The sequence below is a fragment of the Citrus sinensis genome, chromosome 7 (assembly GCF_022201045.2).
Source record: "Citrus sinensis cultivar Valencia sweet orange chromosome 7, DVS_A1.0, whole genome shotgun sequence".
Classification (NCBI taxonomy): domain Eukaryota; kingdom Viridiplantae; phylum Streptophyta; class Magnoliopsida; order Sapindales; family Rutaceae; genus Citrus; species Citrus sinensis.
In genome coordinates this window covers 29053965-29126053 of record NC_068562.1, presented here as the reverse complement: position 1 = coordinate 29126053, position 72089 = coordinate 29053965, and the positions used below count along the sequence as shown (strand labels likewise).

Genomic DNA, 72089 nt, shown 5'->3' with positions numbered 1-72089 from the left:
TTAATATAACATAACTAATTATAATTGAAGTGTTACCATGTAACATAATTTAATTATTCTATCAAGTCTCAGGGAAGTTTGTAGAAAACATCAGAATTCGGAAATCTAATGCAATAAATAAATTTATAATAAAGTGGTCAATTAATTACGGCTTTCATGAGCAAGGCGAAAATAAGACATTGATCCCATATGGTCCACTTGTATGTTACTCATTTTTGTATTATTTTTTACAATTATTAGTTTTAAAAAATATAACTTACACAAAAAAAAAGCATCTTCAATTTTGTTATCATGTATATATAATACTGTAATATTGAAGAGATTAGATGATATATATAAAAAAGTCAATAGAATTATGATCACAAGAATTGCATTTAATTTGCTTTATTTAATTTTCATAAAATTCCACTTATCCCTTCAAAGTCCAAACTTCCATTTGAATTATTCCATTTAGCCTCGTGATGCATACTAAGAATCGATTGGTTTGTTTCCTCCGACTCATATATATATAAGAGTATATTTAAAAGGTTTTTCAAATAAAATTTTACTTCTCATTGTGAAGAACCACATCTTGAAAATCACTCTTTAATTAAAATTTTTTAAATTAGATGGACGATTGATTTCCCCATCATTAATAAATATTTAATTATTTTTTATTTTGTCATTATTGAAGAAAGAGAACTACAATTATTTTTTTATTTTTAGGAAAATTTTTTAGGAGGAAGTTTAGTTTTTCACTTATCTATTTGCCACATAGGTAAGTAAATAAGTATTTGGAGAGTAATTTTTTATTTTTATATATTTATAGAGTAAAATCTTTTGATAATACTCTAAAAATCATATTATTCTGGGTGCTATTTATCTAATTATCTACATCGAGAGTGACAGAAATTCTCTAAGAATCAATTATGTTTGTACAGCTAATTTGAGTATCATTGCTTGATTAAACAAAATCATGCCGGTTTCAATAGAAGCTTTGGCAATGGCAGGCACAGATTGTAGTGAATGGGGTTTGACTTGGTGCTGCAACCTCCACCACATTTTTTAGCATCTCAACAAGAGGATCACGAAGAAAAACGACAAGTTAATAGAAGAAACAACCTAGCTTTTCCATCCATAAGCACTGGCTCACACCATATAAGTTAATAATGTTCCTACACTTCATGAGCAAAGTGCAGGAACCCTCATTGGAACCTGATTGATTGTCTATATATATACATACATACATACATATAAAGAGTCATATTAAAATTATCAGTAAACTAAAAGATAAAGAAAACACAAATTTCAATGTAGAACATTTAATCCTTTAGTCTATTGAAATTTGTGTTTTTTTTTAATTTATTCATAACTTTAATATGGTTAAAAATCTCTAATTGAAAACTCATTTAGAGAAAGAAATGTCTCAATCAGGAATCTCTAACCATATTAAAGTTAAGAATAAACTATACACACACAACAAAGTACGGATACCATTAATTAATAAAAACATATATTTTAATACGCTAACAGACAAAAAACACAATCTCTAATATATCAAATTTCTTTAAGGATATCCTCATTAGAGAATGATTCTCTCTCTCTCTCTCTCTCTCTCTCTCTCTCTCTCTCTCTCTATATATATATATATATATATATATATATATATATAGCTCTAATTTAGAATCCTAGATTTGTTAAAGTTCAAGAAAGCTATTAGGCCATATTTTTTAATAGTGTAATGATCAAGAAAGCTATCAAAATCATATGATTTGATAGTCCAATGACTTAATTGCTTTATTGGATATGTAATATTGATTTAGTCCACAATCCGAGACTTCATTATAGTTTGGAAAAACTATTATAATGTCATTACACTGTTGATTTAATATCCCTCATCAATAATGAGTGAATTTTTGGACTAACTTATAAGCTGGTGAGTGAATTCTTGGACTATCTTATATGCCTTGGGCTCTCCTAACTAAGTAGATGCATTGTGATTGCCAAACCTAATACAAAATCGTAGTGTGCCTAAAGTAGACAATAGATATTGGATCGTTGGGCTCCAACTATTACAATTAAATCATACGACTTAATAGCTTTCCTGGGCTTTACACACACACACACACATAGAGTACTAATGACTTTATTAAAGTATGGAAAAGCTATTAAGCCAGTTTAATAGTATAATGACAAAACGCTATTAAGCCATATGGCTTAATAGCTTTCTCCAATGTATATAGTAAGTACCTTTTAGAATAGGGTTAAAAAAATATTGATTAATCCTTATACTAGTAGAATTTTGTTATTCCTTGTATGTATGTATGTATGTATGTGTGTGTGTGTGTGTGTGTGTAGAGCAAAATCCATGGGAAAAAAAATCAAAAGATAAAATAAACTATCAAAAACAAATTGCAAACTTAAAAAAAAAAAAGCATTATTCTCCACAAATTATGAAGATTACCTAATTAAAATGAACGGCTTTCTATAGCAGTATCTTAGACAGCTAGGTAGACAACTCATATCAAGAAACCATTCGGCTTTTTTTAAGTAATTAAGGGTGTGTTTGCGAGTAAGGTGTTGTAGCTTTTAAGGTGCAGCTACTATGGAGTAAAAGGTACAGTTGTGGAGTAGAAGTTGGGAAAAAAATTTGCTAAGCTGCCAAAGCCTAGCTACAAGTGTTACCAAACACTTTAGTAGTTGGGCTTTGGCAGCTCAGCTACCTCACCACACTCTCAAATGGGCTATAAGTATTGGACATGATCAAAATAAAATCTTAAAAGCAAAAGCAACAAAACAATTATTATCAATCAAGATTGAAGAAAACAATTAACTACCACACTCTTGACGATATGATTTTAACCTCTAAGTTGCCTGCCAGTAAATGATAACTTAATTTTTAGTAAAGGAAATTTTTAGGTTTTAAATATTCCCAAAAAATTGTAAATACCATGAAGAAAAGAACACTTGAACAATTAATAGGAACGTAAAGGTGGAGTACCTGTTCCATACAGGTGATTTGAAACTCATTTCTAGAAACTTTACTAATGTGCACAAAGAATAACCTTAATATTCAACAAACACTCTCCGCAATACTCAAGCAGGAGCTGGAAAATATTTAAAATGGCACCAAATCTGAAAAGGAGAAACAATGCCCATAATAAGAAATAAGAATGCGAGCAGTGCAATCACTAAACTTTTACTTAGAATCACTCAAACCAACAAAAATATAAAATAGAAGAAAAATTATTTACTTTCCAATGAGATTGGTGATAGGGATTCAATCTTAAGACTAAATCACATCATATTTCCTCAATAATGCAGGCGAATACTATCAAGTACTCCAGATTTCTAAGTAAACACTAAATACTTTAGACAATTCGGGGTATGAGAACAAGCAACAAAATCCAGCCACGTTAGCATCATTCGCTAATATCATATGCTTACAACTCGTATACATTGTTTTAATGCTTGTCACTTTATTTATGCTTATTTATTTTTGTCTTATAAGTTGTTTGGGGAAAATGAGAGGGCAATAGGAGAATGCCACGTGTTGATGAAGGTTAGAAATAAGAGAGTTGTCAAAATGAGGTTGACTTACACCGAGTACTCTTGAGGTCAACAATAAACTACCGTGCCTACGGAAGCCACGTGATGTAAGCATGATTACTTAAACTCAAAACGACAATTGATCCAGCCATTTTGGTTATAACATATTCTTGCTTATCATGTGACTTGGCACATAATAGCTTAAGGGTCTGTTTGGAATTGAGGTACTGTAGTTTTTAAGTTACGGTTACTGTGAAAAAAAAAAGTTGTAATTATGAAAAAAATTAATAATTTATAGTGAATATAAATTTTAAATAATAATTTTGATAAAATTATTAAAGATCTAAAAGATTTTTTATTATACAAGTGAAAAATCATATTAATATAACTTTCAAGTTATAGCAATTAGTGTTTACCAAACACTTTAGTGTTGTGACTTTTAAGCTATAGCTACCAAACCTTACTTCCAAACACACCCTTAGTGAGGTCTTATTGAGCTATTGTTATATAAAACTATGTTATCAAGCTTATTTAGTGACAATTCTGGAGGATTCTAGTGAGAGACTTGAGAGAGAAAAGGCTTGTTTTTAAGCTCTATAATCTTTACTTAAGTTCTTGTAATCTCTTTGAATCAATCAATAAAGCTAGCTTTGACGTTTTACCCGTGGATGTAGATCTTGAAAAAGGTTGAACCACATAATCTTGTGTTCTTGTTGTGTTTTTTATTTGTATTCTATTTTCATTTTAATTCTAATTGAGTTCTTGATTGTTCAAATTAGTTTAGTTTGATCTTGGTATAATTAGATTAATTTTCGAATCAACTTGTGCTGATCTTGGATTAAGATCCTAGGCAGAGGTTTTTTTTCTCTTAAGGGTTAATACAAATCAAGCTCTACATCTTTCTAACTAGGCAGCAAACACACAAAAATAAAAGAGGTCAAGATTCGTCTTCAACCTTGTGCTCACTCCATTGTTGAGGGTTGGTAAACTCTTGACACTCAAAATTAGCCTAAAACTAACTTGAGTGTCAGAGTGTGGTTGCTAGTTGTTGCTGGCTCCACCTCTAACCTATTTTCTCTATTTTTGTAGGAAAAATAAGCTTCCAAAATTTCCTCTCTCTAGACCTATACTCTCTCCAACAAACCCATACAATTGTTCTTCATTAAGCTTCATACAAGGTCCAAACAACAATGCACCTCGATTACGCTAGGCACTAAATTTTGTTGCTTATAAATTTATTGTGTTTAGCTAGATTTGCAAATTACCACAGAATCTAGTTAATACAAAAGTATTTATCTAATTTTTATTATTTTGTTAATGTAGGCATAAATAGGGTACATTCTAGTAAAAAAGCTAAAATGAGGAATTACATCGAAGCATTCGGGAATAATATACTTGAAGGAATTGGAGAGGGAAAGGAATATATGAAAAATTAAAAGGGAATAAGTTAAAATTAGTGGCTAGCTTGTGAAGACAAAGAAGTGGAGAACTGAATTATTAAGTTAAAGATAAAAGTAGCAAGCATGCGTGTGAATTGCTTAAGCTAAAAGTCGATGTGTGCATGGCTTGCGATTTGAATCCAATTAGGACAAGAAGAAGCAGGGGCTAAGCATTTTAAAAGGCTACAAAGATTGAAGAAGTTAGCTGCACACATAATTGAAGAGAATTAGACCACCCACACAAGAGAATTCGAGAGTAAGAAAAACTGATTGAAGGCACAACCGAGTGTCTTTTTTTTTTTTTTCTTTTAGCCTGAATGTTACCAACTATATTTATAGATTCTCTTTATATTCTCATGACTTAATTTCCTAAATTTATCATTTTGTTAGTTCATTATTCCATGATTTGTGCTTAATATTTTTAAATATCTAGCCAATATTTGAATAATTTGAGGGTACATATTGCATAATAAGACCAAAGGTGAATTATGTATTTTTACTCCGTGTAATGGATTCTATGAATTACATGGGAGACAGAGATATACTAACTCGATTCGTGCAATTTTATTTAAGAATTTCCATAGAGACATTTTTAAATTTACATATAGATTTAGTGGGTTAATATGTGAGGGCATTTAATAACATAAACAGAGGATAAAAATTGGATTGGTTATGGTAAAGTCGAATGTCCTACTATCATAATCTTTTGGAGAATTTTATTATTGTTTGCATCTTCATTTAATTTTTAGTTGTTATATATATTTTTTAATTTTTTATTTCAATTTTTTAAATTGATTATTCAAATAAATTTGAGTCATAATAATTTCAATAACTAATAAGATAAGCAATTTTTGTGAGATGATACTTAACTCATTATTTTAACACTTGTGCTCATTGGTACACTTGTTAATTTATGCAATATCAAAGCCACTCTTTAATGAGGGAATCTTCACTTTAACAAAATGAGAATGCCACTGGAATACAAACAAACACAAATTTCAATGCATTGAAGATTTTTTTTTTTTAGTATGTTGATGTATTAAAATTTATGTTTTTTTAACTATTAATTATTTTCTCACTTTGCTAAAATAAGAATGTCCTGATTAAAAATTATTACACAACATCCATATATCAAAATCACTGTATCAATTAAACATGAATCAATGCACCCATGGATCACAGGTATGTGTTACTAATCTTAGGAAATCACCATACCTATACCTTTACCTTTACAGAACGAGTAAACATAAACTGAAATAAGTTGGAATAAAGAAAAGTAGTAGTCACGACTACCTTACCTACATTAAGCAATTGCACCAAACATAAACTGGAATCAAGAAAAGGAAAAATGGTAGCAGTCATGACTTAGCAGCATAACAAAGTAATATTTACCTACATTAAACACAAACAAAGCCTGTAACAATTTTTAATTAATTAGATACATTGAGCCTCATTTGAAGATGTAACTCTCTTCAACTTTGACATCAACAAATTAGAAATCTAAAAATCTAAATGGGAAAAACAGACCTTGACCTATTTCATTCATGTAGATAGGTGAATGCAAAATTAGAGCCTACTTTCCTGATCATATTTACATACAATATTTATAAATAAATTAAGGAATGAAAGTTACCGTTTTCTTTTTTTTTCTTTTTTTGGTTATAGACAATTAATATAAATCAATAGCAATTCAGTCGACTAATATTTTTGGTACTTCCAAGTTCACTCAATTAAAATTGATTGCTCCTGTTAAAAATTTATAGCTTCACAGTAGAGTAGGCACAACCAGGGCATTCATAATAAAAAAAATTAGAAATTTTCAGTAAATTAAAAATTTAGTTCATTAATAACACACTTTTGAATTACTCATCAAATGTGTGAAATTTTAGTCAATCAAATTCCACAAGACAAAAATTTGTTGGCTTTATATTTACATGGTGATTTTCTAAAATAAAATACATACATATGATACATGTATTAATTGGTGTAGTACCTATGATGTATTCTATTATCTCTTAGAATCAGACATCATTCGTAAGTAACAATATTGTCAAGCTTGTAGCTGGTTAAAATAGCAAAAAGAAACTAAAGGATCTAGACAACTTTTCCACATAAAACATTACGTTTACATCGAAGAAGGTAACTAATCAAGTATATAAGATCATGCAGTAATATATATTTTCAAAACGAACTTCATAAAGCCAAGTCAATAAATCTTGAGTTTAATCAGTCTCTTTCCATCATAAATTGAGTAAAAAAGATAGGACATACTAGGCTAGCATTCATTAATAAGTCAATCAATCCATTCTATTTAAAGGAAGCAAGAGGATGAATTGGTTGAAAATTGTGTACAAAGTCAAAAGTTCTACTAACTTAAAAATAAAATTTTAACTAAAGCACAGCTGCATTATAAGTTATTCAGCAAAAATCTACAACATAATTTGATTGCCTATACAACTAATAAAGTAGCTACAATGTTTGCTCTTCACTTTTCAATTGATGTACCTGCAGTACCATTCACTGCTTATATGCACCAGTCAACTCATTAAATAAGTAACTATACATAGAATAATTGTTAAACCATATAGGCTTCCAGTCTAATGCAACATATTATATATCCTATCCAAGTCTAATAAGCGAAATCATGTTGTTTATCCCTAAGGCTTCCATCGAAACAAAACCCAAACAAAATTCTTAAGAATGTATTATTGAAATATGCACAATTGTATTTGGCATATTACTGATGAAAAATAGAAGTGTCTTATTTAAAAAAAAAGTGTTCTAACAATAATAGCATAAATAAAAGTTTGTTCAACTGAGATGTGAAGGTATATATAGTGACATTGTACACTTTAACCATAAGTCACAACCTAAGCAGGTACCATGCAGTTAGAGTTATGCAACAACATAACCAAGGAAAACCTACAATCATCATCTAAAAAAAAGTATAAATTTGAACTATTAAATGAAAGAAGCAGATAAGTGGTGACCAAAAAATAAAAAAATAAAAAGGGTGCATATTACATTTTTATTTTATGTAAGTCAACAAGAGAGAAGGAGAGAGTACCTAGAGGACATGTCATAAACATAGTTATTTTGCACATATCACCTATAGACAAAGCAAAATCACTAGGTATGCAAAAACTATAGTTAGAAATGAATATTGGAAAAACTTATAATATTAACAATGACGGATATAACTCACCCTCAATGCCTATGTTTAGAGCATTGAATGATAATTTACTAGGTGCATTATTATGATTAATCCTATTAAGTTCATTTGATGATTATTTCACTGCAGCATCTTGGTCATGTTATGCATAAGTCCCCTTTGATTGACATTGCATAACCAATAAGTGCTCAATATGTCTATCCTTCTACCAAACTTGTATAAAAATGTGAATAAAGAAGACAGTTTGCAATGGCATCTTTCCTCAAACAAAATTATAATTAAAAAGGAAATAGAACATCATTCATCGGGGTCAATTCAACTAATAGGAATAAACCAAACAAAACTCACCCTTTGAACTAGTGTTCAGAGCATCCCATGATGATTGCTTGGGTGCACTATTAGGCTTATACCCTAAAACTGTATTAATAAATTGAGCTTGCTTTAGATTTTTTTTTTTTTGTGCTTAGATCATACGCATAAGTGTAGGTGATCAAAAGCTCAAAATTTAGGAATAGAATATTGCTGCAATAGACTTGCAGAGATAATGAAAGAACTTGCCTATAAAAGAATTGAAACAAATGTCGAATAATGAAAATTATGTAGCTGTTGTTGTAGCAATGAAAAATTAGATTTCGCACACAACAACTAAAAGATTGCAATATGAAGTTTCCAAAATTGGAGGACACGCACCACCCACTTTTGATTGCCCTAATCTCAAGTTATAAAAGGAGCACACATGAAAAGAAAAAGAGAGAGTCATCACCTAAAGAGAATACCAAAAAGGAACAACAAGAAAATAGAAATTAAGAGATAGATATAAGACTATAACAAAAAATTCATGGAGGAAACATAAAAGATATCATTAAGACCAATCGGACTTTAATTCTTCTCATTTTCTTGTTTCTACTTAATTAGTGGAATGTATTTATTGGTTAACACAATTTTATTTGTTGTTCTATAGCGAATCATGAACTGAATTATATTGTGGTTAAGTGACAAACGACCTTAATGTATGTTTAATTGATATATGTGTGTTACTCTGTATTTGCTATATCATTTTGTCTTAATTGTATTTATTTCAATTCTTTATTTAGGCTGACCACCCATTTAGTGGATACTACCTAAAAAAGAGCCTAAAAACAGTTTAACTTAGTGGATCAAATCAAGACAATACTTAGTTTTAGATTGAGTTTTTCAAGTTGAGTAAATCTCAATTTGAATAGGGTCATGCTTGATCTAAAATTAGTGAAGAACTAGACATGTTGATTCACCTTGTAGCATAAATAGAACCTAAAGCATTTAATATTATATCTAATGTTAGCGTAATAATTGGTTATTGTTAGGTTGCATTAGGTATAAGATATCCAACAAGCGACAGCTGAGGATGCATGAGAGATTTTGTCAAGGCTGCAGTAGATGTTGTAGCAACGCTACTGTAATTGAAAAAATAGTCAATTTCATTAAGTGAGTTTATTCACTCAACTACTCATTTCCCATTGATTATATCTTTGTGTTTGACGTGAGAATTTTCTTTACTGCATTTTTAGTTTAATTAGTTCATTAGTTTTATAAATTGCCTTATTTTAATTTAGAACAAAACTGCACTATTAAGATTACTGTAGCAAATCTGATAACATCAATCCCTGTGGAGACGATCTAAATATTTATCAATATATTATTCGTTGTGTATACTTGCACATTGACACACATAACAATATAAATCATTCAACAAGCATCTACCATATCATAATGAAAATTAAAAAGAAAAAGAAAATCATTCATCCCAAATTTTGGGGCTTAATTTAATTAATGAAAACAAATGATCTAATCTACTTTCAAAATTAATCCATAGAACAAGAGTTAGGAGTTCACGAATCCTACAAGATCAATTTGAAGAGCATTCAATGGCACAAACAGGAGCTAATATCTGAAAATTATGCCTAGCACTATATAGACCATCCATTAACATTCTAATAGAAATATAAAGGACAATTCTAGAGTATAAAATTTTAAATGAACTTGTTTCATTCTTAACCACAAAATGGACAGGTGTCCCTAACTACCCATCAAAATGGACTATCTTTTTTTTTTACGAGTCAAAATGGACTATCTAGAACACCATAATTAGTCTAATTTAGTGGCTGCATCAATTTTCTCCCCTTAGAAAGAACTCGTCCTTAAGTGGCTCAAGGTATAGGTTCGCGATCATGATACTTATATAAATCTTGAACATTGAATGTCTTGAAATCTCATAAGTTTCTAGTAGATCAATAATATAGGCATTATCATTGATCTTTTGAAGGATTTGGATTGGCCCGATCTTCTTATACTTGAGTTTTTGGTATTCACCAGTTAGAACTCGCTCTTTGCATAGATCCATTACAAGATCTCCCTCTTTAAATGATTAGAACCTTTTGTGTTTGTCAATGGTAGCTTTATACTTGGCAGCAAATTCTTCTAACTTTTTTTTTCCATCTCCATGTATGTTGGTTATTTTGTCAACTAAATGATCAACAATGGCTCATGCCGAGAAGTTTTGGCAAAAGGAACTAAATCTAAAGTATGCAATGGAGGGTTGATGTAAACTACCTCAAAAGGTGATTTGCCACTAGAATGATTTGGAACATTGTTATAGGCAAACTTAGTTTGTTGTAAAACATTCTCGCATTGCCGTGGGCTTTTTTTTACCAGATTTCGTAAGATGTTCCCCAATGTACAATTGGTGACTTCAGTTTGGTTGCCGGTCTATGGATGGTATGTACTACTATATTGCAGAGTTGTGTCAAGCTTTTTCTATAATGTAAGCCATAAATGGGTAACAAACTTACTGTCGCGATTAGAAGCTATTATTTTTGGTAATCCATGTAACAAAACAATCTCTCGAAAGAAAAGTTGAGCAATATGAAATACATCTGATGTCTTTTTGCAAAGAATGAATGAGCTATTTTTGAAAAATGAATGCCAACAACAACAATTAAGTCAAAAACTCTTTGTGTTCTAAGTAGGCCCAAGATAAAATCCATTGATAAATCTTCTCATAGAGCATTCAGAATAGAAAGCGACATACATAGACTAATATTTTGAGTTTGTTCTTTTACAGTTTGGCATGTATAACATCTCTTGATGAATCTTTTGATATCTCGCCTATGATGTGTAAAAATATCATGCTTTTACCAATGAAATGGTTTTGTCCCTTTCCATATGGCTGCCTAAGTCAATAACATAATATATCAACTTAAAGCATCAACAACTTTTTTTAACTATCCTAATTTGTGCTTAAAAGAAATTGTGAACTTTAGAGCTTAATGATTTGTGTTAAGGATGAATTTTGTCGGCATAAGATATGGCTCTCATTGTTGCAATGTACAAATAACTGAATATAATTCTTGCTCATAAGTCAACGAACTTTGTCTTGCCTTATTTAGTTTTTCATTGAAAAAACCTATTGGCTTCTTTTTTTTGAAATAAAACGACTCTAATTCCTACTCCTAAAGCATCACAATCTACTTTAAAAATATTATCAAAGTTTAAGAGTGCAAGAACTAGGGTGTTGATCAATTTTTCTTTAAAAAGTGCAAAACTTTATTCACCTTGATCGAATTAAACAAATGCTTCTGTTTTATATAATTTATAAGGGGTGCAGCAATGCTGCTAAAATTCTTTACAAACCTCCGATACAATATTGCTAGCCAATGGAAATTTCGAACTTCGATGATTGTTTTCAGCGTTGGCTATTCTCAGATAGCTTTTACCTTTTCTTGATCAATCTTGATTTTGTTAAAACCCATAACAAAGCGTAAGAAAATTACACTGTCTGTTACAAAACTACATTTCTTTAGATTGGCATACAACGTATACTGCTGTAATGCCTTGCGAACCTCTCGCAGATGTTGTAGATGTCAATTCCTGCTATGACTATAGATTAAGACATTGTTTAAATACACAATAACAAATCTCTCAATGAAAAGTTAGAAAACTTAATTCATTAATCTCATAAAAGTACTTTGAGCATTGGATAGTTCAAAAGGCATCATTAACCATTCACATAGCCCTTCATGTGTTTTGAATGTTGTCTTCCACTTATCGCCTAGTCAGATACAAATTTGATGGTATTCACTTCGTAGATCAATCTTCGAAAATAATTTCATCCCTCCAATCTATCGAGCATATGATCTAGTTGAGGAATAGAAAATTAATATATGTCGTAATCTTACTGATGTCACGACTATCAACCTACATTCTCTAAATTTCATTTTTCATTAGAGTTAAGAGTGCAGGGATTGCAATAGAACTCATGCTTTCTCGAACCATGCTTTTTTTAAAGAGATCTTCGACTTGCCCTTACAGAATTTCATATTATTTAAGACGCATACGATGGTGTGGCAGGTTTAGCAAACTAAACCTAAAGACAATATCAATATGATGTTAAATATCCTATAATAGAGGAAGCCTAGAAGGCAGTTCCTCATGGATAACATTTTTGAATTCAGATAACAAGTATTGCACTGATTTCAGTACTTCATTGAAGCAATAGTTTCCTTTGGAAGCAAAAGGAGGTTGGTTTTGATTAGTGTATGTGCTTGACTGTTTGGTTGTCTCATCGAGGCGAGGGTGTATGTCCTTGTAGAATATGTATGTGTTATGTCAGCCATCATGAGTGGTATTTACATCGAACTGCCAGGGACGATCAAGTAACATAAGACAAGCATTCATACCGATGACATCACACAATGCCTTATCTTTGCATTTACTGATGGAAATAAGAATGCGACATTATTGGATTTGCTTCATTTTGCCTACGTCTTTAATCTAAGCAATCCAATATAGAGAATGATGTGGTTGTGTGGGTAATTGCAGCTTATTAACTATAGTCTTGGAGACCATATTCGCACTACTTTCACTATCGATATTGAAGATTTTGTGTTTTTAAGTTTCTTCTTCTTTCTTTGGAGTATGCACCAACCTTTTGATTACTAATAATAACCCCTCATCTTTAGAGCTAATTTCATCAAGATTTGATATATCTATGTATTCTTCTTCTTCGGGATAATATTTAACTTCTTCAACGTATTCTTCATGCGTGGTCAAATTTACTGGCCAATTTTGCCGACATTGATTAGAATAATGATCAATTTATCCACAATGATAACATTTGTCTCCTCTATGTACAATGTAAAGCTTATTGGTGCAAGCTTGATCGATAGTTTGTACTTTATGTGGTCATGTAGCTAGTTGATTGTAAGATTGATTCATCTTGGGGGTTTCATTATATTGTGTTGCAACCTTTCCTCTACATCCTTCTATCTTTTATAATGGTGCTGAAGTTGGCAAGGATAGAGGATTGTAAGATCCTCTTTTGTTTGGTTATGTTTTTGTTCTCAAAGGCAAGTTGAATTGCATTGGACAATATGTTGTGAGATTGCTTGTAGACTTTATCGCATATATTGGGATGAAGTCTATTAATGAATCTTAAAATCTTTCAGATTCACAGATATCTACACGAGTGACTAGTTTATAAAACTCAATGACATATTCCTTTACGATTCGATAGGCTTGTCGATAATGTTGATATATACTAAAAAGTATCTTCTCATAATCTAATGGTAGGAATTGTTCCTTCATCGTTTGCTTCATCGACCTCTAAGTTTGTAGTTTACTTTTCCCTTATTGGATACGAGTCGCCTGTAATTGATCCCACTAAGTTAGTGCCCTTCCTTTAAGTCGATAGGCTACCAACTTAAACTTTATATGTTCCCCTGTCTCCCAATAGTCAAAGAAATTTTCAATCTTTAGCTAACCAATCTAAAAATTCTTCAATGACAAATAGGCCATCAAATGAAGTAGTCGTTTCATTGATGGTCATTGTTATTTTCAAGAACAATTGGTGGTTTGTCATCATCGTTTGAATCTTTATCTCGAATGAACTAGTTCCTTGGGCCTCTGTCACTGCCTCTTGGATTGTTAGGTTGTCTTTGAAGATTAGCTTTCTGTTGAATATTATTGTTCTCTTGATCGAGGATGCATTGGAATTGTTGAATTAAGGCTGTAAGCATTGTTTCCATATTTTGTAATCTTCCTTCAAGTGCGTTTACTAATTCCGTTGTTGCCAACCTTTCTTTATTTGATTTTCTTCCCTTTCTTTCTATCATACAAGTATTCTCACTTTTTTTTTCCATTAACTTTTCACTCCTTTCCCCACACACTAGTTTTCACAACTTTTTTTTTTCATTAACTCTTTCTTCTTTAGTCTTCACTCTTTTTCCAGCACATAAGTTTGTCACACCCATTTTTTTCACTAGCCCTAAAACATAACTTGCACCTTTAACAAAAGTAGTCAAACACTATTTTTGTTAATCTAACAAACATGTGTCTTAAGTGATATGAATATATATTATATTTCACATTTTCACATGTTCTTGAAGGATAATATTTATGCAAGCGAATCACGTGAAATCAAGCTTAAAACACTCAACGGACAACAGCTTGATCAAGAACAAAGTTTAGCTCAACGGAGTCATTATTGTGACAAATTCTTGTAAATTTCATATGATTTATTATACGCATGGTTTAACATTTGAGAAACTCAAGATTTTATTTAATAAATCATTACTTTTCATAAACCAAAAGATTCATATTTATAAGATGAATATTTTGTGGATTTGAGTGTTTTACAAATTTTGTATTAAATTGAAAAAGTTTTGAAATTAATAAGCATTATGAAAAACCTCTTTGAAGAGCATATCATAATTTCAAAAAGTTTTGAAAATAACGAGTATTAGTGAAATTTTAAATTTAGACCTATTTGCAAAAATATAAATCTTTTAGGTTATAGTGTAATTTCTAAAAGTTTTAGACTATATTTTAATTTTTAAAAGTATTGGGGATAAAAAATAAATATAAAAAATATGGTGGGAAGACAGAGTTTTAGAGGTTAGCCGCTACTTGTTGATTTTTTCTTTAACAGCTAGTTTTTGTGTCAAAACTATATAAACTCAAATCCAATTCAATTTTTTAAATTTGTACAAGAAAGAACAAAAGCAGACATCATATTTTGAGCTTATATTTCGCAAATCATCATCTATTAAATCTTTATTGTGCTATTATTTGTATATCCACTTTAAAAGAGAGTTATTTGTTGTAATTTTCATTTCTTTAACAAATTTGTGAGAGTTTGCGTGTGAGAAACACTTGGGTTAAAAGATTGTAGGATAATCTCTTGTTGTACACATTGAGAGTCAATTGTAAGAATTTGAAGCTTTCGAAGGTTTGGATAGTGAAATCCTTAAGTTTGGTTTGCCTGAGATGTGGACGTAGTCGGTGATTGTCGAATCACGTAAAAATCTCTTCCCTTACTCTTTTATTTTTTAGCATTGTTAAATTTATTTATTTTATTTAATTGAGGCATTAAATTAAATTGTTGTGTGATTTGCTTAGTTTAAGTTTTAAAAACTCAATTCACCCTATTTTGGGTTTATAATTATAAAAAATAATTCTAGACCACAAAATCTTAAGTAGACGTCTTTCATTCTTAAACACAAATGATTAGGTGTACCTAATAATATGTGTACTTAACTTCCGATCAAAGTAGACTATCTAGAATGATATAATTAGTCTAAATCAGTGGCAACGTCAATAAAACTATTAGAAAATGAATATTGGGATAGAGGCACAAGCAAAGATAGTTTTAATCGTGGTACCAACCAATCTTCCTTGTATCAAAAGTCTCCTGGTTCTCATTATACATATCTACAGAACAAAAATACAAAGGGACATGTAAGCAACATAACCAAAATCACAAAAAAGTAATTTCAGCTCCTTGCTTGGATGCAATTCCTTATGCGTGATCTTGTTTTTTTTTCATAACATCTCTTTTCCAACAGCTCATAAATGACTATCTGATAGAATTGCAAGGCATACTCATTTAACTAATTGAAGACGCAATTTGTCTATGCTAAAATCTTTTCCTTACCTTTGCCCTTGAAACTTCCCAAAGCTTGTGTAACGCTTAAATTATTATTAGATGTATACTAATGATTCCCATTTATCCCACCATTATCAGATGTATACTAATAATTCCCATTTATCCCACTGTTATCAGATGTATACTAATAATTCCCATGTATCCCACCATTATCAGATGTATACCAATAATTCCCATTTATCCCACCGTTATTAGATGTATACCAATAATTCCCATTTATCCCACCAATCCTAGACATAAATAATAAATTAACAAAGGAATTGGTAAAATTACAATAAACTTAAAAAATCATCATTTCAAAAAAATTTAGGCATGCCAAATTTTGATGTACTTTAGATTTATTTAGTTTTGTTTTCGATTAGTGATCTCCTTAACAGCTTTTGATGCTTTCTTACAGTAATTGATTAATGATTGCAAGGTTTTGAAAAAATTTAGAAAAAAACCAAAATAGAAAGAAAGAAAGAAAGAATTAATAAGAGTTAAGAGTATATGGAAGAGGATGATGAATGTTGATCTCCTACTAAAGATGATGAAAGCTTAATAGCCTTTGAAGCTTCTCACATCTAATAGCCTTTAAAGCTTCTTTACAAGTAATGGCCTTTAAAGGGTACAAGATAAAAAATAAAAAGAAAGAAACCATGACACAAGGAAAATTACTTTAAAATAATTCTTGAACAAGCATTTTGTTAACTGTGTTAGTGGGACTGAAGTTGTGTTCTTAATTCTTGCTCTTGTTTTCGTTCTTCTATGTCTTGGCATGTTCATTCTTCTGATCCCATAATTCTCGACCAACAGTTTTGGTAAAGCCTTGAATTATGGAAAAAGTTCTATTATTTATGTGGACGAGGTAGGTGAGCCATGATAAGGGAAGTGAGATGTGATGAAGAAAAAACAGAGGCAAAAATAAAAAAGAAGAAGTAGACTGTAGATGACATCTAAAATAACATATTTGTAACTAATAAATGATAATGAAAGCAGGAGTTTGGAGGCCGTGTTCAGGCCGATTAAGGTTAGGGTATGGGTACGGGTACATATACAGGCTGGGGGAAATCAATAAAACTCAAGATCCCTAAAGTGGGCAGATCTTTGAAAACTAAAACTAGATCATCATCTTTCATATCAATTCGATCAAGCAAACTTATTGGTTTTGTGGGCTTTTCGGTGGTCATTTTTCAGAATTTAGCCTTTCGGACACTATGCTTTTGGTATGTATCTTTGTTTGTTTGGATTTGTGTCAATTTGATAATGAATTCCTACAAGGAATAATTAGATGTGTTTTGTAGGTATGATCATAAGACTTCATTGGTCAATCCTTTAGTATTTGCAACTATAACATATTTAAATATTTTTTTAATTTTATAATAAGGTTTTAAGATTAAAAAAATTACCAACTTAATTAAATGAATAAGCAATTTGTTACTTTGTTAATTAAGTTCAAATTCTTACATTCTCAAGGAGCAAGTGTTAAAAATATTACACTCATAAAAGCCTTATTATTTATTGAAAAATATTTTAGCTTTAGATTGGACTAATATAACATAATTTTATATAGAATTTCATATTATATTTATAAAAGCCTTATTGATAAGGTCAAAACCTGAAGTTTGGACTTTATTGCAAACTAAAGAGACTTTTGGTGTTTTTCTGTAAATACACAAACTATATAATGCTATATGCAGGAAAAATTGTAATGGGTTTAACGGTTTTAGCTAGCAAGGCTGACTTCGTTTGATTTTGTTTGCGTATTTATCATATTTATATGTTACAAGAGTCTACAATATTAAATCATAACTAGTTCAACACGTCCTAAAAAAGTATCTCAAATGATATAGTATTTATCAATTGATCATTGAGGCAATTAAATTTTCAATTAAATTTTATAAAAAAAAAACATTACCAATCATTAAATAAATAACACATTAGTTGACATAAAATTTAGAATGAAAAATTTGGAATATCAATCATTATTTTTTTATACAAAGGGATTGTAAAAAGAGTTAAGGCAAAGTTAGGCGGAATAAACAACCCCATACTTATCATGAGTAATATTGGAATCTAAACCAGGGGATCAGGAAAAATCTGAAGACCAAAGGGAATAAAAAGAGCATATTTTGCCAAGGAATCAATTGCATTATTAACTTCACGATAAACATGTCAAATGGTGATATGCCAATCTTGCTTGATGAGGCCTTTTATAGCTTGAAGCAGGTGTGTATACTCGTTTGCTTGAGCCACAGGATTAGAAACAAGTTGTGTGACGCTCGGACTATCCACTTCAACAGAAAACCAACAACATCCTTGCTGCCAAGCCATGGTCAAACCTTGATAGAGACCCCAAAGCGTCGCGACTGTAACTGAGTACATGCTATATTCATGCCAAAGTCACTAATCCATTTCCCACTCTGATCACGAAGAATCCCTCCAGCACTTGCCTCACCAGAAACTTTCTAGTCCCATTAGTGTTTAACTTACACAAATGCCAGAATAGTGGACTCCAACCAAACCATTTCTCAATACATCTACTACCTATAAATAGAGGTGTGTTAAACAAACGATGAATCTCTTTAGCTCTTATTTGAATATCATTATAAGTGATGACATTATCCCAATAAGTGTGATTGAAAATATAACTATTGCGCCAAAACTATAACCTCTAGATAGCAACCTCAAACAAAGTGCACCAGTTTACACCTGAATTAAGCCTCCAGTTACTCTCTAAATTCTACTTCATCCAATCCCTCAGGTTTAGAGAGTAAAAAGAATTACGGATGTTCATAGGAAGAAAATAATTCCAAATCTTTCTAACCACCGTACAGTCTCTGTGAAGCCTGGAGTAGTTATATTTTGTTAAGAGTAAATGAGGTAGCATGCTGAGCTGACGTGAGTAGGACCATTGGCTGTTAAAGCTGTTATTATAACTAACAGCTTATTCATTCTCTATTACTAAGTTTATAAAAAGGGAAAAAAGCTCAGTAGATGAGTGATTAAGTTTTTGATTAAATTGTGAGATTCTTTGTAAGGGAGATAGGAAATACTCATTTGAGAAGTTGTAATCTTTGTAATCTCATAATCTTTTGTAACTCATCTCATTCTAATAAAGCTTAAAGTAGAGCTGTTTCAACCGTGGATGTAGGCATCTTGTTGCCGAACCACGTTATATCATCTTGTTATTTTTGTTATTCTTTATGATTACTGATAACTCTATGAAATGAGAGTTATCATGACACTTTTAGACTTAAATCAATAATACTTAGGGAGTAAATTATGTGTTTTCATTGTGGTTTTGTTATATTTCGCATAAACATTCATTTCAATTTAATCTTAGTAAATTTTGCTTGATTTAGAGTAATTCGTGCTCAAATTATGTGCTTAATTGTAGGTGTCCAGAAGCTTATTTTTCATGGAAGGAATAATGTTGTGACAGACTTGTAAAAATGAGGAAGAACATGGCTGCATAAGAATTAAAACAAAATCTGGAACAATGTGGTGCTGTAGCCATTGTTGTAGCAATCCTGGAACAACGACATAGAAAATTTAGTGCGGGATATGTGCAGAATTGCAGTTTTCTAATCTGGCTTATGCGTGCCTTAAGCTTCTGTTTACCCTAGTTTTTAGATGTAAAAAGGGTACGCATCATATGAAAAAGGGCGGCGAATTAACATTGGAGAAATCAAAGGGAAAATGAGAACAAAATCAAAATTCACGGAAACGCAAGTCTGCACCAGTGAAGATAAACCAGCAGAGCTATTGTGGATTCAATTTTCATCATTCTTTACTTGTTCACTTTCTTACTTTTTGATTGAACCGATGTATTCCATGGCCGATATTTTGCTGTTTGTTTTTTTTTTTCAAAGTATGAACTAAATTTGATTGTAGTTGAGTGACAAACAATCTAAATGAGTTTTTGATTGTTCTTATGATGAGTTGCTGCAAGATTCCTGTAGCATTTTACTCTAATAGCTATTATTATAATCATTATTTCAGTTGACCACCCATTTAATGGTTCAAGTTAAGATAGAGCTGCAAAATGGCATGTCTTAGTGGAAATTATTAGAGTAATACTTTATCTTAATTTAAGTTTCCTGGACTGAGATTACTTGAGTCCCAAAAGGGTTATATTTGAATTAAGATTTGTGAAGAACTAGACATAGGAATTCACCTTGTAAGGTAGAGAGAGTGTATGTTCATAATGTCATACCTTAGGTGGAATAGCAACTGGTCATTGTTAGGATGCTTAAGGGTATGAGAAGTCTAACAAGCGACAACTGAGGATGCAAAATAATTATGCCCAGTGTTGTAGGAATTATTGTAGTAACTGGTGTTAATTTAGAAAAAACAATCAGTCCATGAAGAGAGTTTGATCACTCAGCTACCTCATTCTCATTGAATTCTTCTTACGCAATTAATTTAATTTGTTTTATTACTGCAATGGTTTGTTTTATTTTTGTTTTTCTTTCATTGTTTATTTAAGTAGTAATTCCCTTTTAATTAGAATCGTTTTGGAACAAAAGAAGTTTGCTCTATCGTGATTGCTGTAGCCTTTCTAATAACATCAATCCCTGAGGAGACGATCTCGACTACTCATCACTTTATTACTTGTTGTGTCCACTTGCACATTGACATAAATAGCAATTGAGTTAAAAATTAACCAACAATTACAGTTCAATTGCTCTGGTCTTTGTTCAGTTTTTCATCTTGCTTTCTGGTTTGATTCTTGTAAACGGTGCTTCACGTTTTGGTCATTTCTTAACAAACTGGTATCAGAGTCATAAAACCCTCTGTTCTTGATCTTCAAGAATGATCAGCACTAGGTTTGACCTTGAAAAATTAAACGGTGAGAATGACTTCTACTTATGGAGTCTAAAGATTAGAGCCATCTTGATTCAACAAGGCTTTGATAGTGCCCTTGATGATGAAGAAGAAACAAAGTCTAGAAAAGAAAAAGAAGAAGGATCTTCAAATTCAGGTGGAGACTCAAGGAAGATAAATAATAAAGCTTACAGCATAATTATACTACACTTGTCAGATGAACTGTTGAGAGAAGTATCCAAAGAGAAGATTGCCTCTGGTTTATGGGCAAAAGTGAAAGAACTCTTCTTAAAAGAATCTTTGGATAAAAGATTATATATGAAGAGGAATCTCTACACGTTTTCAATTAAGAAGGGGACAACCATGAATGATCATCTTGATGAGTTCAATAAGTTGATACTCGATCTTGAAAATGTCAATATTATGCTTGAAGATTAAGATAGAGCCCTTATTCTGTTAAGCTCACTACATGATTCCTATGAACATTTCGTGGATACTTTGCTCTATGGAAGACAGACTCTCACCTTGAAGGATGTCAAGAATGCCCTTAAATATAAAGACTTGAAGAAAAGAACAGATGACAAGGATGAAGCTACTGGAGATGAATTAGTTGCCAAAGCAAAATCATAAAAGAAAGTGAACAAAGAAAAGAAAAACAAGAATCAGAAAGAAAAAGCTGACAAAAAAGAAGAATAAGAGGAAGTGTTATTTCTGTCAAAAGAAAGGGCATTATATCAAAGACTACTTCGAGAAGAAAAAACTTGAAAAGTTGCAGAAGGATTCAAATGGAAAAGCAGCAATTGCATCTGAAGATGAAGAAGATACTGAAGGTGCAGATGTTCTTATTGCTGTAAAAAAACAACTCACAGATGAGTGGATTCTTGATTCTGGGTGCTCTTTTCATATGTGCCCAAATAGGGGAAAGTTTTACTGGGGAACAACTTTGCTTGCAGAGTTGCTGGAATTGGTACTATCAGTATTAATATGTTTGATGGAAAAATCAGGGAGCTGAAACAAGTAAGGTATGTCCCTGAATTGAAAAGAAGCCTAATTTCTCTAGGGATGATTGATAATATGGGCTGTAACATTAAGGCTGAAAATGGACAAATTCATATCCTAAATAAGGGTGAAGTTATTATGAAGGGTATTATAAGAAATAGTTTATATGTTCTAGTTGGGTCAGTATCTCAGCCTAGAGTAAATGCTAGTATAAGTAGTGATAAAACCAAGTTTTGGCACATGAGACTTGGACATATGAGTTAGAAGGGTATAAAAGAACTACAAAAACAATGTTTGTTTGGTCATGATCATGTTTCTCAGCTGGAGTTTTGTGAAACGTGTGTTTGGTAAAGCCACCAGACTAAAATTCAACACAGGCAAATATGAAACTAAACAAACCTTGGACTATGTTCATTCTGATATATGGGGACCCTCTCAAGTTCCATCTCATGGTGGAGCAAGATACTTTGTCACCTTTATAGATAATTACTCAAGAAAGCTTTGGGTTTATATCTTAAAGCATAAGAGTGAAGCCTTAGATAAATTCAAGGAATGGACAGCTCTGATGGAGAATTAAATTGGGATGGAAGTGAAGAGACTCAGAACAGATAATGGATTAGAATACTGCAGCAATGAATTTGATGAATTCTGTTAAAGGCATGGCATTGTAAGGCACAAGATAGTGAGGAACACATAACAGCAAAATGGCATTGCTGAAAGGATGAATACTACCTTGGTTGAAAAGGTCAGATGCATGCTGTTGAGCTCAAATCTCTCAAAGCATTTTTGGACTGAAGCTGTTGTTACTGCTACATATCTTATTAACAGAAGTCTATCATTAGCTCTAGAATTTAAAACATCACAAGAAGTTTGGTCTGGTAAACCACCTGACCTAAGTAACTTAAAAATCTTTGGTTGCCCTGCCTATGCACATATTAGTTAGGGAAAGCTGGAACCAAAGGCTGTAAAAGGTTATTTTATTGGTTATCATGTGGGCATTAAAGGGTACAAAATCTGGAGTATCAATGAGAAACCTACCAGAACTTTTTTTAGTAGAGATGTTATGTTTAATGAGGAAGCATTGACACAGTCAAAAGTTAAAACCGAAATTACTACTCCAAATACAGATGAGAAAAAATATTCTAAGCTGGAGGTGGAGTCACTTAATGAAGAAAAACAGCAGAGAAAACAAACAAATTCAGAACTAGAATGATACCAACTAGCAAGGGACAGAGAGAGAATAACCATCAAAATGCCTGAGAGATATAGAGTAGTTGATCTTATATCCTATGCTTTGGTGGTAGTTGGAAATATAACAAGTAAAGAACCAGACAACTTCAAACAAGCTATGAGAAGCAAGGATAAGACAAAATGGATGGCTGCCATGGAAGAAGAAATGGCCTCTCTGAAGAAGAATAACATCTGGACTCTAGTAAAGAAATATGTTGACCAGAAACTAGTAGGCTGTAAATGGATCTATAAGTTGAAAGAGTGAGTCTCAGATGTTGAACCAACTAGATACAAGGCTAGACTTGTAGTAAAGCGATTCACTCAAAGAGAGGGAGTGGATTTTAATGAAGTTTTCTCCCCTGTGGTTAAGCACAGTTCAATAAAAATCATGTTGTCCATTGCAGCTTACAATGACTTAGAATTGGATCAAATGGACATTAAGACTGCTTTTCTCCATGGCAATCTCAGTGAGAAGATATTAATGGAACAACTAGAGGAATTTGTTGAAGTTAGAACATAAGACATGACTTGTTTGCTAAATAAGAGCATATATGGATTAAAACAATCACCTATGCAATAGTATTTGAAGTTTGATAAGTTTATGATCACACATGGTTACAACAAAAGTAAATATGACAGTCGTGTGTATTACAAGACTCTACATTCTGGAAATTTCATTTATTTTCTTCTCTATGTTGATGACATGCTCTTAACATGTAAACAAAAGGAAGAACTAGAGTGGCTTAAGGATGAACTGAGCTCTGAATTCGAAATAAAGGATTTAGGTCCAGCAACCAAAATATTAGGAATGCATATTATCAGAGATGGGGATTCAAAATTTTTATTCATTTCTCAGATGGGATATGTGAAAAAGGTTCTTAGCAGATTTGGAATGAAATACTTCAAGCCAATTTCAACACCACTGGGTGCTCATTTCAGATTCTCGAAACAGCAAAAGCCTAAAGAAAATGCAGAGGTTGAGCTCATGAAGAAAATATCATACTCAAGTGTGGTATGATGTATATCATGTATGTCATGGTCTGCTCCAGGCCTGACTTGGCATATGGAATTGGAGTGCTAAACAGATTTATAGCAAATCCGAGAAAACATCATTGGCATGTAGCTAAATAGATGTTAAGGTATCTTAAGGGTACTGTTAGTCTTGGTATAGTATATGGAAGAGTTAACAGGAGCTCAGACAAAGTACTGGGATATGTTGATTCAGATTTCGCGGGTGATCTGGATAAGAGGATATCAATCACTAGATATGTCTACACCTTGTGTGGTAGGGCAGTTAGTTGGAAGGCCTCTCTACAGTCAGTAGTTGCTTTATGAACTACTGAGGCAGAGCATATAGCTTTCTCAGAAGCTGTGAAAGAAGCGATCTAGTTAAAAGAGTTAGTAACAGAGTTAGGACTCGAGCAAAGATCAGTCTGTATTGATCGTGACAGCTCTAGTGCTATTCAATTAAGCAAGAACCCAAAATTCCACGAAAGGATAAAACATGTTGATATAAGGCTACACTTCATCAGATATGAAATTGCTCAGGAAGTGGTAAATGTGGTTAAAATTCCCTCAGAATATAACCCTGCAGACATGCTTATGAAGCCCCTGCCATCAATCAAGTTCAAAGCTGCTTTGAATTTGATTGGTGTGGTTAGTCTATAAGTTAAGCTATAGTTGTTGATTCAATGTCTGAAAGAAGTTTTAACAGAACAGAACTAGGTGGAGAATTGTGAAGCCCGTAGTAGCTACATTCTGTTAAGAGTGAATGGGGTGGCATGCTGAGCTGGCATGAATGGGACCATTGGCTGTTAAAGCTGTTATTATAACTAACAGCTTATTCCTTCTGTGTTACTAAGTGTATAAAAAGAGAAAAAGGTCAGCAAATAGGTGATTAAGTTTTTTATCACATTGTGAGATACTTTGTGAGGGAGATAGAAAATACTCATTTGAGAAGTTGTAATCTCTGTAATATGATAATCTTCTGTAACTTATCTCATTCTAATAAAGCTTAAAGCAGAGATGTTTCAACCGTGGATGTAGGCATCTTGTTGCCGAACCACGTTATATCATCTTGTTATTCTTGTTATTCTTTATGATTACAGATCGATTGCTCTTGTCTTTGTTCAGTTTTTTATTTTGCTTTCTGGTTTGATTCTCGTAAAAGGTGCTTCAAGTTTTGGTCATTTCTGAACAGTCTCGAATAGTGGGCGGCTTATCCTGAAGGCACCAACCACAACGATCACAAGAATTATGACAATGGAAGTGCCTCTGGGACAATTCAGCTTTTGTTTTCAACCGATCATGCATAACCAGCCAAAGGAAGATTCGTATACTTTGAAGACCTTTCCAACTCCAAGCCAGGCTCCAAATCCGATCCTCCATTTTGTTCTTGTTCTTTGAAATTGCATGGTAAGCCGATTTCACTGTGAATGTGCTGTTATCAGATTCAGCCAAGTAAACTTTGTCCCCACCTCGCTCTTATATTGGTGAGCGAACGAAAGCAATTATGGGGATGACATTACTAGGAAGTAGATCGCTAAAACTTATCCATTTCTAGTTCCCATTTGGAATTGCAATAAGAGCATAGGAATGTGAAGGTTGAGAATTTGTTACCCAACAGTCCCTCGCAAAACGGACCTTTTGACCATTCCCGATACTCCATCGAATCCCCATTCTGATATCAGACAAAACTTTCCCAATGGATTTCCAAACATAAGACTCGTTCCTCGTTGGCAAAGTTGGAGGGAGATTAGCAGGGTCCAGGCTTTACTCAGTGAGAAGCACCTTTGACCAGACTATGTGGTGATGAAATCATGCTCCAACCCACTTCAGTAACAGTGCTTTATTCATCAACTCGAGAATCCTAAAAAGCCACCACACCTTTTATGTTGACACATCATATCCCAGCCAACCATGTTCATCTGCGAGGGTTTTAACACCACTCCAAATAAATCTTTTGCATGCTTGATCAATCTTAGACTTGACTGTCAAAGGAAGATTGGTCGTTTGCATGGCATAGATAAGAATGGCTTGAATGATAGATTGAGCAAGGGTGATTCTTCCAGCTAAAGACAAATGGGCAACATTCCAGCCGGATAGTCTCTGTTGCACACTATCTATAATATCCCTGTAAGTATTCTTGGATACCCTAGAGTGAAGGAGGAGCATTCCACGATACTTCCCAAGGTTATTTGTGATTGAAACACCAAGAACGGAACCATTACTATTAGCCTCGGCAGCAGAAATATTTTTTGAGAAGAAGACTTGAGTTTTAGATTTATTAATCTTTGCTCCTGAGCTGTCGCAAAAGGCATCCAAAACCAAATTAATGATAATAGTTTGTTCACGCGAGTCTTCAGCTAACAATAATAGATCATCTGCGAAGAATAAATGAGTGAGAGGGGTTCCATGACCAGAAAAATATACTGGATTCTATGACCAAAAAAATATACTGGATTCCACCTTCCCAAATTCAGCTCATGGCAGATATCGTGGCTTAACCTCTCGATACATAGAACAAATATATAAAGCGAGATAGGATCCCCTTGTCTTATACCCCTAAAAGGTTGAAAATCTTCCGTGAGCTCTTGTTCCCAAAGAACATTCATCCGAGCAGTAGTAATACATTCCATAGTGATTTAAATAAAATCTGAGGGTAAAGAACAAAATATAATATCCATGTAATACATTCCATAGTCATTATTCTCAAATCATATTTCTACCTTAAAAAAGGCAAATGTGACCATCAAAGACCAATAGTTTGACTATGTGCACTGAAATTTGACATTTTTTATTTTTTTCATATAGAAAATTACTAAAATATCCCATTTTTATAGGTCCCATACACTTGGATCATGCTCGTCTCCTATGTTTTATGACTGAGGAATTGAGATTCCTATGCAATAGGTTCATAAAAGAAAATGTGTTTTGTATTGTTTGGCAAGCTAGAAAATGAAAGAAAATAAAAGAAGGCTTTGTAAAGAAGTTTGTAGAACCTTTATTATTCAACATTACAGCTTAATGAATACAGACTGATATTTATATTAAACTACAATTTGCTCAACACACACGAGTTTGTTACATCACATAACCATTTGCTGCATAACTAATTTTGCACTTCAGCTCAACCAACTAACTCTGCCAGGTCAACTTAGTGAATTGATCTGCTACAGTCAGCTACACAGGAACATCATGCTCTGCTCCAGCTTCATTCCATTCACTAGCATCCCCCCTCAAGCTGAAATGTTTAAGATGAACATTAAGCTTGCTTCTTAAGTAACTAAATTGTTTGAAAGTAAGAGCCTTAGTCAACACATCTACTGTTTGATCTTGATTGGGCACAAAACATACTTCAATCTCTTTAGCAGTAACTTTATCTCGGATAAAATGTATATCCAATTCGACATGCTTAGTTTTAGCATGATAGACTGGATTGTAAGCTAAAGCAATTGCTCATTGATTATCACACCACATCATAGGAGTAGAGCTCAATTTGATGTTAAGTTCACCAAGTAAGGATTGTATCCAGGTAACCTCTGAAGCAGCATGAGCAAGAGATCTATACTCAGCTTTTGTACTGGACTTGGAAACAACAGCTTATTTCTTTGATGACCATGAGACTAAATTAGGACCTAGGTAAACAGCAAAGCCAGCCACTGACTTCCTATCATCACGATCACAAGCCCAGTCAGAATTTGAAAAATAATATAGTTGCAGAGCTCCTTTGTTATAGAATTGCAGCCTAAGATGTATAATGTCTTTTAAGTACCTCAATAACATTTTGCATGCTCCCCAATGTTGTGTCCTAGGACTTGAAAGCAACTGACTTAGCTTGTTTATAGAGAAAGCAATGTCAAGTCTAGTAAGAGTGACATATTGAAGAGCTCCTATAACACTTCTATATTGAGAAACATTATCAATTAGCTCTCATGATTCTTTTATGAGATAATAACCAATAGACATTGGAGTAGGTACAAGATTGCAATCTATCATACCATGTTTATCCAGAATATTAGCAATATATTTTGCATGTGTCAAGGAAACCCTCTATGAAGACTTGCTGACTTCAATCCCCAGAAAATAATTAAGTTCCCCCAGGTCTTTTAAAGCAAAAGCTTGATTCATACTCTGAATAACTTGTTGAATCAATAATGGACTGGAACCAATGATGATAATATCATCAACATAGACTAAAACAATAGTTAGATGACCATTGTTCTAGGCATAAAATAGAGAGTTATCAGACCTTGAATGCTGGAAATGCCATGTAGAGATCATTGCATCTTTGAACCTATCAAACCAGGCTCTAGGTGCATGTTTTAAGCCATACAAAGCTTTATTCAGTTTGCAGATATGATTAGGTATAGTTGAATCAACAAAACCTTCAGGTTGAGCCATGTACACACCTTCAATTAAAATGCCATTTAGAAAGGCATTATTGACATCTACCTGCCTAACCACCCATTGATTCAATACTGCTAAGCTAAAATAACTCTAACAATTGAAGCTTTAACCATTGGACTAAAAGTTTTTGTGTAGTCAATCCCATGTGTCTGATGAAACCCTTTTGCTACAAGCCTGGCTTTATATCTTGAAATTGAACCATATGAGTTATACTTTATTCGAAACACTCATTTGCTGGCAACTATCTTCACTGGAGTAGCAGGTAAAACTAAATCCTAGGTATGATTAGTTTTAAGTGCTAGATATTCTTCTTGCAGATCCTTATACCACATAGGATCAGAAAGTGCTTGGGAAATATAAGTTGGTTCTGATTTCTGGGCTAATAAACTTTTGGCTTGAAAATACCTGCTTTTGACCTGGTTATCATTGGATAACCAGTTGATGCAGGTTGTGGCAATGTATATGGAGGTGCATTATGTGATGGTGAATAAGAAGTAGCAATTATATATGAGTTGGAATGATCAGAAAACTAAAATAGGGTAGAATTTTGTGAGGGAGTAGGAGCATCTGAATAATGAAAATTTTGATGGTGTTCTGATGATGCTGCTAAAGGTACTTGTAACAGAGTAATAGAATAAACAAAGGAATTAAAAGAAGACTTAGAATTTTTTGTTGACTGACAACTGTAAGAAAGTGAAGAAAAATCTGCTCCAGACTCATAAGGAGAATTTTCATCAAAGGTGACATGATTTGAAATATAAACCCTCCTAGAAGAATGAAGGCACTGATATCCCTTGTATTGTGAACTGTAGCCAATGAATATACATCTAGCAGTTCTGAAATCAAATTTATGTCTGTTGTATGGTCTGAGAGTTGGATAACAAGCACAACCGAAGGTTTTAAGTGTTGAGTAATCTGGTTGATGATGAAATAACTTTTGGAAAGGAGAATGTTGTTTAGAACTGGAGTTGGAAGTCTGTTTATCAAATAGAAAGTTGTGTGGAATGCATTCTACCAAAATTTAAGTGGTAAATGTGCTTGAGCTAATAAGGTCATACCTACATTAACTATGTGTCTATGTTTCCTCTCAATTCTTCCATTTTGGTGATGAATATGTGGGCAAGGGTGTCTAAAATGGATACCAGAAGCGGTGAGTAATGAGGAAAATATTCTGAACTCCCCTTCCCAGTCAGTTTGGACAGTTTTGATTGGAAGTTGAAGATGTTTTTCAATGAAAATTTTGAAATTGGTAAACACTTCAAGAGCATCAGATTTGGCTGACAAGGGAAATATCCAGGTAAATCTATTATAATCATCTAAGATTAATAAGTAGTAGCTATATCCTTGGATAGAACAGACATGAGAAGAACCCCAAAGATCTGCATATATCAGTTGTAAGGGTGCTGAAGTTTTTGTTTAAACTGAATCAAAATACAGCATATGATTTTTCCCATATTGACATGCTGAACAAAATTTCAAGCCTTCAATTTTATTATAAGCAGTAGAGTTGTTACAAGTTTTGAGTATAGTTTTGAGAGTGTAACATGCTAGGTGTCATAATCTTCTATGAAGAAGATTTACATCAATAGAACTCTTTATAACAACTGACAAACATGACTTTTTATTCAACTCATAAGAACAAACAGCAGTGAACTGATAAGAATTAAAAACAGGAGAACAAGCAAAGAGAGACTGAATTTTATTTTGACCAACTGAACTGAGAAAGACTGAATGAACAGCAGCATGTGAAGAGACTCTATACAAGCCACCTTTAACAACACCTTCAAGTAAAATTTTCCCTATGTTCCTGGCCTTTATAAAACACAAATCACCAAGAAATTCAACAGTAACTGAATTGTCTGCCAATAATTTTGAAATACTAAGCAAATTCTTAGTAATAGCAGGGACATGAAGAACATGGTTAAGAAATAAAGGTTTAGAAGTTGAAGTATTTAGCACAATTGATCCTACATGTGTAATAGCTAATGCATTTCCATCTCCAACAAACAATTTTTCAATACCAGTATAAACTTGTGAATCCAGAAGTTTACCTAGATCATTTGTAATGTGATTTGTTGCTCCACTATCAATATACCATGAAGGATCTTCAATGTGTTCTAGTGGAAGTAAAGAAGGCATAGCTGAGGAAGATTAAGCACTTAACTGTCCAAGATTATTATTTCCTTGACCAGAAACAAAATTAAATGGTCCAGGAGTGCATGAGTAATAAGCAGAAGGATTACTATCTGGATACACTATATTTCCTTGATAACCAAAACCCCTGGGTGCATAGCCAAAACCAGTATTTTGTCCAAAACCAACATTTGAACCAAAACCTCCAAAACCTCAGCCACCATTACCATTAAAAGCTCTTCCTCTACCATATTGCCCTTGATTAAAACCTCTGCCACCATTCATATTACCTCTGCCACAGTTTCTCCGTGGAATAAAAGATTAATTGTACCTATTTTTGCATCTATTTGCTACATGACTAGGTATGAAGTAGATTTGACAAACAATTTCAGAGGAATTACCACCATTATTAAACTGACCATATCTATATCCATTAAAACTTCCATATCCAGAATTATTTCCAGCATATGAGTTCTTCTAAGCAATATTTGTTGTCATATTGTGCATCACATCACCAGCAATTTTTCCTTTCTTTTGCTCAACTCTATTTTTATGATTTAATAGCAAAGAATATAGTTCATCTAATGTTATATTTTCACCTCGAGCTAAAACAGCTGTGACTAAAGATTTATAATCTAATGAATCAAGACCAGTTAATACATGCATCACAAGATCACTTAACTCAACAGGTTTTCCAGTTAGAGCTAAAGTATCAGCTATACATTTTACTTTTGCAAAGTAATCAGACATATGCATTGCACCTTTCTTAATAGTTTGAATCTGCATTCTAAGTGTTTGAATTCTAACTTGTGATTGAGAGATAAACATACTAGTAAGTGTCTCCCAAAGTTGTTTTGAGGTTGTGGAGTCAATCACAATAGCAGGTAGATTTTGTTATATCAACGACATCATCCAACTCAGCAGAAGTTGATCAGTCTTCATCCAAGCTATGAACTCTGGATTAATAGATCTGGATCCATATTCAGTTGAAATTTCAGCTCCATTGTTGTTTCCAGAAGAAAGAAACTGCTTAGGACATTCTCGATCACCATTGATAAACCCTTCCAAACCGTTTCCTTTTATCAATGCTAAAATTTGTGTGCGCCATAAAATGAAGTTGTTTTGATCTAGCTTTACAGGCGTAACAAAACTAAAGGAGTTGTTATTTTGAATTGTATTTGCCATTTATGGCTCTGATACCATGAAAGAAAAGGTGTTTTGTATTGTTTGGCAAGTTAGAAAATGAAAGAAAATAAAAGAAAGTTCTGTAAAGAAGTTTGTAGAACCTTTATTATGTTAGCCTAAAAGGCTACACATATTGTAATTTTGATGATAACAAACATATGTATTAAGTGATTTAATAAATATTGTATTTCACATTTTCACTAGTTTTTTAAGGGTAATATTTATGCAAGTGAATCAAGTGAAATCAAGCTCAAGACACTCAACGGACAACCGCGAAATCAAGAATAAAGTTTAGAGCTCAACGAACAAATTAGTGCGATAAATTCTTGTAAAGCCGGTATGATTTAATTAATGCATGATTTAGCAGTTGAGAAACTCAAGAGATTAATTTAATTAAATAATTTTCATAAACTAAAAGGTTTATTTTTTTAAAGTAAAGTATTTTGTGGATTTGAGTAACTTGGACTTAAATACTAAGTTTTGAAATCTTTGATTTTAATAAGTATTATTATTAAATTTCGGAGTTGGACGTTTTTACAAACATTTGAAATGTTTTGGGTCATACTATAATTTATGAACATTTTGGACTAAAGTGAAAGATTTTGAGAACTTTAAAAAATATGGGTATTATGTTGAAAATGACCTTTTTACGAAATAATAATATCTTTGGGGCCATATCATAATTTCAAAAAGTTTTGGAAAGACAACTATTGTTAGGAAATTCTGAAATTGGATTCATTTGTAAAGTTTTATGACGTTTTAGGCCGTAGTATAATTATAGAAAGTTTTGGGCTAAAAGTGTAATTTTAGTGAACAATATTACTGTAGCAAAATTCAAAAATAACGATAATATCACTGTTCATGAGCGGCTAGCCGGATAAATCAAGCAGCTAACCGCTTGGGCGCGAGAATTTACCTATAACGGTTAATTTTCGGGCTTTAACTATAAAAACTGAACTCCAACTTCATTTTAAGAATAAATGCAAGCATAAATAAGATCATATAACATATATTGAGCTTCTATTTCGCAAATCATCATTTATTGAATCATCATTGAGCTATAATTTGTTATCCACTCTTAAAGAGAGTTTCATTATTGTGATTTTCATTTCTCATCAAATTGTAAGTGTACAAGTGTGAGAAACACTTGGGGTGAAGAGATTGGGGAGATAATCTCTTGTTGTAAAAGTCCATTGACACCTTGAAAGTCAATTGTAAACATTTGAAGCCTTCGGAGGCTTGGATAGTGAAATCCTCAAGCCGGGCGAGCTTGGAGGCGTGGACGTAGGCGGGGATAGCCGAACCAAGTAAAAATCATTGTGTTTGTTTTCTCTTCCCTTACTCTTTTAATATTGTGTTTGATTGAATTTATTATTTTTTATTTTATTAAGGCAATAGATTAAATTGTTGTGCGAATTGTATTGCATAAATTTTAAAATCTCAATTCACCCCTCTCTTGGGTTGCATAATATGCGTTTCATATTACTCAAGCATTACAGCTTAATGAATATAGACTGATATTTATATTAAGCTACAATTTGCTCAACACACACGAGTTTGTTACATCACATAACCATTTGCTGCATAATTAATTTTGCACTTCAGCTCAACCAGCTAACTAACTCTACCGGGTCAGCTTAGTGAATTGATCTGCTACAGTTAGCTACACAGCAACATCATGCTCTGCTCCAGCTTCATTCGATTCACTAACAGTTCAAGTTCACTAATTTGTGCTCTGGTAGTAGTGATGGTGATCGGGCAAATTCCACCTTCTGATTGTTGAGTTGTTTAAAAGCTAATTAAGATAAACTTGATTGCCATTCGTTGTGAATGGGATCATTTTTGCTTATTGGCCAGACAACATTTTGGTTACAAAGTAAACCGACCAAAAGGATAAGATAGACGTTTGGCTTTGCAGCGAGCCCAGCATTTGGTATGAGCATGAAGAAAGAGTAGAGATTGTTAATAATTAAGGCCATGCACGAGGATAATATTAGAGCCATTTTTCAGCTTCTTTTTTATAATGCAATAAATTTGTAATGGTTCAGGATCTGGTCCCTCTTTAATCTTTACCTCCCCGATTTAAATGCAATTATATATGCAAATGTGTGTACCTATGATAGTTGCATTCTTCTGAACTTTTCCTAGTATATGCAAATGAAAGCCACTAGGCAACAATCTCTCAATAATGAAAGCCGCGTTATCCCTAACTAAGAAGTGAATGCAACCGAAAAATGACATTAATTTATGCATCATGGCTGACTGAAAATTGAAGTGCTCCTATGTTTTTTTATTGCTCTCAAGGCAAGTTTATAAAGAACATCGGAATTCAGAAATCTCAAGCAATAAATAAATTGATAACAAAATTGTCAATTAATTTACGGCTTTCACGTGAATTCGTGTAATGAAAAAAACAGTTAATTTCCTCAAATGAAAACCAAACCAAAAACCTATTTGTGGGGTGAGAGAGGCTCGAACTCTCGACCTCAGGATTACTCTGAAAGCTATGAGACCTACGCGCTAGCCAACTGCGCCACCACCCCACCGATGTTTTTTTCGAATGAAATTTGTATTAGGCTGAGCAATACAATTCCCCGGGCTGTGGCTCTGGTTAATCCAAAAATAATTTATAAATTGTTTCAGAAATATATCAGTTGTGCAGTTGCAATATTCACCAGATCATTTATGATGGTTTATAACATCGTGAATTGTTATTCAAGCTAGAAGTTTGGACCGGAATTAACATGCTTGAATTGCAGAATGAACAATCAAGGGATTAACATCATAACAAGAAAACAAATTAACCGCGTGCATAAGTTTTCAAAATGATCCAACTTTTGCCATTAAAATGGTATATCAATTTCGCTAAATCCTATTGTTGAAGCTTTTCCATCATCTGCTCTATTTTATTCACAAGGTCCAACTTTTGCCAGAGAAAGTCATCAGTGTTGTAAGTTTGAGAATGTTACTTGATGGGGAAGCAAAGACTTCTTATCATTATCATCGATATCAGTGCTTTCCTCTCCTCCATGTTCTATGTCAATATCAGTTACTTTCTTTTCATTAAGCTCTTTTGATTCTGAAAACTGACGTTGAGAGTATTTCTCCGATGAAGGAGCGTTGTCCGCTTCTAACTTTTGCATTTCAGATTCTATCAATGCATCCATCCTCGCTCTCTCACGGTCTCTTGGGTACGTGTGATATAGGAAGGAGTAGATGAAGCAACATATAGTCATTGGAATGCCAATTGCAGTGTATAGTGCCTTGGCAAGTGATGCTGCATTCTCTCTATCTGTTTCAAGCTCCACAGAGTTTGATGCTCCTTTGGGAACTGGTTTATAGCCATAAACATTCTGAGCCAGAAGTCCAACAACAGGGGGAGCAAATGATGCTAGTATGGACTCGAATGATCTGTCCAATGCATAGATGCTAGTTCGAGATCTCTCAGGAACTATTTCTGCAAATATTGGACTGTAGGCAATGGTTAAATGCTATGAAATAACATTAAACAACATATATAATATCACAATGATTTTCAGACAGTATTCCTATAGAAAGGAAAGAACATAATGCTGCAAGGTAACCACCATTCAGATCTTTCCTTGGATGTGTTACCTGAAGAAGAAGTCTTAACAATTATGATCGAATGTCGACACTTCTTAGTCAAGCAAAGAAGTATAGTGAATTGAAGATTGCTTATTTTTCGGGAAAAAAACTAGAATAATTCATGAATCATGTCTACATAGTTCTGTCCTTGTAATAGGGTGTTGACAATTTGATGCAGTCCATTAGTCTGATTTCTTGCTGTTATATGGTGCTTATTGAAAATGTTACCAGTTCCCAACATACTTATTTGAAAACTCATGAGTAATATATCTTCAGGTTCTGAAATGATCAAAATAAGATTTGAACCTTTGAGTTTCTTTAGAAATTTCGGACTAAAAACTCACATTTCAGCAGAATGGTATCCTAGACCTAGTGATCATGGTGATTTATATTCCAATAAGCATTTATATGAGCATATGACCTAGAGTAGATCAAAGTTTCCCACCTCAAAAAGGGTGCAAGTTATGCTCTGTTTAAACAATGCTATTGCAGCCATTGCGCCATTTACTCCTTCAAAGAGAAACCCAGACCATTGTTTGGTTTGGTTGTGTTTTAGTGGACATTTACTGTTAACACTGTGTTAGAAGATGATCAAGATAACTTAGAGTGAAACTATTGGAGTTTTGTTCTGGACTACGGATATTCATAAACTTTTCTGCCATGATAAATGATGAAGCAATGGTTTATTGCTCTTCATTATCTTCCACACCCAACCCTAAAACAAAAAACTGGGTTCTAGTTAGTACTAGGACAACGGGAATAATAACCATGTGGTCAAGCATACGTACTTGTTTGTCGCGGGAGCGTTCCAGGATATGCACAATCCCATGATGACCAAGACCAGACCATGCATGAATCCAGTGGATGGATCATCAGGCAAAACCAATAGCAAAACAGCTGCTATAGGAATGGCAGAGCCAGAACTGATTTGAGAGAGAATAATTCTCCCAGAATTTGGTAACCGTTTGGCAAGAGTATCCCCCATCCATCCACCAAATAGACCCCCAAGAGAACCAGCAATTGTAAATAGGGTCATGAGAAATGCTGTTAACCCATGTGAGAAACCAATGAGTTCTAACCACATAGGCGCAAATGACAAAGCTGACCAAGGAAATGATCCAGATACACCTTGAGCCACAATTATTTGGAAAGACGGGATATTTATAACCATCTTCGCTTCTTTGATTAAGTCCTTCATTTCTGACCAAAAGGCCGTATGCGGTTTCTGATCTTTAGCTCTACTCTTACCATCGGAGCAGCGAGGATCTTTAGCAAATAGATGGACTAATATGCCAACTATAACACTTATAAGTCCTACCAGATGAAAAGCAATTCTCCAACCGGGAATTCCCATGAATGACGTTGAAGCTATTAGTACTGAACATAGTCCGCCAATGATGGAGCCAAAGTTTCCTGTTAGTTGTAGCCATCCAAAGGCCATACCGCGGTTGCTTTCATCAGTTGAATCAGCAACAAGAGACTGAATAGATGGTGTGACAATGGCAAGTCCTATACCATTCAAACCTCTTGAGACTGCCACCTAATGAACCAAAATGAAATATGTATTTTGTCAAGCCAAGGAAAACATAGATTCTTACAGTGTTCGTTTGTTCTAGAACTTGGAAAGATTTAAACTCAAACAAACAGGCAGGCTTTATATTGTATAGTATTTTTTTTTTCCTGTACAAATGAATTCACTTTATATATGTAATGTAACCCCCAAAACAAGCCAACAAGTTCCAGATCTGTCAATCATAACCCACAAAGCCAATTCAAAATCTAAATAACGTCAACAAGAAACATATAATAAGGAACCCCATTTAATCAAAAATAATTTTTTGAGAAGGAAAAAGAAATAGAAAAGAGGAAAGACCTGAAAAAAAGTGGTGGAGATGGCAACAAGAAAGGTGGCAGCAGCCCAGAGAAAAGCACCAAGAGCAATGACATGGGCACGGTTGTGATGCACAGACAAGTAAGCAGCCAAAGGGTAACAAGAGGACTGCACAATGGATCTAAACAAAGTGAGTGAGCCCAAGCCTGTGGGGTCTGTACGCAAAGCAGCACCAACCTCTTTGTAAACTCCCGGTAGCAATGACTCATCAGCTCTCTCCATTATTCCTGCAAGATTCACTAGAACCATCGTTAAAGTTTCTGATTTCATCTTGTTAATCCTCTGTTTTCCCGAAGAAAACAGAGGATTTGATGTAGTTGCTCTGTTTTTGATTCTCAGTTTTGACTTGGAATATGGAATATTTTAGGGTGGGGCCGGCCAATAAGAGAGCTTGTGAGCTTGGATACGTGGAGGTTTCTGATTGGTTAATATTGGAGACTGCGAGAGTGCAGTAGTTGTGTTCTTGTCTCAACTTTGTTGGAAAGAAAGTGGCAGTGGCTGCTGCAAGAACTTTGGGATTCATTATCTTTAGGTTAGTACACTCTTATTTAATGTCTAGTAATTTTTCATCGGTTTCTTTTCATTTGGATAAATTTTAGGCAAAGGGACATAACCGAGATTTTAGGTCTCAAAAATAAATTTGTCCTAACAATTTTTTTGTCGTATTTAACTATTTTTTTAATTTTAAAATAACGTTTCGAGATTAAAAAAATACCCACTTAATTAAATGAATGGGCAGCAAGTTAATTGATTTCAAATTCTTGCATTCTCTTAAGGAGTAAGTGTGAAAAATATTATACTCATTAAAGCTTTTTAATTTATTGAAAAATGTTTTAGCTTTAGATTGGACTAATGTAACATAATTTTACATAAAATTTCATATTGATACTCATGAAAGCCTTGTTGATAATGTCAAAAACTGAAGTTAGGACTTTATTGAAAATCAAAGAGACTTTTTGGAGTTTTTCTATAAATACACAAGCCATGCAATGCCTTATAGGGCATCTCCAATGCTTAACATCATTTTGGTGTAACACCAACACAAAAAATGTATCTTTTTCACACCAAATTACTATTTCATTTCCAACCCATTTACACCAAATTTTACACCAAAAAAAATATTCTTCTTTTTATTCTTTTAATTCTCAAGAATTAATTCAATTAACACAATAAATATTATTATTAATATAGATAATTAAGTAATAAGTAATTTTCTATCGATTAACAAAAAAATATAGAAAATTATTAAATGTGCATTTAATTAACTAAATTAGTACATTATGAAAATTAAACATTACTGATGGGTGTCGAAGCCAACAAAAATAAATTCCTACTCTAAATAAATTGTGTATAGTGATTGAGCAGGGTCGTGTCCACAGAGATCGGTAATTAATTAAATCCTTTTGAAACGTAAAACGTAAAATGGGGGAATTGTTGACAATAATAAAAATCAAATTAAAATAACAAGAATGCAAATTAAAGTTGTAATTCAAATTGGAGAAAGCTCTGGTTGAAGGAATTAACTCAGCTTGATTCGACTACTGATCATTGATTCAAATATAGATTATTATTACTCATGAATAGACCGGTTATAGCTACTGAGACCCTCTAATAGCCAATCTCTCCTTAACTAGTCGATAACCAAGGTACGACCGTTGGTTATTTCCCTAATCAATAGACAACCCTAGATACGATCATAGAATTTAATCAATTGACAGCCTGAAAAACCAGAGAGACCCAAATCTTAATCAACACATATGATAATTCATTTAAATTAGATTGTTTATTCTCAAAACACAACTCTCTGCTATGTTATTTGTCACAAGCATTAAATTCTTCATACGATGAATCCTTTAATTGACAATAGATTAAGTTGATAATTAAATAGTGGCCAATTACCTAATTAACAAACATAATCATGAAACTAATTCAGAGAATAAACAAATACCCAAAAAGCAATAAAACAATTAAAGCACAAGAAAGATCTCACAGTAGTGATGAATCAAAGCTTCGTTATCCTTCAACCAGAAAAATAGGTTTAGTTCTTCATAGAGAGGAGAGAAAAATTAAATCTAGGGTTTCTCTTTTTTTTCTCCAATCCAAAAATCCCCCCCTTTTCACAATAGATTCCTCCCTTAAATACTCTCTCTCTCTTCTCTTTTAGAATTCTATTTAAAATAAAATACTAATATCTGAATATTAAATTCGTAATTACAAAAATAACCAAAAATACAAAACACGTTAAACTAAAAACTGCAGGTCCGCAGTTGACAGCACGCGCCCACGCCTTATCAACAAAGTTCTTCTGACGCTCATAATTTCTCCAAGAGAACAATCATCCTTAAACATCATCTTTTAGCTCAATTTTATCACCAATCAATAGAATTGCACCTACAAAAGTAAAACACAAGTAAATCATTATTATTAAGTGCAAAACATAGATATTAAGGGAAGTAAACAATGCAAAACTAGTGCATAAATTGCACTCTAACAAATTCCCCCACACCAAGATGATGCTTGTCCTCAAGCATATAACTCAAGATTAATCTCAAATCTCCACTCAATTCTTATCTCAACTCATCCAAAAACAATTTTAAGTAAGCATACCTCAAGAAATTAAGTCGATCAACATTCGAGAGACAAGGATTTTAAAGCATAGAACTTCATAAGATAGAATAAGAACATTCAACCACCAAGAAGATCCATTCAAAATTCAAGTGCAACAAGATTTAATAGCCCTCTCAATAACTTCACTCCATGTACTCAAAGTGTTTAGGGTGTCATTTATTCACTCAAATCAAATCAAAGAATGCTATTACCATAAGCTTGCTCATATATCACATCTCAATCCACAAAACATGAATAAAATGCAAAAATCTAAGGGTCTTAAAAGGGTTGTAATGGGGTTAAATAGGTTAAATGAAAAAGAAATGTTTACGAAAGAAAAAGAGATCAAAATGAGAAGAATGAACTCATTGAATGAACTTATGATATCAAAATGCTTATTTCTACTCAAGTCACCAAGAATGTAAACATTTTTTTTTCTTTTTTTTTCGATTTTTCTTTTTCTTTTTTTTTCTCTTTTTTTGTTGTTTTTTTTTTTGAATCAAACAAAAGAAACGAACCTTGCACAATTTAATTCAAGCATAATGCTTGTTGATCTAATTGAGAAACTTTATTACAAGGTAGAAAAAGCAACAAAATATATCCACACAATGAGTCCAAAAATCTCCTTAAATTAAGGCTCAAAAAGAAGAAAAATGGTTCAGTAGACGGAGAAAATTAGATGGGTAATGGTTAAGGCTCAAACAAAGATAGCAAATAAAGGTCTTCGGGTAGAGAAAAAAAAAATGCGAGAATAGAAAAATGGAAAAGGGTTTGCCCTTATCATTTTAATGCATAAAATCCCGTAATGCGGCTTCAACATGCATAACAAAGCAAGTTCTAGAATAAACAAACTAAGATTGATATTCACACAACAAAAATATTAGAGCAAAGTGGTTGCTCATAGGCTCAAATCCTCACAAAGTTGGTAAATTTGCTATCAAATCATGTACACTCTTCAAATGAATCAACCATCAATAGTGGTGTAGAATGAGAAGAAGGTATGAGTGATATATAAAAGAAAAGGTAAAAATGATAAGAAGTGAGAAAGATGTATGTAGTAATATGAAAAGTGAAAGATAAAATGTGAGTGATGAAAGAGTATGATAGAATAAAAATAGATGTAAATAATTTGAGATAGATGGGAAAAGAGTAGTGAGAGAGAGAGGAAAAGAAAATTAATAATATATGAAGCATACTAACTCCAAAATCATTTAAGGATGAGTAGAGTGAAAACAATAATTCCAGACATCAATAATGCAAAAATCGCTCCCCCACACCAAGAACTGACATTGTCCCCAATGTAAGATAATCAAAGCTCACATAAAAATTAAAGCGTAAGGATAAAAGATTAAGGGCAAAAACTTCCCTGAATTGTGAGCTTTGATCCTCATAACGTCTATGGGCTTGGCGGGAATGGTGGGATAAATCCCACACTCTTGAAGTATGCGGCCAAATTCTGCTCCATCTTGTCACGGATTTCGATTCACGCGCCTGGAATGCAGGTCGTAGGCTGGTTGTGTTGCGATTGCTGCTCGGCTGGAGCTTGCTTGATGGACGCGGGATGGCACTGATTGTGTTGCGCGCGCGCGCTGGGGCTGCTGGATCTGCGCGCTGTGTGGTCTGTGTTGTGCGCGAGAGCTGGGCTGACGCTGGTGCTGCGTTGCGTTGCGCGCGCGGGACTGATGTACTGCGCGAGGGTGATTGCTGGATTGATTTGCGCTGTGCGCGCGAGCTGGAGCTGAGGATCTGCGTTGCTAGGCGTTACTGCTGCTGCTTCGCGGGATGTGTTGCGTGCACGGTTGCTGCTGATTTCGCACAATGGTGATGGCTGGGGCTTGCTGCGTTGCACGCGGCTGCTTTCGCTGGTGGGACTTCGTTGCGCGCTGCTGGGCTGCGAGACACGGGATGCTGGTGTTGCGCTCACGAGATGGTGCGTTTTCCGGCGGGCTGGTTTGCTGCTGGTGTGCTGCAAGCGGCTGGAGAAGAAAACAAGTTCTGGAAAATTAGGGATTTTGTGAACAGTGAATAGTGAACAGTGATTTTCGATTTTTGGTTTTTTTTTAAATAAATAAATAAATAAAAAGAAAGAAAGGAACGAAAAATAAATAAATAAATAATTTTTTTTTTTTTTTTAGTGATGAATCACTTTGAGACACTAAAAATTTCAGAAATACTTTTCTAATAAGTACGTGGGCACGCCTTATAAAAAATTTTCTTCTAACCAAAATAAGCAAACGCATTAAATTTCAGAAGTACTTTTCTATTAAGTACGTGGGCACGCCTTAAAACTATGTTACTTTAAAAATTACAGAAGTACTTATTAGCTAAGACGTGGGCACGCCTTATCAAAAATTTTCTTCTGACCAAAATAAGCAAAAGTTTTTTTTTTTAATCAAAATTAAAAGAAGATATAACAAAAACCAAAACAAATAAAATCATTTGGGTTGCCTCCCAAAAAAGCGCCTTTGTTTTATGTCTTTGGCTAGACACATTTATGCATCAATCTCCATAATTGGGACTCTCGAGAGCCACATTCTCCACAATATTCACCGAAAAACCTTCATAAAAAGGTTTTAAGCGATGACCATTAACCTTAAAAACTTTGTCAGAGGTCGGACTCCGAATCTCAACTGCACCATGAGGAAAAACATTAGTAACAATAAAAGGTCCAACCCAGCAAGATCGTAATTTACCCGGAAAAAGTTTAAGCTTAGAATGAAAAAGAAGAACTTTTTGACCAACAGAGAACTCCTTTCTCAAAATCATTCTATCATGAAATGTCTTCGTTTTTTCCTTGTAACAAACTTCCTGCACTATAGGGTTAATAACATCCACAGAAAATACCGAATGTTCCTCACTAGGATATTTCATGGCATCATTCATATTGAATTCTATAACCTCTCCATCAAACTCCATAGTGAGAGTCCCTTTATGTATATCCATTTTAGTCCTAGCAGTCTTAAGAAAAGGTCTTCCTAGCAAAATTGGGACAGAATTAGAGGAGTTATCATCTTCCATATCAAGTACATAAAAATCAGCAGGAAAAACCAACTCATTAACTTGTACTAAGACATCTTCTAATAACCCATCAGGATATGCATTAGACCTATCAGCTAGTTGAATTATCACGCCAGTTTCTTTTAATGGACCAACATTCAAAGATGAATAAATGGAACGAGGCATGACATTAATAGAAGCTCCTAGATCTAACATAGCCTTTTCAACTCTAACACTACCAATTTTACAAGGGATAGTAAACATACCTGGATCCTTGCACTTAGGAAGTAGTTTCTTTTGGAAAACTGCTGAAACATTCTCCCCCATGTGAACTTTTTTATCTCCTCTTAATTTTCTCTTGGAGGTGCACAGTTCCTTAAGGACTTTAGCATATCGAGGTATTTATTTTATAGCATCTAACAAAGGAATATTTACCTCAACCTTGCGAAATGTCTCAAGGATGTCTTTATCTTGTTCCTCCTTCTTGGATTTTGCAAACCGGCTTGGAAAAGGAGGAGGTATCACAATAGGTAGGGGTTTCGCTCTGGTGGGTTGTGCATCTTGAGATTGAGGCATCAATTCATTCTTCTCAAGCTCATCTTCTACATGCTTTGTCACTTTCTTACTAGGCTCTTGCAACTCCGTCCCACTTCTAAGGATGACAGCACTAACGTTTTGCTTTGGATTCACCTCAGATTGTGAAGGCAATCTCCCTAATACTTGAGACTCCAGACGGCTCACTGTAGTTGCCAATTGACTCATTTGGTTCTCCAAGTTCTGAATGCTTGCTGTAGTTGCCTGCTGAAATTGTTGAGTGTTAGTCGCAAGTGATTTAACAATTTCTTCAAGAGATATACCTAACTTGGAGTTTGATTGTGGAGGTGCTGGTTGTCTTGGTGGATACTGTTGTGGGAATCCTGACGGCCTAACTCCATAGCTGAAGTTGGGATGATCCTTCCATCCCGGATTGTATGTTTGTGCATAAGGATCATACCTCCTCTGAGGCATGCCTGGAAATCCTCCAACTGCATTGGCTTGTTCAACGGGTTCTTCTTGGAGTGTAGGACACATATCAGTTGAATGACCCATATTGTAACAAATGCCACAAGTCTTCACCTGTTGCACATTGCCTACAACAAACTTTTCCACAAGAGAAGTAAGTTTATCTAAACGTTGTTCAACAGAAGAAATATTTACCTCATTCACCGTTCTTGAAGTGGCATCTTGTCTGCTGCCAAATTGTTGTGCGTTGGCAGCCATATTTGATATCAGCTCCCTTGCTTGAGTAGGGGTCTTGTTCACCAACACGCCTCCACTAGCAGCATCTATCATACTTCTATCCATCAATGATAGTCCTTCGTAAAAATATTGAATAAAAAGTTGATCAGAAATCTGATGCTGAGGATAGCTGGCACACAATTGTTTGAATCGCTCACAATACTCATACAAAGTCTCCCCAGGAAGTTGTCTGATCCCACAATATCTTTTCTGATGTTGGCAGCTCTTGAAGCAGGAAAGTACTTCTCAAGGAACTGCTTCTTCAAACCATTTCACGTTGTAATCGATCCAGGAGGCAAGTAGTACAACCAATCTTTAGCTAGCCCATCTACAGAGAACGAAAAAGCACGCAGCTTAATCTGCTCTTCAGTCACGCCTTGTGGCCTCATACTTGAGCACACAACATGAAACTCCTTAAGATGTTTATGAGGATCTTCACCTGCAAAACCATGAAACTTGGGTAATAAATGAATAAGACCAGACTTTAATTCAAAATTTACCTCCAAATCTACATATTGAATGCAGAGTGGTTGCTGATTCAAGTCTGGTTCAGCTAACTCTCTAAGAGTTCTTTCTACAGGTGCAGGTCTATCCATCACTTGTTCTTCTGAATTGCTAGATGATTCAACTAAATCAGGCACTGTATCTGTTTCAGAAAGCAAAGGCGACGAGGATCGTTGCTTAGCTCGCTTCGTCTGCTGTCTCACCTGGCGAGCTGTCTTCTCAATTTCAGGATCAAACGAAAGTGTACCTGTACGAGAAAAACGAACCATACACCAAGTAAAACATAAAAAGGATTAAATAAATGACACCAATCCCCGGCAACGGCGCCAAAATTTGATGGGTGTCGAAGCCAACAAAAATAAATTCCTACTCTAAATAAATTGTGTATAGTGATTGAGCAGGGTCGTGTCCACAGAGATCGGTAATTAATTAAATCCTTTTGAAACGTAAAACGTAAAATGGGGGAATTGTTGACAATAATAAAAATCAAATTAAAATAACAAGAATGCAAATTAAAGTTGTAATTCAAATTGGAGAAAGCTCTGGTTGAAGGAATTAACTCAGCTTGATTCGACTACTGATCATTGATTCAAATATAGATTATTATTACTCATGAATAGACCGGTTATAGCTACTGAGACCCTCTAATAGCCAATCTCTCCTTAACTAGTCGATAACCAAGGTACGACCGTTGGTTATTTCCCTAATCAATAGACAACCCTAGATACGATCATAGAATTTAATCAATTGACGGCCTGAAAAACCAGAGAGACCCAAATCCTAATCAACACATATGATAATTCATTTAAATTAGATTGTTTATTCTCACAACACAACTCTCTGCTATGTTATTTGTCACAAGCATTAAATTCTTCATACGATGAATCCTTTAATTGACAATAGATTAAGTTGATAATTAAATAGTGGCCAATTACCTAATTAACAAACATAATCATGAAACTAATTCAGAGAATAAACAAATACCCAAAAAGCAATAAAACAATTAAAGCACAAGAAAGATCTCACAGTAGTGATGAATCAAAGCTTCGTTATCCTTCAACCAGAAAAATAGGTTTAGTTCTTCATAGAGAGGAGAGAAAAATTAAATCTAGGGTTTCTCTTTTTTTTCTCCAATCCAAAAATCCCCCCCTTTTCACAATAGATTCCTCCCTTAAATACTCTCTCTCTCTTCTCTTTTAGAATTCTATTTAAAATAAAATACTAATATCTGAATATTAAATTCGTAATTACAAAAATAACCAAAAATACAAAACACGTTAAACTAAAAACTGCAGGTCCGCAGTTGACAGCACGCGCCCACGCCTTATCAACAAAGTTCTTCTGACGCTCATAATTTCTCCAAGAGAACAATCATCCTTAAACATCATCTTTTAGCTCAATTTTATCACCAATCAATAGAATTGCACCTACAAAAGTAAAACACAAGTAAATCATTATTATTAAGTGCAAAACATAGATATTAAGGGAAGTAAACAATGCAAAACTAGTGCATAAATTGCACTCTAACAATTACATTAATATAGAAAAATACAATAACAATAATAATATTGTAGTTATTCAAATTACTAAATTCATCCCATAAATGATCAATTAGTGCATTTCGGAGATGGTCACATATCGTGAAGAAAACAAAATTTTACTTAAAGATTTAAAATCGATAAGTGATCCGAGCTTACATCAATATTTTCAAAATGAACAAATTAAGATTTTGCAGAGAAGATCTCAGTAAGGCCAAGTATCTCAAAATACTTCCAATAATATTGGCCAATATTTTAATGATATTAGAGGATCTAATAATGATCTCCCAGATTGTTAAATAATTGTTCTAATTTATGCTAATAGTAGTAGCTTTTTTAATTTGTGTTAATTTAATTTTGTATTTTTAATTTTGTAATATGTAAGCTAGTAATTAATGTTATTGGCATTTTATTTTTATTATTAATTTTTGTGTTGAATTTTTTAATTTAAAATATTAGTATAATATTCAAAAATTAAAAAATGAAATAAAAATAATAACAAAAAAATAATAATAACTTAAAATATTATATAGAATAGGACATATATGTAAATAAGAAAAAATAGTAAGGATATTTGAGACTTTTTTTCCGATAACACCATTTTGGTGTTACATTGGAGAAGCATTTTACATCAAAAATGATGTAAAAGATGATTTGGTGTTAATTTTGGTGTCACATTGGAGATGGTCTTAAGTAGGAAAAGTTGGAATGGGTTTAGTGCATGTTTGTAATTACTTATTTAATGATCATAAGTATTTATTTAATCTTATAAGATCTTATAATAATTTTTGTGGTTGTTTGGTTATTTTTCTAATAGAATTTTTGAAGTTTAAGAGCATATCCAAAAGCCTCTATAAATCTTACTCTTCAAATATCTATTTGCTTACCTATGTAGCAAATAGAAGTGTGAACAAATATGTTATTCTCTAAAAGACTCTTCAAATAGAAATAAATTAATATTATTTTAATCAAATAATTATTTTTTTAAAGGAAAAGCCAATATCAATTAAAGCATTTCTCTCTCTTTCTTCAATGAAAAGTAATAAAATATAAATTGAAGCGGGAGAAAGCAACTCTCCAAATTTAAAGAATTTTTTATTTGATGAATTTTAATAAAAGTGTCTTTTGGAGTCTTAAATATTGATGTGGTTCTTTAAATAAGTAATAAAATCTTATTTGAAGAGTTTTTTTGGTGATGCTCTAAATAAGTTATTTTGTCTCTACTAGTAAAAGCTTAAATTTTGAGTTTTTTAGAGTAAAGGTTGAAAATTTATTTTTAAATGTTAAAATATCAAAAATATATTCTAATTATTTGGCTATTTTATTTTATTTTTTTATAACATAACTTTAAAAAGATTGCCTATTAAAGTACTTTCATAAATTTTTTAATTAAATATCTTATTGACAACCAAACAACTAAAATTTTATTAGCAAAAGTTCTATTTATAAAAGTTCCACTAACAAAAATTCTATTTAAATAATCTCTACTTGAAAAGTTGTACCAAACGGAGCCTTAACGGTTTCAGTTAATAAAGTTGACTTCATTTAACTTTACTTGACTATTCATCAATTTTCTACGTTACAAGGGTCCACAATATTAAATCATGACTAGTGCAACACATCTCAAAAAAATATCTCAAATGAAATGGTATTTATCAATTGATCATTGAGACAATTAAATTTTCACTTATATTTTATTAAAAAAAAAATACCAACCATTCAATAAATAATAAATCATTTGAGATGAAATTTAAAATTTGAGATGCCAATCATTATTTTTAAATCATTTTTCTACCTTATAAAAGGCAAATGTTAGTGTTGTGGGGATATCCAGAACTAGAACTATATAGATCATTATCCCAGTAATAGAATTAATAATCACCAATGTGACCATGAGAGACCAATAGTTTGATTTATGTGCACTGAAATTTGGCACTTTATTTTTATTATTCTTTCCCGTATAGGAGATTACTAAAATATCCCATTTTGGTAGGTCCCGTACACTTGGATCCCGCTCGTCTCCCATGTTTTATGACTGAGGAATTGAGATTCCCAGGCAATGGGCTCAAGTTCACTAATTTATGCTTAGGTAGTATTGATGGTGATCAGGCAAAGTGCACCTTTTGATTGTTGAGTTGTCTATAAGCTAAGATAAACTTGATTGCCATTTGTTGTAAATGTGATCATTTTTGCTGATTGACCAGATAACATTTTGGTTTCAAAGTAAACCGAGCAAAGGTATAAGATAGATGTTTGGCTTTACAGCGAACCCAGCATTTGGTATGAACATGAAGAAAGAGTAGAGGATTGTTAATAATTAAGGCCATGCATGAGGATAATATCAGAGCCATTTTTCAACTTCTTTTTGATAAAGCAATAAATTAGTAATGTTTCGGGATCTGGTCCCTCTTTAATCTTTACCTCCCCGATTTGAATGCAATTATGTGCAAATGTGTGTACCTATGATAGGTGCATTCTTCTTAACTTTTCCTAGCATATATATGCAAATGAAAGCCACTAGGTAACAATCTCTCAATATGAAAGCCGCGTTATTCCTAACTAAGAAGTGAATACAGCCGAGAAATGACATTAATTTATGCAGCATGGCTGACTGAAAATTGAAGTGCTACTATGTTTTTTTCATTGCTCTCAAGGCAAGTTTATGGAGAACATCGGAATTCAGAAATCTCAAGCAATAAATAAATTTATAACAAAATGGTCAATTAATTTAAGGCTTTCATGTTACTTCATGTAATGAAAAGAACAGTTAAATTTCCTCAAATGAAAAACAAACCCAAAAAAACATTTATGGGGTGAGAGAGGCTCGAACTCTCGACCTCAGGATTACTCAGAAAGCTATGAGACCTACGCGCTAGCCAACTGCGCCATCACCCCGCCGAAAGTTTGGACCCAAAGAAGTATAAATGTTTTATTGCACTAGACTCTATTAGGATCCCCTGTGCTGTTGCTTTGGTAAATCCAAAAACAATTCATAAATTGCTTCAGTTGTGCGGTGCAGTATTCACCAGATCATTTATGATGCTTTATAACATCATAAATTGTTATTCAAGCTTAGAGGTTTGGACCGGAATTAACACGCTTGAATTGCAAAATGAATAATCAAGGGATTAACATCATAACAAGAAAACAAGTTAACCGGGTGCGTAAGTTTTCAAAATTTCTCTCGAGTTCATAAACTTAATAAAAGTTCCACAAAATAGTATATCAATTCGGTAAATACTGTTGTTGAAGTTTTTTACAGCATCTGCTTTATTTTATTCACAAAATTCAGCTCTGCCAGAGAAACTCATCTGTGTTGTAAGTTTGAGAGTGCTGCTTGATGGGGAAGCAAAGACTTCTTATCATTATCATCCAAATCAGTGCTCTCCTCTCCTTCATATTCTATGTCAATATCGATTACTTCCTTTTCACTAAGCTCTTTTGATTCTGAAAACCGACGTTGATAGTAATTCCCCAGTGAAGGAACGTTATCTGCTTCTAACTTTTGCATTTCAGATTCTATCAATGCATCCATCCTCGCTCTCTCACGGTCTCTTGGGTACGTGCAATATAGGAAGGAGTAGATGAAGCAACATATAGCCATTGGAATGCCAATTGCAGTGTAGAGTGCCTTGGCTAGTGATGCTGCATTCTCTCTATCTGTTTCAACCTCCGCAGAGTTTGATGCTGCTTTGGGAACTGGTTTATAGCCATAAACATGCTGACCCAGAAGTCCAACCACAGGGGGAGCAAATGATGCTAGTATGGACTCGAATGATCTGTCCAATGCGTAGATGGTTGTTCGAGATCTCTCAGGAACTATCTCTGCAAAAATTGGACTATAGGCAGTGGTTAAATGCTATGGAATAACATTAAACAACATATATAATATCACAATGATTTTCAGACAGGACTCCTATAGAAAGGAAAGGAATCACCATCCAGATCTTTCCTAGGATGTGTTACCTGATGAAGAAGTCTTAACAATTATGATCGAATGTCGACACTTCTTAGTCAAGCAAAGAAGTCTAGTGAATTGAAGATTGCTTATTTTTGCGAAACAAAAAAAAACTAAAATAATCCATGAACCATGCCTATTTAGTTCTTCCCTTGTAATAGCGTGTTTATTGTCTTGTGTTGTTGACAATTTGATGCAGTCCATGTGTCTGATTTTCTTGCTGTCATACGGTGCTTATCGAAAATGTTACCAGTTCTACTAAGACTCCGCCCAACATACTCACTTGCAAACTCAAGACTAATATACCTTCAGGTTCTGAAATAAGTTTTGAACCTTTTGCGTTTCTTTAGAAATTTAAAAACTCACATTTCAGCAAAATGGTTATCCCAGACCTGGTGATCACGGTGATTTAATAAGCATTTATATGAGTATATGACCTAGAGTGGATCAAAGTTTCCCAGCTTAAAAAGTGTGCAAGTTAGGGGGAATTGTCGAAGCTACGTTCTGTTGAAACGATGCTTTTGCAGCCACTGCACCATTTACTCCTTCAAAGAGAAACCTCAACCATTGTTTGGTTTGGTTGTGTTTTAGTGGACATCTACTGTTAAGCACTGTGTTAGAAGATGATTAAGATAACTTAGAGTGAAACTATTGGAGTTTTGTTCTGGCCTATGGATATTTCATAAACTTTTCTGCCATGATAAATGATGAAGAATGGTTTGTTGCTCTTCATTATCTTCCACACCCAACCCTAAAACAAAAAACCTGGTTCTAGTTAGTACTAGGACAACGGGAATAATAACAATGTGGTCAAGCATACGTACTTGTTTGCCGCGGGAGCATTCCAGGATATGCACAATCCCATGATGACCAAGACCAGACCATGCATGAATCCAGTGGATGGATCATCAGGCAAAACCAATAGCAAAACAGCTGCTATAGGAATGGCAGAGCCAGAACTGATTTGAGAGAGAATAATTCTCCCAGAATTTGGTAACCGTTTGGCAAGAGTATCCCCCATCCATCCACCAAATAGACCCCCAAGAGAACCAGCAATTGTAAAGAGGGTCAGCAGAAATGCTGTTGATCCATGGGCGAAACCACTGAGTTCTAACCACATAGGCGCAAATGACAAAGCTGACCAAGGAAATGATCCAGATACACCTTGAGCCACAATTATTTGGAAAGACGGGATATTAATAACCATCTTCGCTTCTTTGATTAAGTCCTTCATATCTGATAAAAAGGGCTTATGCGGTTTTTGATCTTCAGCTCTACTCTCACCATCTGAGCAGCGAGGATCTTTAGCAAATAGATGGACTAATATGCCAACTATAACACTTATCAGTCCTACCAGATGAAAAGCAATTCTCCAACCGGGAATTCCCATGAATGATGTTGAAGCTGTTAGTACTGAGCATAGTCCACCAATGATGGAGCCAACGTTTGCTGTTAGTTGTAACCATCCAAAGGCCATACCGCGGTTGCTTTCATCAGTGGAATCAGCAACAAGAGACTGAATGGCTGGTGTGACAATGGCAAGTCCTACACCATTCAAACCTCTTGAGACTGCCACCTAATGAACCAAAAATCAAATATGCATTCTGTCAAGCCAAGGAAAACGTAGATTCTTACAGCATTCGTTTGTTCTAGAAAATGCAAAGATTTAAACTAAACAAGCAGGCAGACTTTACATTGTATAGTATTTTTTTGTTCTGTAAAAATTAATTCACTCTATGTTGATGCTGAAATTTGCTCGCCCTTGGACCGACCAGATTCTGTCACCAACGTTTATGTTATCGACTGTTGCTCGAACCATTGGGGTTGGAATCGCTCTCCTCTTCCTTACTAGACCTGCGTTCACCAAAAACAGATCAGAGACGCCGGTGGTTTTGCCGGCGTAAACCCTCCGATGCCTAAGTTAGTACAAGGTGTTTACGGGAAAACAGTTAAATTTTGATTCAAGAGTGGTTCTAATTTGCTCGAAGTTTGTAATAAAATTGACTGGTTTCAATTTGGCAGCGTTTTCCCTCTCTCCGATTTTTCTCTCTCTTTCTTCATCAATTTCTTCTTCTTTTATAGCCGCTGTCCCCACGTTTCCGTTTGCCATTCATCCCACCTTTTTCGGGTAGTGGCAGCCCCTCATGGGACTCTAACTGTTACATTGTGGGCAAACGTGGATCTCGCGTGTCCTTCAACGGTTCTGGGAAAAGCGCAACTACCGCGATTCTGTGGGATCGTGTTTCCGCTTTTCGGGGGACGGGTACCGGCTCGGTATTTGATTCTGGTCGGTATTCGTCTCTGATCAGCTCATGTTACCCCTGTTCTGCTCGTACCATTTGGCTGAGGTGATTCATGCTGGGGTGGAAATAGTAGCATGGCCGACCTGGTGCTTTTATTTGCTTAACACCAGTCCCCCAGTTTCTGGTCTTGTGAGTGAAATGAGTCAAGAGTAGAAATTGATAGTCAAATCTTACCAATCCGGGGGCTTCTCATCTGGTCTTCCGTCTACCGGGTTGGACCTGAGGTATCATTTTTCTTCAGGGGAGATTTTGACCTGATCATGGGCCTAAATGAGTATGTCCATTGCGTATCTGGGCTTGCATCTAGCCTGACCTCTTATAACGATTGGTGACGTGGCATCTCCCGACTCTTCGTATTTGAAATTTGAAACGACGGGCTATCTGTCCTTGATGTACGGTGAGTGAGCTGGCGTCTCTATCACTTAAATGCTTTCATTTCCCCCTTTTCGTTTCAAATCCCTAGACTTATATCTTCATCGCTTTGTTATTCATCTCTTCGTCGTTAACTAACTCCCTCTCTGAACTTTGCTTACACTTCTCGTGTCTGGAGTATCCACTCGCTGGATTTTTTCTCTATCACGGTCGCGCCATCAGTGCCAGTTCAATCCAGGTATTGCCTTTAACTTCTCCTCTGGTTGTTGTTGATTGGGTTCTGTGTTGCCCTTTTTGTGTCCATATACTCGAGTTTTCTTTGTTTCTTTTGAGGTTCCGATATGTCAAACCGAAAAAGAAAATTAATTGTTGATGAGGATGATGAAGAATCAGGGGATTCAGGCCTCAACGTGTCAATACCCACCGATTTCTTAGGTCCCTCCAGTAATGTAGGTCCTTCCCATGGCAGGAATACCCTTGAGTACCCATGCCCCTTGGTTGTTTCTTCCTCTCCCGAACTAGAGCTTTTAGGGAATAGAGGTGGACCTGCGTCGGGATCTGGTGAGAACCACAGCTCTGGTGGGGTTGGGATCCCTGAAGGAGTTGGCGATGGTGAGGGGAGCAGTTCCGGACCGAGCGGTCCTGCTAAGAAAAGGAATCTTGGCCATAGGGTGGAGGCTGATTCCTACCCTATTGATTACATAGCCTGTGCCACCACCCAAACTGACTTATTCAAGCTTAGGAACCTCTACGACATTCCTGAGGAGGTTTTCCTTGTAGTTCCTGGGAAGGGTGATGTTCCTAGTCGGCCTCCACGGGGGTATGTGACAATGCACCTAGAGAGTTTCAAACTAGGAGCTCGGCTGCCCCTTCAGCGTTATTTTGTCAAAATATTGGGGGGTATGCACCTGACCCCAGGTCAGCTACACCCGAACGGGTGGAGGGTTCTCTCGGCAATGTTTGTGTTGTGGGAGAGGTGCGGGTCGGAGGAACCTTCCCTTGTTGAAGTGAAACATCTGTATCAGCTGCGGAGCAGCCCAAGGGAGGCGGGCTGGTATTACTTCATGTCCAGTTCCGCAAAGAGAAAGTCAATCACTGGTTTCCCCTCCTCGTGCAAAAATTGAAAGAACAAATTCTTCTTTGCTGGAGGAGCTTAGTGTCCAGCAGCTCGTTCGTTGGGTGGTGATATTTACCTTCCAACACATTTTGTCACCCCAGGTCGTTCATTTTTTGCCTATACTCTTTCTCGACGTGTTACTTATTGGGTTCTTTAACCTTGTCTGTTCTTTCAGAGTCGTGGGGTTTGATAAAGGGGCTTGAAGACCGACCTTTGCTTCAGGTGGAAACTGCTCTGTTGAACGCGTCTACCTGCCAAGACCTCCTGTCGCCAACAAACCTGGTCGGTTCGGGCCTAGTAGACATAGCAGCTGGAATGGATAACAAGATCCTCAGCGCGATGAGCAGGAAGCGTGGTCGGGCTCCGAGTAGCTCCAGCAACCTTCCCCCTCCTCCAAAGAAAAGCAGCGTCGGTCCCTCCAAGGCTCATGTCCCTGCTCTGCCCCCTCCCCCACCCCGTAAGAGTGGTGGGGAGAAAACCTCCGACAAGAGTCCTGAGGTCAGCTTGCAGTCTGGAGACCGATCTTCTCCTCTTCCATCTCGGGATCAAGGTGACTACCTGAGCTCATATCAGAAAGATTACAAAAGATCGGTTGGGCCTAAGATGGTGAAGGACATCGAGAGCATGGACCTCTCCGAGTTAGCTGCTTCTGTTCAAAGAGTCTCCTTCAGACTGGCCACAATGGTTTCGTGTTACAAGACCGGGTCCGCGCGTCATGAGAGGAAGCTCCAAGCTGATAACCAGGAGTTGAAAAAGAAAGCCGAATCTGCTGATCGGTCCAAGGAGAAGCTGGCCGAGCTGAACAAGCAGCTTACGGAGCTTGAGGAGAAAGTTGCGATTGCTGAGTCTACTTCCTCCAAGCTTGAGGGTGAGCTGGGTGATCTGAAATCCGATCTTCAAGCTACTCAAAGTGAAAGAGATACTCTGAGGACCGCCCTTGAGGGAGAGATCAAATCCCTGAGTGACCAGCTGGCTGAAGAGAAAGGTAAATCCGCTGATGTGGATGATCGGTTGGATGCTGAGTATAACTCCGGGGTTGCTTTCAGCTATAAGTGCATCATGTCTGTACTCAAGGAAGAATACCCCGAGCTCGACATGAGCAAGCTGGAATCTGGGGTGGAGAGGTATATGACTGGGGCCGGCCAGGGAGATAAGGAGCAGGATGAGCAGGAGCAGGCGGAGGTTCCTTTGAATGGGGAGCAGGAGGGTGAAGCTGGGCAGCGTGCTTTTGAAGTGGGGCAGGGGTCCATGCCTCCTCCTCCCGATGTTGCTGATCTTCCACCTCCCGAGGTAGCTGACCCTTCACCTGCTGAGGCCGTTGATCCTCCTAATCCTTAGGTCTATTTTTGTGAAGACTGTAGTTTTTCATTTGCCCTGTAAACATTTGAACGTTTATATAAAAAATTTCTTAAATGTTCTCTATTGGCTTTCTTATCTGGTTTCGCCTGTTGGTTCTTTAGTGCATCGAACAGGAATAGGCATCTGTTTGCCTTGGTAAAAATTTTCTTAAAATCGTCTGCTGGTCTTTGGTGACTGAGCAGGAGCAGACACATATTTGCCTTAGTAAAAGTCTCATAAATTTAGCTGCTGGCCCTTCGTTGTCCGAGCAGAAGTAGGCACTTTCTTGCCTTAGTAAAATTTTCATAAATTAGCTGCTGGTCTTTTGGTGACCGAGCAGAAGCAGGAACTTTCTTGCTTTACTAGATTAGTTGCTGGTCTTTCGTTTGACCGAGCAGAAGCAGGCACTTACTCGCTTTAGTAGATTAGCTGCTGGTCTTTCGTTTGACCGAGCAGAAGCGGGCACTTTTTTGCCTTACTAGATTAGCTGCTGGTCTTTCGTTTGACCGAGCAGAAGCAGACACTTACTCGCTTTAGTAGATTAGCTGCTGGTCATTCGTTTTACCGAGCAGAATCGGGCACTTTCTTGCCTTACTAGATTAGCTGCTGGTCTTTCGTTGACCGAGCAGAAGTAGGTACTTACTCGCTTTAGTATAATATTCGTAAATTTAGCTGCTGGTCTTTCGTTGACCGAGCAGAAGTAGGCACTTACTTGCCTTAGTAGAATATTCGTAAATTTAGCTGCTGGTCTTTCGTTGACCGAGTAGAAGTAGGCACTTACTCGCTTTAGTAGATTAGCTGCTAGTCTTTCGTTTGACCGAGCAGAAGTAGGCACTTACTTGCCTTAGTAGAATCTTCGTAAATTTAGTTGCTGGTCTTTCGTTGACCGAGCAGAAGTAGGCACTTACTTGCCTTAGTAGAATATTCGTAAATTTAGCTGCTGGTCTTTCGTTGACCGAGTAGAAGTAGGCACTTACTCGCTTTAGTAGATTAGCTGCTAGTCTTTCGTTTGACCGAGCAGAAGTAGGCACTTACTTGCCTTAGTAGAATCTTCGTAAATTTAGCTGCTGGTCTTTCGTTGACCGAGCAGAAGTAGGCACTTACTTGCCTTAGTAAGATTTTTGTGGGCTTATTAGCCGGGGGATTCCATACTGAATTCATCTTTATTGAAATTTGAATGCGTTACAAAAATACAAAATATATGCATGTGCACCAAGCCACCATGCATTTGACAAATATAACTTATCAAATTGAAGATTTAGTAGAGTATTTTGCTTACCGCAACTTCCTCCAGTTTCTCAACAGGCTCTTGGCGGCCCTTTTTAGAGTCTCCTCGATTATCTAGAGAGATAACCTGCAACGTCTCCTTGGCCGCTGTAGCATAACAACTCCTTGTCATCCTCTAGTCGCCTTTTACTACGCCAACCACCCCATTTACTCTGTATTTCAGTGCCAAGTAATGCGTGGATACAACGCATTGGCTTATCCTCATGAATGGTCTCCCCAATATCATCTGGTAAGGGCTTCTTTCCTCTACCACGACAAAATCCAGCATCATTGTTCTTTCAAATGGCTTTGTCCCCATAGTAATTGGGAGTTCGATGATCCCCATGAGAGTTAACCGTCCCCCTCCAAATCCCTTTAAGGATGTATTTGTCTGCTCTAATTTCAAGTCTGCGATCCTCATATCATCTAGAGCCGACTTAAACAGGATGTCAACCGAGCTGCCTGTGTCTACTAGTATTCGTCGCAATTTTGTACCGGCCACCATTGCCTTGATCACCAATGCATCCTCATGTGGATATAAGATACCCTCTTCATCGTCATCTGTCCACATAATGGGAACTTGCCGCACTTTTGCCTTCTTGGTTGCCGGTAAATTGAAAAGCACTTCTTTGCTAGTCAGGGCATATCTCCCATAGTTCTTCCGTGCCCTGTTCGAATCCCCGGCCAATGTTAGCCCTCCTGCTATTACATGAATGGTCGGCTGTTCACGTTCCAAATCCCTCTCAACCCCTTCATCCCGTGTATATTGTGATTCCATGACAGGGGACACTCCATCTACATACTCGTCCAAGTATCGGTTCCTCACCAAATCCTCCACCAGAATCTTCAGGTCCCGACATTGGCTGATAGTGTGACCGTGAGTATCGTGGAACTTGCAGAATCTGCTCTTATCCCGTCGGTGAGTCAGTTTTGTTATTGGGGCTGGAGGGTACAGTAAACCTTGTCCCTCGATCCTCTCATACAATTCCTCTATGGAGATCTTTAACAGAGTGTACAGTCTATACGCCAAGCTCTGGTCTATCAGCTGAACTGCTCGGTTATCATGAATGTCACCTCGGGCTGGCACAATCGCTAACTGATCTGGTCGACTAGCCCTGAAATTGGTTGCATGTGATGCTCTGGGAGTGTTGTGATAGGGGTGGGCGGCCATCCGCCGGAATTCTCGTTGCCGATCCGGAAATGGGGGACGCGGAGGTTGAGCCCGGTTGTGCTGGAACTGCTGTGATCTCGGAGCTATGGGGTAAGGGCGGGACCGAGCCGATATTCCGCCCATCACTGAAGATTCTCCAGCTCGTTTTCCCGACCCGCTCCATGTCGGGGCTCTCCGTTCCTTTCGCCTCAGCTCGTCCAGCTGTTCACTTTTTATTCTTGCCGATTTCTCCTCTTCAATTTCTATATCTCGCCTCGCCTGCTCATACCCCGACGAGTAATTCTGTACAAGGGGGCTTCTTAAGTTATACCACAGCTGGCCGATTCTTACACCTTCTTTTAATCCCCTCAACGCCTACGGGTGATTAAAAGCTCCCAGATCCAGCACGGCTCAGTGATATCTTTTTACAAAATCTCAAAGAGATTCATGCTCCTCCTGTTTCATCCCCATCAGTTCCATCATATCGTCCTCTGGGGCCACTGCCCCTCGGAACTGCTCGGCCAACTCCTGGCACATCTGCTCATACCCTTTTATACTTCTTCGGGGCAGCTTGCGGTACCATTCTCGGGCTCGTCCCTCTAATGTCAACAGGAACACCATGCACCTCTGAGCTGGTGTCAGCCCCTGCACACCCGTCATGTCGTTGAAACGCTCAATGTGCACCAGCGGATCACTTCGCCCGGAGTATTTGAGGTCGGGGAAGCGGAAATCTCTTGGGATTATGGTACTCATGATCTCAGTTGATAACGGAGATTCTTCATCTAGCATTATCCTCTAGCTCGGGGGCTTTCTCTTGCCCTGCATCTCCTCTATCACCTGCGCCAATCTGCGCACCTCCCCCTCCAATTCTATAGCACGATCAGGATCACGTGTAGCTATCTGGTCTTGCTCCTGCTCGACGTTCTGCAACCGCTGTCTGAGCTCTCCTTCATCAACACTGGCTCCTCGGCCATTAATTCCCAGTATCCGTCCGGGGCGAGGTTGGTCTCTCCCTTCATCCACGTGTTCCCCTGGGACCTGACCAGTACTTCTATGGGGATGCACCCCATTAGGTTGATCTGGGGGCGGAGGGATTTCCTCGACTCTACGTCCCCGGATGCTGAGTTCTGCTCCAACTTCGTCTCTTCCCACGGGGGTTTCACAATCCCTTCTCCGCTCGTCCCTCAGCTCAAACAATATGGCTGTGAGAGTCTCCATTTGTTTCTCCATCCGCTCCAATCGATCTTGCATTACCCTCTCTCGGGCTTCATTTGCAATTTCCTGAAGGGTGACTGTCTCCCCCGATTCGTTATCCTCCCTCAAAGCGTCTTTCCTTGACAAATCCATGTCTAATCGTTCGATGTTTCTCCGGTAACTACTAATTCGGTGGTAGCTTTTTATCCAGCTCCCCACAGACGGCGTCAAAATGTTGATGCTGAAATCTGCTCGCCCTTGGACCGACCAGATTCTGTCACCAACGTTTATGTTATCGATTGTTGCTCGAACCACTGGGGTTGGAATCGCTCTCCTCTTCCTTACTAGACCTGCGTTCACCAAAAACATATCAGAGACGCCGGTGGTTTTGCCGGCATAAACCCTCCGATGCCTAAGTTAGCACAAGGTGTTTACGGGAAAACAGTTAAATTTTGATTCAAGAGTGGTTCTAATTTGCTCGAAGTTTGTAATAAAATTGCCTGATTTCAATTTGGCAGTGTTTTCCCTCTCTCCGATTTTTCTCTCTCTTTCTTCATCGATTTCTTCTTCTTTATCGATTTCTTCTTCTTTTATAGCCGCTGTCCCCACGTTTCCGTTTGCCATTCATTCCATCTTTTTTCGGGTAGTGGCAGCCCCTCATGGGACTCTAACTGTTACATTGTGGGCAAACGTGGATCTCGCGTGTCCTTCAACGGTTCTGGGAAAAGCGCAACTAACGGGATTCTGTGGGATTGTGTTTCCGCTTTTCGGGGGACGGGTACCGGCTCGGTATTTGATTCTAGTCGATATTCGTCTCTGATCAGCTCATGTTACCCCTGTTCTGCTCGTACCATTTGGCTGAGGTGATTCATGCTGGGGTGGAAATAGTAGCATGGCCGACCTGGTGCTTTTATTTGCTTAACACTCTATATATGTAATGTAACCCCCAAAACAAGCCAACAAGTTCAGATCTGTCAATCATAACCCACATAGCCAATTCAAAATATAAATAACGCCACGCGGAAACATAAGGAACCCCATTTAATCAAGAGTAATCTTTTGAAAAGTACCAAAAAAAAAAAGAAAAAAGATCTGAAAGAAATTAATGGAAATAGCAACAAGAAAGGTGGCGGTAGCCCAGAGAAAAGCACCAAGAGCAATGACATGGGCACGATTGTGATGCACAAACAAGTAAGCAGCCAAAGGGTAACAAGAGGATTGCACAATGGATCTAAACAAAGTGAGTGAGTCCAAGCCTATGGGGTCTGTATGCAAAGCAGCACCAACTTCTTTGTACACTCCTGGTAGCAACGACACATCAGCTCTCTCCATTATTCCTGCAAGATTCACTAGAGCCATCGTTAAATTTTCTGACTTCATTTTGTTTGTTTATCTCTAGATCAAAATCGAAGTCAAAATCCTCTGTTTTCCCGAAGAAAACAGAGGATTTGATGTAGCTGCTCTGCTTTTGATTCTCTGTTGTGACTTGGGATATGGAATATGGAATATTTTAAGGGTGGCGCCAATAAGAGATCTTGGGAGTTTTGATACGTGGAGGTTTCTGATTGGTTAATATTGGAGAAAGTGTTTTTGTCTCAAGAGAAAGTGTAGTACTGGTGTTTTTGTCCCAATTTTGTTGGAAAGAGAGTGGCTGCTGCAAGATCTTTGAGTTCATCATCTCTAGGTTAGTACACTCTTATTTAATGTCTAGTAATTTTCCATCAATGTCTTTCCATTGGGATAAATTTTAGGGAAAGGGACATTACTCAGGATTTTAGGTCTCAAAAATCAATTTGTCCTAATAATTTATTGTCTTGCTTGCTTCACAAAAGTAAACATTTCAAAAAAGCAGAATCTACTATTTATTCGATGGTGAGCAATAAAATTTATTTATCCATCCTAAAATGTTGTGATTTATGTGTACATAGATCGATTTTGAGAGTTCAGGTATCTTTTTTTCCTAAATTTCAAGACATGCCTTCTTCTAGCATTGATTAAAACAAAAACCCTATTTAATAGTTCATTATTTTTTCTTAAAAAAATTAGATTTTAGATCATTCTATCTGTTGATGCGAGATTCTGGTTCTCCTCGTTCTACGACCAGGGTCTTTGCTCGATCAACTTCACCACGACCAGGATCTCTCCTCGTAAAGCTTCTTCTCCAGAGGTTCCTGCGCACACAGACAGGTCAGAGTACGCCGGTTGTTTTCCCAGCGCAAACCCTCCGACGCTCAAGTCAGATATGAAGGTTCGGGGAACGCTTGCCACAAATCTTATGGTTGTTAGGTTGTTTTCTCTCTTTTAGAATCAAAATTGCTAACCATTTTACCTTCGTTGGCTACCTTTTCATAGGCTTCCTCTGAATCCCAGTTTTCCGCAGTCTACGTCTGTTATCCTCCCACCTCTCGAACGTGGATTCCCCATTTCCGTAGTCGTGGGTGGTTGCGTGGCCTTCGTGCCTAGATTCTCGGGCTGGAGAGCATGCCTCGCCAACTGTCGTTGACCGGGTCTCCTCGAATCAACCCTTAGCAGGAATACAGCAGGAATGGCTTTATGCTTCTTACAGGAGATTGGACTCGCGGCTGACGTGCTCGTGGATGAGCAGGGTATTTCTGCTCCTGCTCCCCAGGATACCAGGCTCTTACGGGACACACCGGTTCGCAGAACTCTGCCATCAGATATCTGCTCATCATGCTTGGTCTCGTCGACGTATTTCTCCCAAACACCGGTCCCCCAGTTTCGGGTGTTGGGTAATGTAATGGACCAGCAGTAGAAACTTAGCAGTTCTTAGTCGCGTGAGACTGGAAAAGGCCTCGAGGAGGAGCTGACCAAGGTCAAGGAGGATCTTCAAAGGCAGAAGGCTATGTACGAGGCTCAGCTCGAATCCCTCCGCGATTCCCATCGGGTTCAGGTCGAGAACTTGGAGAAGGAGGCTGACAACCAGTACGACCAGGGATTTCGGCATTCCTATCGTTGCATCATGGCCGTCCTCGGGAAGCAGCATCCTGATCTAAAGATGGACGACCTTGCAGCCGGTGTCGCCGAACATATGAACGAGGAGGCTGCAAAGGAGGATGCCGAAGAGGTGGCGCCAATGGTGATAGAGGAGGAAAACTCTCCTCCCCGTGTGATCCCTGCTGATGCTGGTGAGGCGAGTACCCCCCCAGACGCAACTGGAGATACTCCCCCAGCACCTGAGGTGGACCAGCTGACTAAGGCTGCGCGGCTTGCGGACCCACTGTCTTCTTAAACATGTTTCTTGTATTGTAACGAACAATGTTTGTGAAGATCATCTGCTTTGTTAATTATTAACAAATTAATAGAAATGTTTTTGATTACTTTCTTGTGTTGTAATCATGAGTTATTTTTCGTTTGAGAATCTGCTCGTCTTTGTCTGGTCGAGCAGGTTCTGGCTTGGCACATGGTTTTGCCACATGCCTTTGAAAATTCTTCAATGCTTGGGATTCTGCTCGCCTTCGCTTGGTCGAGCAGATCCTGGCATGCTTGGCTTCGGGTCTCGCCATAAGACAGGCTTTGAGACTTGGTGAGCCTTTGCATGCCTTAGAAGATTTTTTCGAATGCTTTGGACTCTGCTCGTCTTCTCGTGGTCGAGCAGATCCTGGCACGCTTGGCTTCTGGTCTCGCCATAAACAGGCTTTTAGACTTGACGAGCCTTTGCGTGCCTTTAATTCTTCAAGGATTGGGATTCTGCTCGCCTTCTCGTGGTCGAGCAGATCCTGGCACGCTTGACTTCTGTCTCGCCATAAACAGGCTTTGAGACTTGTCGAGCCTTTGCATGCCTTAGGTAATTTCTTCAAAGCTTGGGATTCTGCTAGCCTTCTCGCGGCCGAGCAGATCCTGGCACGTTTGGCTTCTGGTCTCGCCATAAAACAGGCTTTGAGACTTGGTGAGCCTTTGCATGCCTTAGTGACTTCTTCGATGTTTGGGGATTCTGCTCGCCTTCACGTGGTCGAGCAGATCCTGGCATGCTTGGCTTCTGTCTCGCCATAAAACAGGCTTTGAGACTTTGTCGAGCCTTTGCATGCCTTAGTGACTTCTTCGATGCTTGGGGATTCTTCTCGCCTTCACGTGGTCGAGCAGATCCTGGCATGCTTGGCTTCTGTCTCGCCATAAAACAGGCTTTGAGACTTTGTCGAGCCTTTGCATGCCTTAGTGACTTCTTCGATGCTTGGGGATTCTGCTCGCCTTCACGCGGCCGAGCAGATCCTGACATGCTTGGCTTCTGTCTCGCCATAAAACAGGCTTTGAGACTTTGTCGAGCCTTTGCATGCCTTAGTGACTTCTTCGATGCTTAGGGATTCTGCTCGCCTTCACGTGGTCGAGCAGATCCTGGCATGCTTGGCTTCTGTCTCGCCATAAAATAGGCTTTGAGACTTTGTCGAGCCTTTGCATGCCTTAGTGACTTCTTCGATGCTTGGGGATTCTGCTCGCCTTCACGCGGCCGAGCAGATCCTGGCATGCTTGGCTTCTGTCTCGCCATAAAACAGGCTTTGAGACTTTGTCGAGCCTTTGCATGCCCTAGGTAATTTCTTCAAAGCTTGGGATTCTGCTAGCCTTCTCGCGCCCGAGCAGATCCTGGCATGCTTGGCTTCTGTCTCGCTATAAAACAGGCTTTGAGACTTTGTCGAGCCTTTGCATACCTTAGGTAATTTCTTCAAAGCTTGGGATTCTGCTAGCCTTCTCGCGGCCGAGCAGATCCTGGCATGCTTGGCTTCTGTCTCGCCATAAAACAGGCTTTGAGACTTGGTGAGCCTTTGCATGCCTTAGTGACTTCTTCGATGCTTGGGGATTCTGCTCGCCTTCACGTGGTCGAGCAGATCCTGGCATGCTTGGCTTCTGTCTCGCCATAAAACAGGCTTTGAGACTTTGTCGAGCCTTTGCATGCCTTAGAAGATTTATCACAGTTTCAAGTGACTGACATTCCTCGACGTTCCATTAATTGCAGGTTTTGATTTTACATGAACTTGCTTTGGACATAAAATAAATTACCGCAAATACGAACAGAAAGAACTTGAAAATATTAACAACTCTTACTGGAAATATTTCCTGAGATGTGCTGCGTTCCATGGGCGCTTCACCTCGTGGCCATCCATGCGGACCAGCTTATAGGCTCTTGGTCCAACTAGCTGCCTGACTCTATATGGCCCCCCCCAATTTGGACCGAGCATTCCTTAACTCGAGTCTTTTGTGTTCTGATTTACTCTCCTTAACACCCAATCTCCAACCTTGAACTGCCATACATTCACGTCCTGGTTATAATACCGAGCAACCCTCTGCTGGTAAATGGCTGATCGCTTGGCTGCTTGATCCCTCTTTTTCGTTAGTAGATCAAGATTCAATACCGAGCACATCTGCATGAGCCTGTAAGCATTTCACTAACTCCTGCTTCTGCTCTTCCTTATGTTTCGACCCGATTCTGATCGTCGTTCCCGGATTCTCTGGTCCCACGCTTACTGTCTCCAGCTCCTCTACAGGTTCTTGTCTGCCCTTCTTGCTTTCCACTCGGGTGTTAAGGGATGTTATCTGCATTGCCTCATTTGCTGCCGAGGAGTAGCAGCTTCTAGCGATTCTCTGGTCCCCTCGTACCACACCAACTACCCCGTTCACCCGGTACTTGAGAGCCAGATAATGGATGGACAATACCGCTTTGCTCATCTTTAGAAACGGCCGACCTAGGATCATCTGGTAAGGACCTTCTTCATCCACCACCACAAAGTCCAGTATCATTGTCCTTTCCGTCGGGGAGCTTCCAATCGTGATAGGCAGCTCGACCACGCCCAGAGGGACCAGCTTTCCCCCTCCGAACCCCTTTAAGGAGGTATTGGTGTATTCCAACTTCCGGTCTGCTATTCCTATCTTCTCCAAAGTTGACTTAAATAGCACATCAACTGAGCTCCATGTATCAATCAATATCCGGTCAAACTTCTTGCTAGCGACCGTAGCCTTGATGACCAAAGCATTCTCGTGGGGGTATAGAATCCCTTCCTCGTCTTCATCCGTCCACATGATTGGCACTTGCCTGACCCTTACTCGTTTGGCTGTTGGGGTGTTGAACAATACCTCTTTGCTGGTCATGGCGTATCTAGCATAATTCTTCCTCGACCTGTTGGAATCTCCGGCCAATGTCGGGCCCCCAGCTATCACCCTTACTGCAGGCTACTCGCGCTTCAAGCTCCTGTCACTCTGCTCCCCTTCACTTGTTGAGGCTACCATTGGGAAGGTCTCATCTATAAACTCGTCCAGATAGCGATTTCTCACCAAATCTTCAACCTGGGTCTTGAGATCTTTGCAATCTGCTGTGGTGTGGCCATGAGTGCCATGGAACTTACAATAGCGTCCCATATCCCTCATGTTGGGTAGCTTTGTTATTGGGGAAGGGGGGTACAGCAATCCTCGATCCTTTATGACCTCGTAAACCTCGTCCAGGGACATCTTCAAGGAAGTATACCGCCCATAGTCCTGGTTCTGGTCGATCAGGTGCACTGCCCTTTCTCTATTTGCTCCATTCTGAGTTGGAGGCGGTGGCAGCACTTCTGGTCTGCTCCCTCTACTACCGTGGGAGTGTTGATGAAGACCACCATATGCCGAGTCATACCTTCTCCAAGGCTCCCTAGCTGGGGAACGAGGAGGTTGAGCCCTGCTGAGCTAGTACTGTGGTGGCCTCTGATGAGGCTGGTAAGCAGTTACCCTACCTCCTACTCCACTACCCGAGGTCTGGTGGTCCCTCCTCCTGATCGGTCCATTCCCTGGTAATGCTCTCTTCTCTCTCCTCCCCAACCCTTCTAATCCGTGCGGCCTTCTCCTCTTCAATCTCAATGTCTCTCTTAGCCTGCTCGTATGCGACCGCATACGTCTGAATAACTGGGCTCCTTAAGTTGTACCACAGCCTTCCTTTCTTCACCCCTTCTTTCAATCCCCTTAACGCCTGAGGGTGGTTGAAGGCTCCCAAATCGAGGACAGCACGATGAAACCTCTTGATGAATTCCCGAAGGGTTTCTTGCTCTCCCTGCTTCATGCTTTTCAGCTCCATCATGTCATCCTCTGGTGCCATTGCCCCACTAAACTGCTCTGCAAATTTCTGGCACATCTGCTCGAAGGTTTTGATGCTGCCCCGAGGAAGTTTCCTGTACCACTCTCGTGCACGTCCCTCAAGGGATAGTGGGAACACCCTGCACCTTTGGGATTGAGATAATTCTTGTACCCCAGTTATGTCGTTGAAGCGCTCTATGTGTACCAACGGATCAGTTCTTCCCGAATATCTAAGGTCTGGGAGGCGGAAATCTCTCGGAATAACTGCCCTCATGATCTCTGCTGCGAGCGGTGATTCTCCGTCCAGCATTATCCTTCAACCAGGAGCTCTGCTCATTCCTTGCATGTCGTCAATTATCTGCGCTAGTCTGCGCACCTCCTCCTCCAGCTGCACTGCACGACCAGGGTCATGTGCTGCAACTTGATCCCGCTCTTGCTCTATATCATGCAAATGTTGCCTCAGCACTGTTTCCTCTGCATTCGCCACCCCATCGTCCTCGTCAAAAATCTGTCTTGCCGGGGACTGCTCTTCCTCTCTATGGAATTCTCCTCGCAGGGGTATGTTACATCTTTCACCACTAAGTCTCCCGGTGGTCTGACTTCTCCTCGTATTATCGGGACCTGGTGCCACTCCATCACCTCTCACCCTTTCTTCCTGGATTACCCTTCGTTCGCCCCGCAACTCATGCAGGATGGTTGTCAAGGTCTCCATCTGCTTTTCCATCCGTTCCATCCGGTCGAACATGGCTTTTTTCCCATGCTTCACTAGCTATCTCCCTCAGCGTCACGGAATCGTTAAGCCTCATATCACCCCCTTGTGCACTACTTCCTCCTGTCTCCATTACTTTTCAGCTACTTCCCTTCTCTTCTTGCTATCAAAAGAAGCTTTTTGCTCAGCTCCCCACAGACGGCGCCAAAATGTTGATGCGAGATTCTGGTTCTCCTCGTTCTACGACCAGGGTCTCTGCTCGATCAACTTCACCACGACCAGGATCTCTCCTCGTAAAGCTTCTTCTCCAGAGGTTCCTGCGCACACAGACAGGTCAGAGTACGCCAGTTGTTTTCCCGGCGCAAACCCTCCGACGTTCAAGTCAGATATGAAGGTTCGGGGAACGCTTGCCACAAATCTTATGGTTGTTAGGTTGTTTTCTCTCTTTTAGAATCAAAATTGCTAACCCTTTTACCTTCGTTGGCTACCTTTTTATAGGCTTCCTCTGAATCCCAGTTTTCCGCAGTCTACGTCTGTTATCCTCCCACCTCTCGAACGTGGATTCCCCATTTCCGTAGTCGTGGGTGGTTGCGTGGCCTTCGTGCCTAGATTCTCGGGCTGGAGAGCATGCCTCGCCAACTGTCGTTGACCGGGTCTCCTCGAATCAACCCTTAGCAGGAATACAGCAGGAATGGCTTTATGCTTCTTACAGGAGATTGGACTCGCGGCTGACGTGCTCGTGGATGAGCAGGGTATTTCTGCTCCTGCTCCCCAGGATACCAGGCTCTTACGGGACACACCGGTTCGCAGAACTCTGCCATCAGATATCTGCTCATCATGCCTGATCTCGTCGACGTATTTCTCCCAAACACTATCATTAAAATGCATATTTTAAGGTTAAAAAGAAATGCAACTTGCATTTAAATGTCCAAGAAAAGTGTACCCAATCTTTTTGTTCGCGTTAGTTTGGTCCTTTCATCATTTTCTTTCATTATTATTTTGAAGTTCAAATTTCGCGTGACTATAAGATTAGAGTGATTCTTGGATCCAAACTTAGAATATTAGATGAACTTATACATTATTTTTAAAAAAAATTAATTCGGTCAATTATAATAAGAAAAAATTGCAAAATAGCTTTAATTAGGGTCAATTTATAGAAAGTAGGGTTTATGAATTGAACAATAATACTCCAATGTAAGACACTATCGACAATCTATTAGATTGTTACAATAGACATTAGATAATGTTTTACAACAATAGAACATATTGTCTATTATGATCTATAATAGACATAATATTTGCTGTAGTCAATAGGGACAGTTGATTGACCATTTTCTTTAGAGAGATTATTTTTTTATAGGGAAGTTATCTCTACACCACATTTATTTTGTCATATGTAAATTAACCAAATCAAAATTTTAACATGTTATTTGCACCACCTTTATTTTTAAGTTTGTATCAATGAAACACTTTGACACTAAAAAATAGTCATTTTACCCCTAAATGAATTAAAAGACCATTTTATTCTACAAAATTTTGAAAATAAAAAATATAATTACAAGAATACCCATAAATTTAATAAAAATAATTAAATCTCAAATCCAATATGTTAATTTTTAATAATTATAATTTCATTTAAAAATTATCATGTTAATTTTTTTGTTATTATAATTTCATTTAATTTGTATAAGGAAGTTTTTTATATTAATTATAAAAAAGTTTACAATAATTATAGGGAGCTTTTCTCTTCACATTATTTTTTTGTAAACTTCTCTATACTTAATTTAATTACAAAAATTAAATGAAATTATAATTATAAGATGTTAATTTTTTATAATTATAATTTCATTTAAAAATTATCATCTTAGATTTTGAGATTTATTTGTTTTATTGAATTTAGGGGTATTCTTGTAATTATAATTTTTTATTTTTCAAAACTCTGTAAAATAAAATAATCTTTTAAGTCATTTAGAAGTAAAATGGTTATTTTTAACGTCAAAGTAGTTGATTGATACAAGTTTAGTAACAAAGGTTGTACAAAAAATATGTCAAATTTTGAGGGGGTTAGATGTACAAAGGTGATGCAGAAATAATTTCTCTTGTTTAAAACTCCTATGTTTTATTACTAAAATAATAAAAAATTGTAAATGGACTATTCTTTGTAAATTTAACGTAATTTTTCTTTGGTCATCTCTTTTCATCTAAAAGATAAAACAAGTTAAAATTGAGGGTTAAATTTTTTAATAATTATTATTGCATTGTAACAAACAAAAAAAAATGCTTCGAATTTGTGACTGATTAAGTCGGTGGACGTAAGTGACAATTAACGTTACTACAGAGCACATTTTACAAACTGTTATCTCATATTTTGATCCAATTTCCTTGAATATATAGACAATGCATAGCCCCTTTGCTCATGAACTTAAAATGATCTACCAAATGAATGAATCAATTTCATCAGTCTAGTCCGTTTGACATTAATGTTAGCTAATGAGAAAGCAAAGACTTTTGCTCTCCTTCATGTTCCCTATCAATTCTATCTCCTTTTTCTTCCTTAGCATTCATCTCCACTTCCAAAACATGAACATGACAACATTTTTCAATCGAATCAGCCACTAACTTCTGCATTTCTGACTCTTTCAGTGCATCCGTTGTTGCTTTCACACGGTCATTAGGGTAAGAGCAATACAGGAAAGAGTAGATGATGCAACATATAGCCATCGGAATGCTCATTGCCGCATAAATTGCCTTGGCAAGTGATGCTGCATTCTCTCTATCCGTTTCAATCTCTACAGAATTTGATGCGTCCTGAGGAATTGGCTTGTAACCATACACATGCTGAGCTAAAATCCCAACAACAGCCGGAGCAAATGATGATGGAATGGACTCGAAAGATTGATCCAATGCATATATGCTTGTTCTGCATCTCTCAGGAACTATCTCTGCAAATATCGGACTATAGGCACAATTTATACAGTAGTACTAGTAAATCGACATTGTAACAGCGCGTTACAAAAGGTATATCATACGTACTTGTTTGTCGCGGGAGCATTCCAGGACATGCACAATCCCATGATGAACAAGGCTAGGCCGTGCAAGAATGCAGTGGATGGATCATCAGGCAAGACCAACAGCAAAACTGCAGCAGTTGGAATTACTGAGGCAGCACTAATTTGTGATAGAATAACTCTTCCGGAATCTGGTAAGCGTTGGGCGAGAATGTCTCCCATTTTGCCTCCGAATAGACCCCCGAGACAGAATGCAATGACAAAGAGAGTCATGAGAAATGCTGTTAACTTGTGGGAGAAACCAATGAGTTCTAACCACATTGCGGCAAACGCGAAAGCTGACCCGGAAAATGAACCAAATACACCTTGAGCCACAATGATTTGGAATGTTGGGATTTTGATTACCATCTTCGCATCTGTGATTAAGTCCTTGATGTCAGCCCAAAAGGGCCTACGGGGTTTATGATCTATTTTGGTACCATCCTTTGCCAAGCAACGCGGATCATTAGCGTAGACATGAACTAGAACACCAACAATGACACTAATTAGTCCTACCAAGTGAAAAGCAAGTCTCCAGCCGGGGATCCCCATGAATGATGTTGAAGCTATCAGTACTGAACAGAATCCCCCAAGGACTGAGCCGAGGTATCCTGTTAGTTGTAGCCATCCAAAGGCCATCCCGCGGTTGGTTTCATCAGTTGAATCTGCAACAAGTGATTGAATTGCAGGAATCACAATGGCTAGTCCTATACCATTCAAGCCTCTTGAAACTGCTACCTATTGAACCAATTGACAAATTATGCACCCCTCGAGAAAATGAAAACTGATTCTTGACAGCATGTTTTTGTTTCCGAAAATGCAAAACTTTTTATTTTTGTTTCTGAAACTGCAGAACTTTTTTCTTTTGTATGTTCAAAGTCTAACAAATCTTTTCAACATGGAATTACCGAGTAACATTTAAGCAATGTTTCAAAATCTATGGGATCTGGGTACATAATCATGCACAAAATCAATTTGCGAGCACAATTTTCCATCAAAAACAGATCAGACCTGAAAGAAAGTGGAGGAAAAGGCGACGAGAAATGTGGCAGCAGCCCAGAGAAAAGCACCAAGAGCAATGACATGGGCACGATTGTGATGCGCAGATAAGTAAGCAGCCAAAGGGTAACAAAAAGATTGAACAATTGATCTAAACAGAGTGAGCGAGCCCAGTCCAGTGGGATCTGTATGCAGAGCAGCACCAACTTCTTTGTACACTCCTGGTAGCATCGATTCATCAGCTCTCTCCATTATTGCTGCAAAGTTCACTAGAACTAATGTTAAAGTCTCTGATTTCATTGTGTTTGTTGATGAAAAATGACATGGAAAGTATTTTGTTTTGAGTTGGTGCAGAGTGCTCTGTTTTTTGGCTTTGGATGCGGGAGGGAGAATATAATTTAAGGGTGGGTCCGGCCTAGGGATGGCAATTGTACCCGCAAACCCGCAAACCCGCCCAAACCCACCCGCCAAAACCCGCCCGTTGCGGGTAATTTTATCCGTTGCGGGCGGATTTAGTATTATAAATTAAAACCCGCATATGGATGCGGGTGGGTTTGGTATTAACCTTATACCCGGTGGATACCCGCATGGATATCCACCAAACCCGCAATAATTTTTTCAAATATTTTTAATTTAATTTAAATATAAAAATATATAAAGAAAATAATGTAATTAATCAAATTACCAAATAGCAAAAGGCTCAAAGTTGTGTATGTGTGTATATGGCTCATCTCTTATTCTAAAGTCATAACCTAAAGAAAACTAAAAGCATTTCCCTTCGAATTAGTATTTGAAAATATTAATCTTGATTATTATTTTAGGCATTGTGTTAGATGGGTGCTTATGGTGGTGAATAAAATAAATATATTCTCTTTGATCTTGTTTTAAATGATAATATGAAATGTAATTATTATTTTTAGATATTAGTTTGTGTTTTTTAAATAGATTTGTATAATTTATACTTAAATTTGAGAATTTGTGTTGAATTGATGTGGAAATTTTAATTTTTCATTTACACTGTTTAAATATAAAATTGAATATGTTATATGGAACTTGAGGTTATTATTATAAATTTATATATTAAATATTTGTGATTTTAAATACGGAAACCCGCAAAAAATCCGCCGGATACCATTGCGGGTTTGGTAATTGTTAAAACCCGCTGCGGGTGGGTTTTTTAAAAAAAATTAAAACCCGCTGCGGGTTGCGGGTGGGTTTGGTAATTTAAATTTTGTGCGGGTTTGGGTTTGGTAATGGCAAACCCGCTGCGGGCGGTGCCC

The 72089-nt window shown here is 36.8% G+C and overlaps 4 protein-coding genes and 2 non-coding genes across 8 annotated transcripts; all 6 read right to left on the bottom strand.

Annotated features, from left to right (window-relative positions):
* Nucleotides 1-34342: 34342 nt before the first annotated feature.
* On the bottom strand, nt 34343-34428 carry TRNAM-CAU (transfer RNA methionine (anticodon CAU)). The gene is given in 2 exon segments: nt 34343-34378; nt 34391-34428. It is a non-coding gene; the product is annotated as a tRNA-Met (tRNA).
* A 266-nt stretch (nt 34429-34694) lies between these two features.
* Nucleotides 34695-37652, bottom strand: LOC102616515 (uncharacterized). The gene is made up of 3 exons (XM_006464161.4): nt 37365-37652; nt 36280-37031; nt 34695-35356 (listed from the first exon to the last, which is right to left on the bottom strand). The coding sequence occupies exons 1-3, from the start codon at nt 37650-37652 to the stop codon at nt 34828-34830; spliced, it is 1569 nt and encodes a 522-aa protein (XP_006464224.1). The 3' UTR covers nt 34695-34827.
* Nucleotides 37653-49115: 11463 nt separating this feature from the next.
* Nucleotides 49116-49201, bottom strand: TRNAM-CAU (transfer RNA methionine (anticodon CAU)). Its single transcript is given in 2 exon segments — nt 49116-49151; nt 49164-49201. It is a non-coding gene; the product is annotated as a tRNA-Met (tRNA).
* A 412-nt stretch (nt 49202-49613) lies between these two features.
* On the bottom strand, nt 49614-60384 carry LOC102616221 (uncharacterized). Its single transcript, XM_006464160.3, has 3 exons — nt 60099-60384; nt 51089-51842; nt 49614-50145 (listed from the first exon to the last, which is right to left on the bottom strand). Exons 1-3 carry the CDS (start codon nt 60382-60384, stop codon nt 49614-49616), a joined length of 1572 nt encoding a protein of 523 aa, XP_006464223.1.
* Nucleotides 60385-65181: 4797 nt separating this feature from the next.
* On the bottom strand, nt 65182-66112 carry LOC127898904 (uncharacterized). The gene is made up of 3 exons (XM_052431408.1): nt 65951-66112; nt 65733-65854; nt 65182-65620 (listed from the first exon to the last, which is right to left on the bottom strand). The coding sequence occupies exons 1-3, from the start codon at nt 66110-66112 to the stop codon at nt 65182-65184; spliced, it is 723 nt and encodes a 240-aa protein (XP_052287368.1).
* Nucleotides 66113-69107: 2995 nt separating this feature from the next.
* LOC102615930 (uncharacterized) lies at nt 69108-71184 on the bottom strand. 3 transcript variants are annotated; one of them, XM_006464159.4, is made up of 3 exons: nt 70822-71184; nt 69797-70548; nt 69108-69719 (listed from the first exon to the last, which is right to left on the bottom strand). In XM_006464159.4, exons 1-3 carry the CDS (start codon nt 71107-71109, stop codon nt 69251-69253), a joined length of 1509 nt encoding a protein of 502 aa, XP_006464222.1. In that variant the 5' UTR covers nt 71110-71184; the 3' UTR covers nt 69108-69250. The 3 variants fall into 3 exon arrangements, with proteins under 3 accessions (XP_006464222.1, XP_024950512.1, XP_024950514.1); XM_025094744.2 differs by having other exon boundaries at nt 69797-70475; nt 70822-70952; XM_025094746.2 differs by having other exon boundaries at nt 69541-69705.
* Between the last annotated feature and the right edge of the window lie 905 nt (nt 71185-72089).

Coding starts and splice junctions, on each gene's coding strand:
- LOC102616515 (XM_006464161.4), bottom strand. CDS start 37,652: ATGAAATCAGAAACTTTAACGATGGTTCTAGTGAATCTTGCAGGAATA. Junction 37,032..37,364: donor TCTCCACCACTTTTTTTCAG/GTCTTTCCTCTT, acceptor TTGGTTCATTAG/GTGGCAGTCTCAAGAGGTTT. Junction 35,357..36,279: donor AACGCTCCCGCGACAAACAA/GTACGTATGCTT, acceptor CATTGCCTACAG/TCCAATATTTGCAGAAATAG.
- LOC102616221 (XM_006464160.3), bottom strand. CDS start 60,384: ATGAAGTCAGAAAATTTAACGATGGCTCTAGTGAATCTTGCAGGAATA. Junction 51,843..60,098: donor TATTTCCATTAATTTCTTTC/AGATCTTTTTTC, acceptor TTTTGGTTCATT/AGGTGGCAGTCTCAAGAGGT. Junction 50,146..51,088: donor AATGCTCCCGCGGCAAACAA/GTACGTATGCTT, acceptor CACTGCCTATAG/TCCAATTTTTGCAGAGATAG.
- LOC127898904 (XM_052431408.1), bottom strand. CDS start 66,112: ATGTGCCAGAAATTTGCAGAGCAGTTTAGTGGGGCAATGGCACCAGAG. Junction 65,855..65,950: donor GAGCCTTCAACCACCCTCAG/GCGTTAAGGGGA, acceptor GCATACGAGCAG/GCTAAGAGAGACATTGAGAT. Junction 65,621..65,732: donor GAGGGACCACCAGACCTCGG/GTAGTGGAGTAG, acceptor GCCTTGGAGAAG/GTATGACTCGGCATATGGTG.
- LOC102615930 (XM_006464159.4), bottom strand. CDS start 71,109: ATGAAATCAGAGACTTTAACATTAGTTCTAGTGAACTTTGCAGCAATA. Junction 70,549..70,821: donor TTTCCTCCACTTTCTTTCAG/GTCTGATCTGTT, acceptor TTGGTTCAATAG/GTAGCAGTTTCAAGAGGCTT. Junction 69,720..69,796: donor AATGCTCCCGCGACAAACAA/GTACGTATGATA, acceptor TTGTGCCTATAG/TCCGATATTTGCAGAGATAG.